The sequence below is a fragment of the Hemitrygon akajei genome, chromosome 26, assembly GCF_048418815.1.
Source record: "Hemitrygon akajei chromosome 26, sHemAka1.3, whole genome shotgun sequence".
Classification (NCBI taxonomy): Eukaryota; Metazoa; Chordata; class Chondrichthyes; order Myliobatiformes; family Dasyatidae; genus Hemitrygon; species Hemitrygon akajei.
In genome coordinates, this window is record NC_133149.1 from 53,205,256 (window position 1) to 53,277,344 (window position 72,089).

A 72,089-nucleotide genomic window follows, 5' to 3' on the forward strand; every position below is an offset into this window, starting at 1 on the left:
GTCACCCCTTGACCCTGTGCAGGCACGGCTCTGTGCTATTAGGGACAATAATCAATGCTCCCAACCCTATTCAGTGCACAGCTCACCCACAATTCCTCCAGCGCCGTTCCACGGTTCTCAGCCTGGAGTGAAGCAGGGTGGTCCCTCAGAGATGGCAAAGAGAGAGAGAGAGAGAGAGAGCCCAGCACACGTGGCACCCCTTTAGTGCAGGAGGATGTGTAATTCACAGGCGTGCCAATGGCTCAGTGCCAGCAGAGTTAGGCTGATTACAAAGGCATATTGCCCGAGGCCAATTAAAGGGGCCAGTGGTGAGGTGTGCATTGATGGGTGAGGAGAGGTCAAACCTTGATCGGCAGGTGGCGTGCCTTCTGACCAGGTCATGGGCAGTGCTCTCACGTGACAGTCGCGACCCCTCCAATACAGCATCTCTGCTCTAAATGGGCATCCTTCAACCCCAGAGTCGTGCCCCCTTGTCCTACCACGGGAGAGGACTCTGATCCGATGGAGCCGGGCGGCGAGACTGACTGCAGTTCGGTGAATTCAGCTCCACGTTCGATTGTTTAATTATAATTGGCCTCTTTTTGTTTTTTTTTCCCTTGCTTTTTATTTTAACTAACCCTTTCGTTAAGATTCCTAAACGTAACTCCTTTAATCGTACGCCGCGAGCCGCCCGCTGTGGCACTGAGTTTTAAATTACACAACACCCACACAGACCGGGGCGTAGGCGGCCCCGAGGGAAACCAGCGGGGTTCTCAGTCGAGTCTGCGCCTTCAGGCTCCGGAACCTCCTCCCTGACGGTGACAATGAGAAGAGGGCACGCCCCCCCCCGCCCGCCGAGTTCCCCCCAGCGCTTTGCGCGTGTTGCCCAAGGTTCCCAGCACCTGCAGAACCGCCTGCGTTCGGGCCGTCTGTTGTGTGGCCTGCGACGCATCCCGCAGAACGGTGACCTGGATTTAACGACGGCAGCGTTGAAAACTGGCTCCAGACCCCTGGTGATCCCGGGGGGGGCGGTGGTGGGGCTTGACAAACAATCGCGGGAGGGGCACCCCTCATCTCACCACGGCAACTCTGATAACCCGGAGGTCCGTTAAGGCCGTCGCAGCCGAGGGAGGGAGAGCTCCCGGTAGGGTGTTTCTCAAATAGACGCTGACGATCCAGCCCTGCTCTGCTCACTGACCGTGTGGCTCAGCGGTGGGTCCCACTGCTGGATTCAACTTTGCTGACGGCGGCCGAACGAATCAGACCTTTCCTTCCCTCTGGGCGGGCCGCCGTCCGAGGCTGATGGGCCCCACCCGCCTGAAGCGGCTGGTTTTGAGGCACCGGTCGACCGCCTTCACCCCTTCTCTGGTCAGTAGAAACAGTTCGACCGGGCCTAGCGGCTGAGCCACACGTGAAGGCCGAGAGCTGGCCGAGATTCTAACAGGCAGAGTCGCACGCCATTGGGAGCACTTTATAGGTAGGGGGAGCTGATCCCCACTGCTGCCCACCGACCGTGACAGCCTCAGGAACCATAATACAAAAGACAGCCCAGACACACAGGCTGTTTGTCTGTCCATAAAGTGACTCTGGGCACAGGAGTGTCTGTACAGAAGGCGACTCTGACAGGAAATGATAAAGTAGTGGTGGTTGGGGGTGTGGAGGGGTGGGTCAGTGGGTGATCGGGGGTGTGGAGGGGTGGGTCAGTGGGTGGTTGGGGGTGTGGAGGGGTGGGTCAGTGGGTGATTGGGGGTGCGGAGGGGTTGGGTCAGTGGGTGATCGGGGGTGTGGAGGGGTGGGTCAGTGGGTGATCGGGGGTGTGGAGGGGTGGGTCAGTGGGTGATTGGGGGTGAGGAGGGGTGGGTCAGTGGGTGATTGGGGGTGTGGAGGGGTGGGTCAGTGGGTGATCGGGGGTGAGGAGGGGTGGGTCAGTGGGTGATCGGGGGTGCGGAGGGGTTGGGTCAGTGGGTGATCGGGGGTGTGGAGGGGTGGGGCAGTGGGTGATCGGGGGTGTGGAGGGGTGGGTCAGTGGGTGATTGGGGGTGTGGAGGGGTGGGTCAGTGGGTGATTGGGTGTGTGGAGGGGTGGGTCAGTGGGGATTGGGGGTGTGGAGGGGTGGGTCAGTGGGTGGTTGGGGGTGTGGAGGGGTGAGTCAGTGGGTGGTTGGTGTGTGGAGGGGTGGGTCAGTGGGTGGTTGGGGGTGTGGAGGGGTGGGTCAGTGGGTGATTGGGGGCGTGTGGAGGGGTGGGTCAGAGGGTGGTTGGGAGTGCGGAGGGGTGGGTCAGTGGGTGATTTGGAGAGTGGAGGGTGGGTCAGTGGGTGACTGGGGGTGTGGGGGGGTGGGTCAGTGGGTGATTGGGGGTTGTGGAGGGGTGGGTCAGTGTGTGATTGGGGGTGTGGAGGGGTGGGTCAGTGGGTGATTGGGGTGTGTGGAGGGGTGGGTCAGTGGGTGATTGGGGGGGTGTGGAAGGGTGGGTCAGTGGGTGATTGGGGGGTGTGGAGGGGTGGGTCAGTGGGTGATTGGGGGTGTGGAGGGGTGGATCAATGGGTGATTGGGGTGTGTGGAGGTGTGGGTCAGTGGGTGATTGGGGGGGTGTGGAGGGGTGGGTCAGTGGGTGGTTGGGGGGTGTAGAGGGGTGGGTCAGTGGATGATTGGGGGTGTGGAGGGGTGGGTCATTGGGTGATTGGGGGTGTGGAGGGGTGGGTCAGTGAGTGATTGTGGAGGGGTGGGTCAGTGGGTGGTTGGGGGTGTGGAAGGGTGGGTCAGTGGGTGGTTGGGGGTGTGGAGGGGTGGGTCAATGTGTGATTGAGGGCGTGCGTCCCGACTTGTGTGGGTGAAGAGCCCTGTCGCATTATATCTATCATGGTGAGCATTGGTGACGTTTGGACTCAGGAGCGGAGGAACGGCAGACACTGTGAACTTTATGGGGGAATCCAGGTGGCCACAGATACTCCATAAAGTCTGGGTCCTCCAGACAGGCCATTAAACCCCCTTCCTATCATTTCTCCTCATTCCCTCCCTCTCCCTCACTAAATTTGCCGACGACGCTACATTGACTGGCCTCATCTCAAACAATAACGAGGTGGCCTACAGGGTCAAGAAAACAACCTCTTCACCCTCCCCTAACCCTTTGCGCATCGAACCGCGAACCGGGCCCAAATCTCGGTGGCGTTCTCTGACAGCAGGAGTGGAGGAGTTTCCAAAGCCCATGATGAGGTGAGGCTACGGTCCTGCTCCGGGTCCGTCGACTCACTTTTGTCCTAGAATGCTTGTTTTTAATCTTTTGCACATTTTTGTGTTTATCTCTCTTTCTCTCTCTCCCCCCTCCCTCTCCCTCTCTCCCTCTCCCCCTTTCCCCTCCCTCTCTCCCTCTCCCCCTTTCCCCATCCCTCTCTCCCTCTCCCCTATCCCCTCCCTCTCTCCCTCTCCCTTTCCCCCTCTCCCTCTCTCTCCCCTCTCTGCCTCTCTCTCCCTCCCCTCTCTCCATCCCTCTCTCTCTTCCTCTCTCCCTCTCTCCCTCCCTCCCTCTCTCCATCCCTCTCTCTCTTCCTCTCTCCCTCTCTCCCTCTCCCCATATCTCTCCCTCTCTCTCCCCACCACTCTCTCTCCCTCTCCCCCCACTCTCTCTCCCTCTCCCGCTCCCCTTCCCCTCCCCCTCCCTCTCTCTCTCCCCTCGCTCTCTCCCCTCTCCCTCTCTCCCTCTCCCTTTCCCTTTTTCCTCTCCCTTTCCCTCTCCCCCTCTCTCTCCCCTTCTTCTCCTCTCCATCTCCCCCTCTCCCTTCCCCACTCCCTCTGAGGCTCCTGTACCTCCTTCCTGATGGTTGAGGGGTAGTAACTGTTCCTGAACCTGGTGGTGTGGGTCCTGAGGCTCCTGTACCTCCTTCCTGATGGTTGAGGGGTAATAACTGTCCCTGAACCCGGTGGTGTGAGTCCTGAGGCTCCTGTACCACCTTCCTGATGGTTGAGGGGTAGTAACTGTCCCTGAACCTGGTGGTGTGAGTCCTGAGGCTCCTGTACCTCCTTCCTGCTGGTTGAGGGGTGATAACTGTCCCTGAACCTGGTGGTGTGGGTCCTGAGGCTCCTGTACCTCCTTCCTGATGGTTGAGGGGTAATGAGTGTTCATGAACCTGGAGGTGTGGATCCTGAGTGTTGCATGATGGGATTGCTCTGAGATCTAGTATCAGCTCAGTTGGCTGAATGGCATCCCCCTGTGTTGTTCTCAGTGATTTAATGTATTTTTTTTAAAAGTTTGTTGAAGATGAATGATATCGAAACAGAGAAACCTACAGCACACCACATGGGCAAAGAAGTGGCAGATGGAATACAGTGCCGGGAAGTGTATGATCGGCCCTTTAGGAGAAGAAATGAAAGGGCTGACTCTTTTCTAAGTGGAGAGAAGGCACAAAAACCAGAGGTGCACAGGAATTTAGGAGTCCTTGTGGACGATTCCCTAAAGTTTCATTTTCAGGTTGAGTCCGTGGTGAGGAAGGCAAATGCAATGTTAGCACTTATTTTCAGAGGGCTGGAAAGTGTTACGTACCCCGTGGGTATCTTGTGACTGTCACATGACCATGATGTAATTGAGTATCTGGTGAGTGTAATGTAATGCTCTTGTGACGGTGGGGTGATGTAATTTCCCGCCAGTGTGAGGTCACGTGATGTAATTTTCCCGCCAGTGTGAGGTCACATGATGTAATTTTCCCGCCAGTGTGAGGTCATGTGATGGCCCGTTCTCAACAGGTATAAAATGGCGAAATCCTGCTGTGACACAGGAGTTTTTGGTTGGGACGTCGTTTAAGTCGCCCGTTACTCCGCTATGCTGCGTATTTGGTCTCATGACGCAGTTTTGTTTTAAAGTGGAGTTTTAATTCTTACTGTAAGGTGCATTGTCGTCGTGCCAGCTGTTTTGAAAATCACTGCCAGTTATGTCTAATGTATCTTCGACTTAATTTTGAAATCTAAGTATTGGAGAGTGAAGATTTACTCTCGAAGGATCGAGTAAAGTTGGTGTCGTCGACGGTTTAATACAGGATTGACCTTACTGGATCTTTGTTCCGGAATTAGTGACCTGCATCTGAGATAACCCCTGTCTTGTAAAAGCAGAAAGGGTTGGGGGCAGCGTTATTCGTCAAGGAAAAGGTCAGTTCCTTCAAGCCGTTTTTAATTCCTTCATCGTGAATCCTTTGGGCAAGGCATATTTCAGCTGGGATCAGCAGTAATGTCACGTCGTCGAGGAATTTGTTACTTCAGGGAAGTCTCTCCTAATTGGCTGCATAAATTATTTGGACTTCTTCAATTATCGCTTTAAGAACTGATAGATAGATAGATAGATAGATACTTTATTCATCCCCATGGGGAAATTCAACTTTTTTTCCAATGTCCCATACACTTGTTGTAGCAAAACTAATTACATACAATACTTAACTCAGTAAAAAAAATATGATATGCATCTAAATCACCGTCTCAAAAAGCATTAATAATAGCTTTTAAAAAGTTCTTAAGTCCTGGCGGTAGAATTGTAAAGCCTAATGGCATTGGGGAGTATTGACCTCTTCATCCTGTCTGAGGAGCATTGCATCGATAGTAACCTGTCGCTGAAACTGCTTCTCTGTCTCTGGATGGTGCTATGTAGAGGATGTTCAGAGTTTTCCATAATTGACCGTAGCCTACTCAGCGCCCTTCGCTCAGCTACCGATGTTAAACTCTCCAGTACTTTGCCCACGACAGAGCCCGCCTTCCTTACCAGCTTATTAAGATGTGAGGCGTCCCTCTTCTTAATGCTTCCTCCCCAACACGCCACCACAAAGAAGAGGGCGCTCTCCACAACTGACCTATAGAACATCTTCCGCATCTCACTACAGACATTGAATGACGCCAACCTTCTTAGGCATTTAACGTTTTAAGAACTGTTCAAGTTGCCGTAGAGCAGTTAACTTCTGGTTAAGTTAGTCGTTCGTTTTACTTTTCATTTTTACTGAGCAGAGTTTAAATAAATGTTTATTTGTTTATAAAGAAAACCCGTCTCAATTCATTGTTGCCGTATTGTAACAAAAGTAAGAGCAAGGATGTAATTTTAAGGCTTTATAAGGCAGTGGTGAAGCCTCACTTGGAGTAGTGTGAGCAGTTTTGGGCGATTTACGTTACCCAGTTTGGATATGGCCCCAGTGCGGAGTGAGAGACACTGAAGCAGGTCGATAGTTCACAAGCTTTAATGTGAACGGTGTTAAAGGGAAAATAAAACAATAAACACTGGGCCAAACAGGGCCATTAACTAAAACTCTCAGATGGGAAACGAAGCCTAGACGGCGGCTGAAAAAACATCTAAACATTAAACGAACACCGCCAGTCTTCAGAGTCAGCTGACTCGGAAGTCCGGTTTCTCAGGCGAGGCCGAATGCAAACGGGCAGCGGAGCGTCGCTGTGCTCCGTCCAAGCCTCCACAAGTATGGAGTCAGATACTACCGCGCTGAGATAATAACCAGCTGACACGTGCAAATTCACAAGCACAATTGCCGTATCGGCTGCGCCGCCCGAATCCTCGGTTGTGGCGCCTTACCTCAGAAAGGAGGCGCTGACCCTGGTTCAAAGGAGGCTCACGGAAAATCACTCTGGAATTGAGCGACTCGTCATGTGAAGCCCCTGGGCCTCCACTCACCGTGAGTGGATTCGGCAGAACGGAAGGTGATCTCTTTTCCTTTCTTTTTCAATCTTTTTGTTAATACCAACATATTGAAAATAGCAAATATTAATACACAAACATCGGGATTACGTTGTTAATAGTTAACGTAAGTGAACATATATTCAATTGATACAAGGGAATTAAGCCTCCCCAAAATCGTGCAAAATACAAATATGGTGTACACAGAGCAAAAGTAAAATTGAATAACAAAGAAGAAAAAAGAAAAAATTATATGTATAATAACATATACATAATAATTATGTATAGAAACATAGAAACATAGAAAATAGGTGCAGGAATAGGCCATTCGGCCCTTCGAGCCTGCACCGCCATTCAGTATGATCATGGCTGATCATCCAACTCAGAACCCTGTACCTGCTTTCTCTCCATACCCCCTGATCCCTTTAGCCACACGGGCCATATCTAACTTCCTCTTAAATATAGCCAATGAACCAGCCTCAACTGTTTCCTGTGGCAGAGAATTCCACAGACTCACCACTCTCTGTGTGAGGAAGGTTTTCCTCATCTCGGTCCTAAAAGGCTTCCCCTTTATCCTTAAACTGTGACCCCTCGTTCTGGACTTCCCCAACATCGGAAACAATCTTCCTGCATCTAGCCTGTCCAATCCCTTTAGAATTTTATACGTTTCAATAAGATCTCCCCCCCCCCCTCAATCTTCTAAATTCCAGTGAGTATAAGCCTAGTCGATCCAGTCTTTCTTCATATGAAAGTCTTGGCAAAAGAATAAACCAGGGACTGACAAGGGAAATTAGGGTTAGTATCAAGTCCAAAGAAGAAACATACAAATTAGCAAAAAAAAAGCGGCACACCTGAGGACTGGGAGAAATTCAGAGACCGGCAGAGGAGGACAAAGGGCTTAATTAGGAAAGGGAGAAAAGATTATGAGAGAAAGCTGGCAGGGAACATAAAAACTGACTGTAAAAGCTTTTATAGATACGTGAAAAGAAAAAGATTGGTCAAGACAATACATGTATGTTCATATTCTTGACAATATATGTCAAGACAATTAATATATATATATATACCCCAAAAAGAAACTAATCTATCCAGAACTAGCCAATAACTAAAAAAAAGAGAAAAAGAAAAAGAAACATGGGCTGTTTATAACATCTAAAAAAAGGAAAAAGAGCCTTAAGTGTCATCAGCTCCGATCCTCTCGACAGGTATAGAACGAAAAAAAAAAGAAGAAATAGGTTTGGAAAAGGTTGTTGTGTGCATACGTCTACTGATGCCTCCAGACACATCGTCATCAGTGATGTTCCTGGACTCATCGGATGTTTCGGGTCTTTCCACATCATACACCCTCCTCCGGGTGACCCAGCCGGGGCTGATCAGACCCCAGCTTGTGTCCAGATGGCTAGCTACACACGACTCCATGGCTCCCCTCTCTTGACCCACAGCCACCTTGAGACCCTCTCTGTCTCACCGGTGGAACAGCGATGGCTCTCCTCGTCCTCTCTCCATCGATGCCCAAATTGCTGTAGGCCCAACCTCCACTGGGAGACACCTCGCTCTCCATCCAGACTGCAGGCAGTTGCTGACCAGTCCTGCCAGCTTCCTTTCCAAGGCCTCTTCCGAGTGACCTTCCCGAAAATTACAAATTACAAAAATAACATCATGTGAAAATGTTGAATAAGTGCTGAATAAAATTAAGAATGATTGGGAAAGGGATCTTAAGCTTACTTCACCTATTGAAGAACAGGGGAATAAAATTCTTCAGTTAGTTGACTCATCCTCTATATGTTCCAAACATTCGTTGATACAGCTTAAAGTAGTGCACAGGGCCCACACGTCCAAGGGTAAATCAGCCCGTTATTATTCCCATATAAATCCTTTATGCGATCGATGTCACTCTGAGACAGCCTCTCTGACTCATATGTTTTGGTCATGTCCGTCTTTGAAAAAGTCACCAGGAAGATATCGTCGATATTATTCCAATGGTATTGAGTATTGACTTACAACCTCATCCTATTACTGCGACTCTTGGTCGACCGATGATAGAGGCAAATTGTTTAACTCCTTCAGCTCGTCGGTCGATTGCTTTTCTGACATGAGTGGCTAAAAGATCTATTTTGTTGAGTTGGAACGAGATCAGTCCTCCCACCCACGTTTCATTGGTTCTCCCAAACTATGCTGTGTTTAAACTGAGAAAAAAAATTAGAAGCGTCATATATGATCTTTCTATTAAATTTGAAAAGACTTTCAAAAGGTGCTCTCATTAAAGCCGGTTGGATGGTGAAACAAGACAACATCCTCCGGACCCAGGTGCACAACACAGTACATATAACTCACACACACAGCACATAAAGTATACCGTCAAACGAAACAACGTTCCTCCGGACCAAGGTGCGTAACACAGTACATATAATTCACACACACACAACAACATAAAGTATTCCGTCAAACGAAACAACGTTCCTCCGGACCAAGGTGCACAACACAGTACATATAACTCACACACACACAACAACATAAAGTATTCCGTCAAACGAAACAACGTTCCTCCGGACCAAGGTGCACAACACAGTGCATATAACTCACACACACACAACACATAAAGTATACCGTCAAACGAGACAACGTTCCTCTGGACCAAGGTGCACAACACAGTACATATAACTCACACACACACAACAACATAAAGTATACCGTCAAACGAAACAACTTTCCTCTGGACCAAGGTGCGTAACACAGTACATATAACTCACACACACACAACAACATAAAGTATACCGTCAAACGAAACAACGTTTCTCCGGACCAAGGTGCGTAACACAGTACATATAACTCACACACACACAACAACATAAAGTATACCGTCAAACGAAACAACGTTCCTCCGGACCAAGGTGCACAACACAGTACATATAACTCACACACACACAACAACATAAAGTATACCGTCAAACGGAACAACGTTCCTCCGGACCAATGTGCACAACACAGTACATATAACTCACACACACAAAACACATAATGTATACCGTCAAACGAAACAACGTTCCTCCGGACCAAGGTGCACAACACAGTACATATAACTCACACACACACAACACATAAAGTATACCGTCAAACGAAACAACGTTCCTCCGGACCAAGGTGCACAACACAGTACATATAACTCACACACACACAACACATAAAGTATACCGTCAAACGGAACAACGTTCCTCCGGACCAAGGTGCACAACACAGTACATATAACTCACACACACAACACATAAAGTGTACCGTCAAACGAAACAACGTTCCTCCGGACCAAGGTGCACAACACAGTACATATAACTCACACACACAAAACACATAAAGTATACCGTCAAACAAAACAACGTTCCTCCGGACCAAGGTGCACAACACAGTACATATAACTCACACACACCACAACACATAAAGTATACCGTCAAACGAAACAACGTTCCTCCGGACCAAGGTGCACAACACAGTACATATAACTCACACACACAAAACACATAAAGTATACCGTCAAACGAAACAACGTTCCTCCGGACCAAGGTGCACAACACAGTACATATAACTCACACACACAACACATAAAGTATACCGTCAAACGAAACAACGTTACTCCAGACCAAGGTGCACAACACAGTACATATAACTCACACACACAACACATAAAGTATACCGTCAAACGAAACAACGTTCCTCCAGACCAAGATGCACAACACAGTACATATAACTCACACACACACACACAACACATAAAGTATACCGTCAAACGGAACAACGTTCCTCCGGACCAAGGTGCACAACACAGTACATATAACTCACACACACAATGCATAAAGTATACCGTCAAACGAAACAACGTTCCTCCAGACCAAGGTGCACAACACAGTACATATAACTCACACACACAACACATAAAGTATACCGTCAAATGAAACAACGTTCCTCCGGACCAAGGTGCACAACACAGTACATATAAATCACACATGCAACACATAAAGTATACCGTCAAACGAAACAACGTTCCTCCGGACCAAGGTGCACAACACAATACATATAACTCACACACACACAGCACATAAAGTATACCGTCAAACGAAACAACGTTCCTCCGGACCAAGGTGCACAACACAGTACATATAACTCACACACACACAACACATAAAGAATACCGTCAAACGAAACAACGTTCCTCTGGACCAAGGTGCACAACACAGTACATATAACTCACACACACAACACATAAAGTATACCGTCAAACGAAACAACGTTCCTCTGGACCAGGGTGCACAACACAGTACATATAACTCACACACACACAACACATAAAGTATACCGTCAAACGAAACAACGTTCCTCCGGACCAAGGTGCGTAACACAGTACATATAACTCACACACACAACACATAAAGTATACCGTCAAACGAAACAACGTTCCTCTTGACCAGGGTGCACAACACAGTACATATAACTCACACACACACACACAACACATAAAGTATACCGTCAAACGAAACAACGTTCCTCCGGACCAAGGTCCGTAACACAGTACATATAACTCACACACACACAACACATAAAGTATACCGTCAAACGGAACAACGTTCCTCCGGACCAAGGTGCACAACACAGTACATATAACTCACACACACAAAACACATAAAGTATACCGTCAAACGAAACAACGTTCCTCCGGACCAAGGTGCACAACACAGTACATATAACTCACACACACACAACACATAAAGTATACCGTCAAACAGAACAACGTTCCTCCGGACCAAGGTGCACAACACAGTACATATAACTCACACACACACAACACATAAAGTATACCGTCAAACGGAACAACGTTCCTCCGGACCAAGGTGCACAACACAGTACATATAACTCACACACACAAAACACATAAAGTATACCGTCAAACGAAACAACGTTCCTCCGGACCAAGGTGCACAACACAGTACATATAACTCACACACACAAAACACATAAAGTATACCGTCAAACGAAACAACGTTCCTCCGGACCAAGGTGCACAACACAGTACATATAACTCACACACACACAACACATAAAGTATACCGTCAAACGGAACAACGTTACTCCGGACCAAGGTGCACAACACAGTACATATAACTCACACACACAATGCATAAAGTATACCGTCAAACGAAACAACGTTCCTCCGGACCAAGGTGCACAACACAGTACATATAACTCACACACACAACACATAAAGTATACCATCAAATGAAACAACGTTCCTCCGGACCAAGGTGCACAACACAGTACATATAACTCACACACGCAACACATAAAGTATACCGTCAAACGAAACAACGTTCCTCCGGACCAAGGTGCACAACACAGTACATATAACTCACACACACACAGCACATAAAGTATACCATCAAACGAAACAACGTTCCTCCGGACCAAGGTGCACAACACAGTACATATAACTCACACACACACAACACATAAAGAATACCATCAAACGAAACAACGTTCCTCTGGACCAAAGTGCACAACACAGTACATATAACTCACACACACAACACATAAAGTATACCATCAAACGGAACTATGTTCCTCCGGACCCAGGTGTACAACACAGTACATATAACTCACACACACAATGCATAAAGTATACCGTCAAACGAAACAACGTTCCTCTGGACCAAGGTGCACAACACAGTACATATAACTCACACACACAACAACATAAAGTATACCGTCAAATGAAACAACGTTCCTCCGGACCAAGGTGCACAACACAGTACATATAACTCACACACGCAACACATAAAGTATACCGTCAAACGAAACAACGTTCCTCCGGACCAAGGTGCACAACACAGTACATATAACTCACTCACACACAGCACATAAAGTATACCGTCAAACGAAACAACGTTCCTCCGGACCAAGGTGCACAACACAGTACATATAACTCACACACACACAACACATAAAGAATACCGTCAAACGAAACAACGTTCCTCCGGACCAAGGTGCACAACACAGTACATATAACTCACACACACACAACACATAAAGAATACCGTCAAACGAAACAACGTTCCTCTGGACCAAGGTGCACAACACAGTACATATAACTCACACACACAACACATAAAGTATACCGTCAAACGAAACAACGTTCCTCTGGACCAGGGTGCACAACACAGTACATATAACTCACACACACACAACACATAAAGTATACCGTCAAACGAAACAACGTTCCTCCGGACCAAGGTGCGTAACACAGTACATATAACTCACACACACAACACATAAAGTATACCGTCAAACGAAACAACGTTCCTCTTGACCAGGGTGCACAACACAGTACATATAACTCACACACACACACACAACACATAAAGTATACCGTCAAACGAAACAACGTTCCTCCGGACCAAGGTCCGTAACACAGTACATATAACTCACACACACACAACACATAAAGTATACCGTCAAACGGAACAACGTTCCTCCGGACCAAGGTGCACAACACAGTACATATAACTCACACACACAAAACACATAAAGTATACCGTCAAACGAAACAACGTTCCTCCGGACCAAGGTGCACAACACAGTACATATAACTCACACACACACAACACATAAAGTATACCGTCAAACAGAACAACGTTCCTCCGGACCAAGGTGCACAACACAGTACATATAACTCACACACACACAACACATAAAGTATACCGTCAAACGGAACAACGTTCCTCCGGACCAAGGTGCACAACACAGTACATATAACTCACACACACAAAACACATAAAGTATACCGTCAAACGAAACAACGTTCCTCCGGACCAAGGTGCACAACACAGTACATATAACTCACACACACAAAACACATAAAGTATACCGTCAAACGAAACAACGTTCCTCCGGACCAAGGTGCACAACACAGTACATATAACTCACACACACACAACACATAAAGTATACCGTCAAACGGAACAACGTTACTCCGGACCAAGGTGCACAACACAGTACATATAACTCACACACACAATGCATAAAGTATACCGTCAAACGAAACAACGTTCCTCCGGACCAAGGTGCACAACACAGTACATATAACTCACACACACAACACATAAAGTATACCATCAAATGAAACAACGTTCCTCCGGACCAAGGTGCACAACACAGTACATATAACTCACACACGCAACACATAAAGTATACCGTCAAACGAAACAACGTTCCTCCGGACCAAGGTGCACAACACAGTACATATAACTCACACACACACAGCACATAAAGTATACCATCAAACGAAACAACGTTCCTCCGGACCAAGGTGCACAACACAGTACATATAACTCACACACACACAACACATAAAGAATACCATCAAACGAAACAACGTTCCTCTGGACCAAAGTGCACAACACAGTACATATAACTCACACACACAACACATAAAGTATACCATCAAACGGAACTATGTTCCTCCGGACCCAGGTGTACAACACAGTACATATAACACACACACACAATGCATAAAGTATACCGTCAAACGAAACAACGTTCCTCTGGACCAAGGTGCACAACACAGTATATATAACTCACACACACAACAACATAAAGTATACCGTCAAATGAAACAACGTTCCTCCGGACCAAGGTGCACAACACAGTACATATAACTCACACACGCAACACATAAAGTATACCGTCAAACGAAACAACGTTCCTCCGGACCAAGGTGCACAACACAGTACATATAACTCACTCACACACAGCACATAAAGTATACCGTCAAACGAAACAACGTTCCTCCGGACCAAGGTGCACAACACAGTACATATAACTCACACACACACAACACATAAAGAATACCGTCAAACGAAACAACGTTCCTCTGGACCAAGTTGCACAACACAGTACATATAACTCACACACACACACACAACACATAAAGTATACCGTCAAACGAGACAATGTTCCTCCGGACCAAGGTGCACAACACAGTACATATAACTCACACACACACAACACATAAAGTATACCGTCAAACGGAACAACGTTCCTCCGGACCAAGGTGCACAACACAGTACATATAACTCACACACACAAAACACATAAAGTATACCGTCAAACGAAACAACGTTCCTCCGGACCAAGGTGCACAACACAGTACATATAACTCACACACACACAACACATAAAGTATACCGTCAAACAGAACAACGTTCCTCCGGACCAAGGTGCACAACACAGTACATATAACTCACACACACACAACACATAAAGTATACCGTCAAACGGAACAACGTTCCTCCGGACCAAGGTGCACAACACAGTACATATAACTCACACACACAAAACACATAAAGTATACCGTCAAACGAAACAACGTTCCTCCGGACCAAGGTGCACAACACAGTACATATAACTCACACACACACAACACATAAAGTATACCGTCAAACAGAACAACGTTCCTCCGGACCAAGGTGCACAACACAGTACATATAACTCACACACACACAACACATAAAGTATACCGTCAAACGGAACAACGTTCCTCCGGACCAAGGTGCACAACACAGTACATATAACTCACACACACAACACATAAAGTATACCGTCAAACGAAACAACGTTCCTCCGGACCCAGGTGCACAACACAGTACATATAACTCACTCACACACAACACATAAAGTATACCGTCAAACGGAACAACGTTCCTCCAGACCAAGGTGCACAACACAGTACATATAACTCACACACACAAAACACATAAAGTATACCGTCAAACGAAACAACGTTCCTCCGGACCGAGGTGCACAACACAGTACATATAACTCACACACACAAAACACATAAAGTATACCGTCAAACGAAACAACGTTCCTCCGGACCAAGGTGCACAACACAGTACATATAACTCACACACACACAACACATAAAGTATACCGTCAAACGGAACAACGTTACTCCGGACCAAGGTGCACAACACAGTACATATAACTCACACACACAACACATAAAGTATACCGTCAAACGAAACAACGTTCCTCCGGACCAAGGTGCACAACACAGTACATATAACTCACACACACAAAACACATAAAGTATACCGTCAAACGAAACAACGTTCCTCCGGACTAAGGTGCACAACACAGTACATATAACTCACACACACACAACACATAAAGTATACCGTCAAACGAAACAACGTTCCTCCGGACCAAGGTGCACAACACAGTACATATAACTCACACACACAAAACACATAAAGTATACCGTCAAACGAAACAACGTTCCTCCGGACCAAGGTGCACAACACAGTACATATAACACACACACACAACACATAAAGTATACCGTCAAACAGAACAACGTTCCTCCGGACCAAGGTGCACAACACAGTACATATAACTCACACACACACAACACATAAAGTATACCGTCAAACGGAACAACGTTCCTCCGGACCAAGGTGCACAACACAGTACATATAACTCACACACACAAAACACATAAAGTATACCGTCAAACGAAACAACGTTCCTCCGGACCAAGGTGCACAACACAGTACATATAACTCACACACACAAAACACATAAAGTATACCGTCAAACGAAACAACGTTCCTCCGGACCAAGGTGCACAACACAGTACATATAACTCACACACACACAACACATAAAGTATACCGTCAAACGGAACAACGTTACTCCGGACCAAGGTGCACAACACAGTACATATAACTCACACACACAACACATAAAGTATACCGTCAAACGAAACAACGTTCCTCCGGACCAAGGTGCACAACACAGTACATATAACTCACACACACAACACATAAAGTATACCGTCAAACGAAACAACGTTCCTCCAGACCAAGGTGCACAACACAGTACATATAACTCACACACACACACACACAACACATAAAGTATACCGTCAAACGGAACAACGTTCCTCCGGACCAAGGTGCACAACACAGTACATATAACTCACACACACAATGCATAAAGTATACCGTCAAACGAAACAACGTTCCTCCGGACCAAGGTGCACAACACAGTACATATAACTCACACACACAACACATAAAGTATACCGTCAAATGAAACAACGTTCCTCCGGACCAAGGTGCACAACACAGTACATATAACTCACACACGCAACACATAAAGTATACCGTCAAACGAAACAACGTTCCTCCGGACCAAGGTGCACAACACAGTACATATAACTCACACACACACAGCACATAAAGTATACCATCAAACGAAACAACGTTCCTCCGGACCAAGGTGCACAACACAGTACATATAACTCACACACACACAACACATAAAGAATACCATCAAACGAAACAACGTTCCTCTGGACCAAAGTGCACAACACAGTACATATAACTCACACACACAACACATAAAGTATACCATCAAACGGAACTATGTTCCTCCGGACCCAGGTGCACAACACAGTACATATAACTCACACACACAATGCATAAAGTATACCGTCAAACGAAACAACGTTCCTCTGGACCAAGGTGCACAACACAGTACATATAACTCACACACACAACACATAAAGTATACCGTCAAATGAAACAACGTTCCTCCGGACCAAGGTGCACAACACAGTACATATAACTCACACACGCAACACATAAAGTATACCGTCAAACGAAACAACGTTCCTCCGGACCAAGGTGCACAACACAGTACATATAACTCACTCACACACAGCACATAAAGTATACCGTCAAACGAAACAACGTTCCTCCGGACCAAGGTGCACAACACAGTACATATAACTCACACACACACAACACATAAAGAATACCGTCAAACGAAACAACGTTCCTCTGGACCAAGGTGCACAACACAGTACATATAACTCACACACACACACACAACACATAAAGTATACCGTCAAACGAGACAATGTTCCTCCGGACCAAGGTGCACAACACAGTACATATAACTCACACACACACAACACATAAAGTATACCGTCAAACGAAACAACGTTCCTCCGGACCAAGGTGCACAACACAGTACATATAACTCACACACACACAACACATAAAGTATACCGTCAAACAGAACAACGTTCCTCCGGACCAAGGTGCACAACACAGTACATATAACTCACACACACACAACACATAAAGTATACCGTCAAACGGAACAACGTTCCTCCGGACCAAGGTGCACAACACAGTACATATAACTCACACACACAAAACACATAAAGTATACCGTCAAACGAAACAACGTTCCTCCGGACCAAGGTGCACAACACAGTACATATAACTCACACACACACAACACATAAAGTATACCGTCAAACGAAACAACGTTCCTCCGGACCAAGGTGCACAACACAGTACATATAACTCACACACACACAACACATAAAGTATACCGTCAAACGGAACAACGTTACTCCGGACCAAGGTGCACAACACAGTACATATAACTCACACACACAACACATAAAGTATACCGTCAAACGAAACAACGTTCCTCCGGACCAAGGTGCACAACACAGTACATATAACTCACACACACAAAACACATAAAGTATACCGTCAAACGAAACAACGTTCCTCCGGACTAAGGTGCACAACACAGTACATATAACTCACACACACACAACACATAAAGTATACCGTCAAACGAAACAACGTTCCTCCGGACCAAGGTGCACAACACAGTACATATAACTCACACACACAAAACACATAAAGTATACCGTCAAACGAAACAACGTTCCTCCGGACCAAGGTGCACAACACAGTACATATAACTCACACACACAACACATAAAGTATACCGTCAAACAAAACAACGTTCCTCCGGACCAAGGTGCACAACACAGTACATATAACTCACACACACACAACACATAAAGTATACCGTCAAACGGAACAACGTTACTCCGGACCAAGGTGCACAACACAGTACATATAACTCACACACACAACACATAAAGTATACCGTCAAACGAAACAACGTTCCTCCGGACCAAGGTGCACAACACAGTACATATAACTCACACACACAAAACACATAAAGTATACCGTCAAACGAAACAACGTTCCTCCGGACTAAGGTGCACAACACAGTACATATAACTCACACACACACAACACATAAAGTATACCGTCAAACGAAACAACGTTCCTCCGGACCAAGGTGCACAACACAGTACATATAACTCACACACACAAAACACATAAAGTATACCGTCAAACGAAACAACGTTCCTCCGGACCAAGGTGCACAACACAGTACATATAACTCACACACACAACACATAAAGTATACCATCAAACGGAACTATGTTCCTCCGGACCCAGGTGCACAACACAGTACATATAACTCACACACACAATGCATAAAGTATACCGTCAAACGAAACAACGTTCCTCTGGACCAAGGTGCACAACACAGTACATATAACTCACACACACAACACATAAAGTATACCGTCAAATGAAACAACGTTCCTCCGGACCAAGGTGCACAACACAGTACATATAACTCACACACGCAACACATAAAGTATACCGTCAAACGAAACAACGTTCCTCCGGACCAAGGTGCACAACACAGTACATATAACTCACACACACACAACACATAAAGAATACCGTCAAACGAAACAACGTTCCTCTGGACCAAGGTGCACAACACAGTACATATAACTCACACACACACACACAACACATAAAGTATACCGTCAAACGAGACAATGTTCCTCCGGACCAAGGTGCACAACACAGTACATATAACTCACACACACAACACATAAAGTATACCATCAAATGAAACAACGTTCCTCCGGACCAAGGTGCACAACACAGTACATATAACTCACACACACAACACATAAAGTATACCATCAAACGGAACTATGTTCCTCCGGACCCAGGTGCACAACACAGTACATATAACTCACACACACACAACACATAAAGTATACCGTCAAACGAAACACCGTTCCTCTGGACCAAGGTGCACAACACAGTACATATAACTCACACACACACAACAACATAAAGTATTCCGTCAAACGAAACAACGTTCCTCCGGACCAAGGTGCACAACACAGTACATATAACTCACACACACACAACAACATAAAGTATACCTTCAAACGAAACAACGTTCCTCTGGACCAAGGTGCGTAACACAGTACATATAACTCACACACACACAACAACATAAAGTATACCGTCAAACGAAACAATGTTCCTCCGGACCCAGGTGCACAACACAGTACATATAACTCACACACACAATGCATAAAGTATACCGTCAAATGAAACACCGTTCCTCTGGACCAAGATGCACAACACAGTACATATAACTCACACACACAAAACATAAAGTATACCGTCAAACGAAACAACGTTCCTCCGGACCAAGGTGCACAACACAGTACATATAACTCACACACACACAACACATAAAGAATACCGTCAAACAGAACAACGTTCCTCCGGACCAAGGTGCACAACACAGTACATATAACTCACACACACACAACACATAAAGAATACCGTCAAACAGAACAACGTTCCTCCGGACCAAGGTGCACAACACAGTACATATAACTCACACACACACAACACATAAAGAATACCGTCAAACAGAACAACGTTCCTCCGGACCAAGGTGCACAACACAGTACATATAACTCACACACACACACAACATATAAAGTGGACAGTCAGAGACTTTTTTCCGCAGGATGGTTAGTACAATGGAGCATCATTCTAAGGTGTTTGGAGGAAACTGTGGCAGTGCGAGGGATGGGGGGGGGGAATGTCAGGGGTAGGTTTTCTACAGAGAGTGGTGGGTGCATTGAACACCCTTCCAGGGGGTGGTGACGGAGGCGGATACATTAGGGACACTTAAGATGAGGTGGTATGAAAATGGAGGGCTATGCGGTAGGTAGATCAATCCTGGAGAAGTTTAAGGGTCGGCACACCATTATGGGCCGAAGGGCCCGTACAGTGCTGTAACGCTCTCTCTCTCTTCTAACAATGACGATTAAACCTCAACAATACAGGTCCGCAATCCCTCATCCGAAATCCTTGGGGCCAGTTGCATTTCAGAATTCAGACTTTTCGGATTTCAGAATCCCTCCTTACTGGTTCCATGACCCCCTGCGGATACAAAAAAAAACACGTAAGCTCAAGCCCCTCATTTAACCCGTCTCAGTGCAGGTGGACTTTAGGACCCAGGGAGCTCCGGACCTTATTTAACCTGTCTCAGTGAGGTGGACTTTAGGAGCCGGGGGAGCTCCGGACCTTACTTAACCTGGCTCAGTGCTGGTGGACTTTAGGACCCGGGGGAGCTCCGGACCTTATTTAACCTGTCTCAGTGCGGGTGGACTTTAGGACCCGGCGGAGCTCCGGACCTTACTTAACCTGTCTCAGTGCGGGTGGACTTTAGGACCCGGGAAAGCTCCGGATCTTACTTAACCTGTCTCAGTGCGGGTGGACTTTAGGACCCGGGGGAGCTCCGGACCTTACTTACCCTGTCTCAGTGGGGGTGGACTTTAGGACCCGGGGGAGCTCCGGACCTTACTTAACCTGTCTCAGTGCGGGTGGACTTTAGGACCCGGGGGAGCTCCGGACCTTACTTAACCTGTATCAGTGCGGGTGGACTTTAGGACCCGGGGGAACCCCGGACCTTACTTAACCTGTCTCAGTGCGGGTGGACTTTAGGACCCGGGGGAACCCCGGACCTTATTTAACCTGTCTCAGAGCGGGTGGACTTTAGGACCCGGGGGAGCTCCGGACCTTACTTAACCTGTCTCAGTGCGGGTGGACTTTAGGACCCGGGGGAGCTCCGGACCTTACTTACCCTGTCTCAGTGCGGGTGGACTTTAGGACCCGGGGGAACCCCGGACCTTACTTAACCTGTCTCAGTGCGGGTGGACTTTAGGACCCTGCAGAGCTCCGGACCCGCGCACATCCTCCCGTATACTTTAAAATCATCTCTAGATTACTTATAACACCTAATACAATGTAAATGCTATGTAAATAGTTGGTATACTGTATTGTTTCGGGAAAATAATGACAAGAAAAATATTTTATTTCCAACAAAAACATTCAATAAAACATAAAAATATACAGTATCAAATGAACCAAATCGAACACGTGGCAAATGACTTATTGGAATAAACGTAGAATGTCACTGTCACTATAAAACTTCAGTGACGTGTCTTTCTTTTTCTTTAAATCATAGACAGTGGTAGTTCCGACACCATATTCTTCAGTAAGACGCCGCACAGACACATCATGATCAAGCTTCTGCAATAACTCCCCTTTCTGCGTTATCGATAATGATAGACGCCTCCCTCTTTTTCTCAACGTTACCCATATCTGCAGCTCTTTTTGACATTTTCACAGCGAAATTAAACACAAAGTCGACAGTGAAGAACAAAACATCAGCGAACAGCAAACGCACGCGTAACCAGTACGAGCACGGAGCGAGAACTGACGTCTGGCGGCCTCTGTTAGCGCTGCCACGTCACGCCTGAGTGGCACCAGCTGCTGGCGAGAAAAACTTCGGTTTCCGGAGCTTTTTGGATTTCAGAATTTCAGATAAGGGATTGTGTACTTTATCGGCTGTGAAATGACAACAGACAATAGGTGCAGGAGTAGGCCATTCGGCCCTTCAAGCCAACACCGCCATTCTCTGTGATCATGGATGATCATCCACAGTCAGTACCCCCGTTCCTGCCTTCTCCCCATATCCCTTGACTCCGCTGTCTTTAAGAGCTCTATCTAACTCTCTCTTGAAAGCATCCAGAGAATTGGCCTCCACTGCCTTCTGGGGCAGAGCATTCCACATAGCCACCACTCTCCGGGTGAAAAAGTTTTTCCTCATCTCCGTTCTAAATGGCCTACCCCTTATTCTTAAACTCTGGCCTCTGGTTCTGGACTCACCCGACATCGGGAACATGTTTCCTGCCTCTAGCGTGTCCAATCCCTTAATAATCTTACATGTTTTAATCAGATCCCCTCTCATCCTTCTAAATTCCAGTGTATACAAGCCCAGTCGCTCCAATCTTTCAACATATGACAGCCCCATCATCCTGGGAATTAACCTCGTGAACCTACGCTGCACTCCCTCAATAGCAAGAATGTCCTTCCTCAAATTCGGAGACCAAAACTGCACACAATACTCCAGGTGGGGTTTCACTAGGGCCCTGTACAGCTGCAGAAGGACCTCTTTACTCCTATACTCAATTCCTCTTGTTATAAAAGCCAGCATGCCATTAGCTTTCTTCACTGCCTGCCGTACCTGCATGCTTGCTTTCATTGACTGATGTACAAGGACACCCACATCTCGTTGTACTTCCCCCTTTTCCTAACGTGACACCGTTCAGATAGTAATCTGCCTTCCTGTTCTTGCCACCAAGGTGGACAACCTCACACTTATCCATATTAAACTGCATCTGCCATACATTTGCCCACTCACCCAACCTGTCCAAGTCACCCTGCATTCTCCGAACATCCTCCTGACACTTCACACTGCCACCCAGCTTTGTGTCATCTGCAAATTGGCTAATGTTACTTTTAATCCCTTCATCTAAATCATTCATGTATATTGTAAACAGCTGCGGTCCCAGCACCGAACCTTGCGGTACCCCACTGGTCACAGCCTGCCATTCTGAAAGGGACTCGTTAATCACTACTCTTTGTTTCCTGTCTGCCAACCAATTTTCTATCCATGTCAGTACCCTACCCCCAATGTCATGGCTCTAATTTTGCCCACTAATCTCCTATGTGGGACCTTATCAAAGGCTTTCTGAAGCTCTTCTGTGAGACGTGCAATGTCAGTGCAGGTCCTCCCCCCACTTCCCCGTGAGTATGCACGTTGCAGCCGACGAGCGTTTCATCGTGATGGCGTTCAACGCCCTTCCTCCCATTTCCCCAAGAGTTCCCCGTTTACCTTCGACCTTGCTCCGGGAAAGGAGACCCCCAGCTCAGACTGACACCGTAAAGGTGCGTTTTGTTTAAACCTGGCGTTACGTTACCAGTTAGTTCCGGCGTTAGCTTCCATTTTGAGAGTTTTAGTTAACGGCCCTGGCAGCCTAGATCATGCTTTTATCATTAATCCTGCTCCGTTCTCATTAAAATTCACCGCCTCTCGCTGCCTCTCCCTCTGCACTTGGCCCGTTGGAGGCAGAGTTAAGATGGCGCTAAACGGCGACTCCTTCGCCTGCACCTTCGGAAACAGCTCTATTTAATATCTCCGTTTTTCCCTCTCAGGGCTCTTTCGAAGACCCCGACCCGGAGTTACACGTCGACTCCGGTTCCTTGCGGGAATGGGACCCGCTCTCAGGGCATCAGGACCGGCCGTCGTTCGGCAGGCCTAGGGTTCGGCCTGAGAGCCCGGCTCGAATTCGGAAGCCTGGGTGTCAGGGCAACAGACCCGCGTGTCATCAGGGAGGCCGGAAAATCTTTCGCTCTGGGCCCGAAGACCCGGGATCCTCGCGATCCTCGGGCACGGGGCTCGTAAAAGGCGACGAAGTGGGCTCTTTAACATTGTAAGCCAGCAGGTTGTTGTTATGTCTCCCACTGGCTGTGAAAATGGGGACACCTCCAGCTCCCTTATTAGGGAGAGAGAGAGCCTGTGGGTTACCGAGTGCCGGATGAAATGCGATGGTCTTTGGGGTAACTGCGAGGTCTGTGTCCTTGCTATCGCCTAAGCTCACGCTCGTGCTCGGTCGCAGGTGGGCTTTTTTTCTGGTGGGGGGGGGGCTGACAGGGTGAGTCAGGGCAGGAACGCATCTGACCCGCCCTTCTCCACGCTCTACGATTCGAGCTACAGATTTTGCCTTCAGAAGTGAATTGGTAACCGGCGGGGGGCGGGGGGGGTGGGGGGCTGCAGTCATTTTAATAACGGGCAGTTCTTTTTATCCGAAAAGAAAAATCTGTTTCAATTAATAAGATACGTTAACCCTTCCTCCGGGTGCGATCTTGATCTCCCAGGGCGTGTTCGATTTTAAAGCTGAGCCACGTACAGACAAGCTGTGGTTCGGCCTCGAAGGAGCTGGTTGTGGAGTACAGGGGGAATGGAGACGGGCTAACCCCTATTGACATCGATGGATCTGGGGTTGAGAGGGCGAACAGCTTCAAGTTCCTCGGCATCCACATCACCGAGGACCTCACGTGGTCTGTACACACCGGCCGTGCGGTGAGAAAGGCACAACAGGAGATGAGCTATTAACTTCAAACTTTCTGCATAATTGTTCAGAGTTGAACTGCATGTGCATGTAAGGAGAGCTGTATAACTCATCTTCTACCTCAGGCCACAAACTTATCAGTCACCCCTGCTGTGGACACTTTCTGGATGTCCCAGATCCGTGTGCTCCACAACGGCTGGACTAAGTGTGTAAATGTATAACCATATAACCACATAACAATTACAGCACGGAAATGGGCCATCTCGGCCCTTCTAGTCCGTGCAGAACGCTTACTCTCACCTAGTCCCACCGACCCGCACTCAGCCCATAACCCTCCATTCCTTTCCTGTCCATATACCGATCCAATTTCACTTTAAATGACAATACCGAACCTGCCTCTACCACTTCCACTGGAAGCTCGTTCCACACAGCTACCACTCTCTGAGTAAAGAAGTTCCCCCTCGTGTCACCCTAAACTTTTGCCTAACTCTCAATTCATGTCCTCTTGTTTGAATCTCCCCTACTCTCAATGGAAAAAGCCTATCCACGTCAACTCTATCTATCCCCCTCATAATTTTAAATACCTCTATCAAGTCCCCCCTCAACCTTCTACGCTCCAAAGAATAAAGACCTAACTTGTTCAACCTTTCCCTGTAACTTAGGTGCCGAAACTCAGGTATCATTCTAGTAAATCTTCTCTGTACTCTCTCTATTTTGTTGACATCTTTCCTATAATTTGATGACCAGAACTGTACACAATAGGTAGGAGGGGACTATGTTGAAAAATAAATGTGCTAGGTTTTCTAAAATTGACTCCTTCTACCTTAGGCCACAAACTTATCAATCACCCCCCCCCCCCCCCGTATATCACATGAAAAATCGACGTGATGAATAGAAGTTACCGTTAGTGGAGGAGACTCTAATCAAAAGCTACAGTGAAAAGAAAAGTTTTTAAGCCCCGATTTAAAAGAGCTTAAAGAGTTGGGGCCGACTTCAGACCCTCCAGAAGGTGATTCCAGGTCTGTGGAAGATAGTAACGAAAAGCTCCTTCTACCAAACACATTTTTGCCTCCCCGCCTCTTTCTGCTTTTCGCAGGGATCGCTCCCTACACGACTCCCTTGTCCACTCGTCCCCCCCCATCCCTTCTCACCGATCTCCTTGTAAGCGGAACAAGTGCTACACCTGCCCTTACACTTCCTCCCTCACCACCATTCAGGGCCCCAGACAGTCCTTCCAGGTGAGGCGACACTTCACCTGTGAGTCGGCTGGTGTGGTATACTGCGTCCGGTGCTCCCGGTGTGGCCTTTTATATATTGGTGAGACCCGACACAGACTGGGAGACCGTTTCGGTGAACACCAATGCTCGGTCCACCAGAGAAAGCAGGATCTCCCAGTGGCCACACATTTTAATTCCACGTCCCATTCCCATTCTGATATGTCTATCCATGGCCTCCTCTACTGTCAAGATGAAGCCACACTCAGGTTGGAGGAACAACACCTTATATACCTTCTCCCTAGGCCTCCCGTCCCATGATCCTTTCCCTTCTCCGGCTCTGTATCCCTTTTGCCAATCACCTTTCCAGCTCTTAGCTTCACCCCACCCCCTCCGGTCTTCTCCTATCATTTTGCATTTCCCCCTCCCCCCACTACTTTCAAATCTCTTACTATCTTTCCTTTCAGTCAGTCCTGACGAAGGGTCTCGGCCCGAAACGTCGACAGGGCTTCTCCCTATAGATGCTGCCTGGCCTGCTGTGTTCCACCAGCATTTTGTGTGTGTTATTTTAAATGTTGGGGCCACTCTCTTGAATCCTCCCGGTCAGCAGGGGGCGGTATTGAACCTGTTTTAGATGTTGGGGCCACTCTCTTGAATCCTCCTGGTCAGCAGGGGGCGGTATTGAACCTGTTTTAGATGTTGGGACCACTCTCCTGAATCCTCCCGGTCAGCAGGGGGCGGTATTGAACCTGTTTCAGATGTTGGGACCACTCTCCTGAATCCTCCTCACACTCCCGGTCAGCAGGGGGCGGTATTGAACCTGTTTTAGATGTTGGGACCACTCTCCTGAATCCTCCTCACACTCCTGGTCAGCAGGGGGCGGTATTGAACCTGTTTTAGATGTTGGGACCACTCTCCTGAATCCTCCTCACACTCCCGGTCAGCAGGGGGCGGTATTGAACCTGTTTTAGATGTTGGAACCACTCTCCTGAATCCTCCCGGTCAGCAGGGGGCGGTATTGAACCTGTTTTAGATGTTGGGACCACTCTCCTGAATCCTCCCGGTCAGCAGGGGGCGGTATTGAACCTGTTTTAGATGTTGGGACCACTCTCCTGAATCCTCCCGGTCAGCAGGGGGCGGTATTGAACCTGTTTTAGATGTTGGGACCACTCTCCTGAATCCTCCTCACACTCCCGGTCAGCAGGGGGCGGTATTGAACCTGTTTTAGATGTTGGGACCACTCTCCTGAATCCTCCCGGTCAGCAGGGGGCGGTATTGAACCTGTTTTAGATGTTGGGACCACTCTCCTGAATCCTCCCGGTCAGCAGGGGGTGGTATTGAACCTGTTTTAGATATTGGGACCACTCTCCTGAATCCTCCCGGTCAGCAGGGGGCGGTATTGAACCTGTTTTAGATGTTGGGACCACTCTCCTGAATCCTCCCGGTCAGCAGGGGGCGGTATTGAACCTGTTTCAGATGTTGGGATCACTCTCCTGAATCCTCCCGGTCAGCAGGGGGCGGTATTGAACCTGTTTTAGATGTTGGGACCACTCTCCTGAATCCTCCCGGTCAGCAGGGGGCGGTATTGAACCTGTTTTAGATGTTGGGACCACTCTCCTGAATCCTCCTCACACTCCCGGTCAGCAGGGGGCGGTATTGAACCTGTTTTAGATGTTGGGACCACTCTCCTGAATCCTCCCGGTCAGCAGGGGGTGGTATTGAACCTGTTTTAGATATTGGGACCACTCTCCTGAATCCTCCCGGTCAGCAGGGGGCGGTATTGAACCTGTTTTAGATGTTGGGACCACTCTCCTGAATCCTCCCGGTCAGCAGGGGGCGGTATTGAACCTGTTTTAGATGTTGGGACCACTCTCCTGAATCCTCCTGGTCAGCAGGGGGCGGTATTGAACCTGTTTTGAGTCCTGACGAAGGGTCTCGGCCCGAAACGTCGACAGTGCTTCTCCCTATAGACGCTGCCCGGCCTGCTGTGTTCCACCGGCATTTTGTGTGTGTTGTTGTTTGCATTTCCATACCCGCCCCAGACGACCAGAGAGCTCGGGAGGGTTCAGAAGGCAGCGGGAGATTGGAGAGGTGTTTCGTCCCGAGACCGTTCAAGTGCTTTGTAAAACCAGCGGTATTATTCTAAAGTCAAAATCATCTGAGGGACGGGAGGCCTATGTAGCGATCTGAGAACTGGATTTGTTCTCGGTTCTTAGCGAGGAACTGGAGTGTTGTGCCCCGCTTTCTTGGTCTCAGTGAGGTCTCTAGCTGCAGCTCTCTGAGAGATTTCTCCGTACAGAGACCTGTGAGAACGCCGTTACAGTAGTCCAGCCTACTAAAAAGAAAATGCGTGGACGCGTCCCACTAGACCTTGCTGAGACATAAGCCCTTTAACGCTCGCTATCTTTTGTTATTGCCTTAATGAGGCAGTTAGAGATTTAAGTCGGAGTCCAACACAGCACCCGAGGTTTCTGGCTCGGTCTGTGGTCTGTCACGACAGGGATTCTGAAAAAGCGCTGACCTTTAATCGTTCTTTTTTTGGCACCAGCAGCAATTTTGTCTTTGTTTAACTGGAGGAAATGTCGGCTCACCCAATCAGTGACTAGTTCAGCTCAGTTTTTACCAGCGATTGCGTGGGAACACGGTCACTTGGTGACACTAAGTACGTCTGAGCGTCATCCGCTTAATTAAGGTGAGATATCCTGTGGCTTGCCGAGATTTGAGCATAAGTCGTACCAAAAGAGAGGGGGGCAAAGTATCCACGGGTTCATTGTCCTTTTAGAAATCGGATGGCGGAGGGGAAGAAGCTGTTCCTGAATCGCTGAGTGTGTGTCTTCTGGCTCCTGTACCTCCTCCCTGATGGCGGAGGGGAAGAAGCTGTTCCTGAATCGCTGAGTGTGTGTCTTCAGGCTCCTGTACCTCCTCCCTGATGGCGGAGGGGAAGAAGCTGTTCCCGAATCGCTGAGTGTGTGTCTTCAGGCTCCTGTACCTCCTCCCTGATGGCGGAGGGGAAGAAGCTGTTCCCGAATCGCTGAGTGTGTGTCTTCAGGCTCCTGTACCTCCTCCCTGATGGCGGAGGGGAAGAAGCTGTTCCTGAATCGCTGAGTGTGTGTCTTCAGGCTCCTGTACCTCCTCCCCGATGGCGGAGGGGAAGAAGCTGTTCCTGAATCGCTGAGTGTGTGTCTTCAGGCTCCTGTACCTCCTCCCCGATGGCGGAGGGGAAGAAGCTGTTCCTGAATCGCTGAGTGTGTGTCTTCAGGCTCCTGTACCTCCTCCCCGATGGCGGAGGGGAAGAAGCTGTTCCTGAATCGCTGAGTGTGTGTCTTCAGGCTCCTGTACCTCCTCCCTGATGGCGGAGGGGAAGAAGCTGTTCCTGAACCGCTGAGTGTGAGTCTTCAGGCTCCTGTACCTCCTCCCTGATGGCGGAGGGGAAGAAGCTGTTCCTGAATCGCTGAGTGTGTGTCTTCAGGCCTCTGTACCTCCTCCCTGATGGCGGAGGGGAAGAAGCTGTTCCTGAATCGCTGAGTGTGTGTCTTCAGGCTCCTGTACCTCCTCCCTGATGGCGGAGGGGAAGAAGCTGTTCCTGAATCGCTGAGTGTGTGTCTTCAGGCTCCTGTACCTCCTCCCCGATGGCGGAGGGGAAGAAGCTGTTCCTGAATCGCTGAGTGTGTGCCTTCAGGCTCCTGTACCTCCTCCCTGATGGTAACAGTGAGAAAAGGGCACGCCCTGGGAGCTGGAGGTCCTTAATAATGGACGCTGCCTTTCTGAGACACCACTCCCTGAAGATGTCCTGGGTACTTTGTGCTCGAGATGGAGCTGACTAGATTTACAACCCTCTGCAGCTTCTTTCGGTCCTGTGCAGTAGCCCCTCCACACCAGACAGTGATGCAGCCTGTCAGAATGCTCTCCACGGTACAACTATAGAAGTTTTTGAGTGTACTTGTTGACATGCCAAATCTCTTCAAACTCCTAATGAAGTACAGCCACTGTCTTGCCTTCTTTATAACTACATCGATATGTTGGGACCAGGTTAGATCCTCAGAGATCTTGACACCCAGGAACTTGAAACTGCTCACTCTCTCCACTTCTGATCCCTCTATGAGGATTGGTATGTGTTCCTTCATCTTACCCTTCCTGAAGTCCACAATCAGCTTTTCAGTCTTACTGATGTTGAGTGCCAGGTTGTTGCTGCGACACCACTCCACCAGTTGGCATATCTCACTCCTCTCCGCCCTCTCGTCACCAACAACGGTTGTGTGGTGAACTACATATACCTGTCTGGTCACGACCCCCCCCCCCTGCTGACTGCTCCTGTGGCTCCTCCCACAGACCGTGGCTCCTCCCACAGACCCCGGTATAAAGGCGATCGAGGCCTGAGCCTGGCCTCTCAGTCTCCAGGATGTAGTATGGTGGTCACTCACTGCTCGTTCCTTCTTCCAGTCAATAAAAGCCGATATCTCACCTTTACGTCTCAGAGTGAGTTATTGATGGTGCATCAGGTTGTATCGTCAGCAAATTTATAGAAGGCATTTGAGCTATGCCCAGCCACACAGTCATGGGTGTAGAGATAGTGGACCAGTGGGCTAAGCACACACCCCTGAGGTGCACCAGTGTTTACATATTTATTGATCTATCGACCTACCTATTTATTTACTTGTCTAACTACCTGTTTATTTCCTTAGCGATACAGGGCGGAGTAGGCCCAGCTGGGCCTTCATGCTCTGCTACCCCAGCAAGGCCCCAACTGCCCCGATTTAACCCTGGTCTAATCGCGGGACAGTTTACAATGACCAATCGACCGGCGCGTCTTTGGAGTGCGGTGGAGGAAACCGGGGTGACCGGGGGGGGGGGGGTGGGGGGTGACCCTCGCCTTCCGTGGGGGGTTGGGGGGAGGGCGTACAGAGACGCCTTACGGAGGATGCTGGGATTGAACTCATGTTCTCGATATTTATTGTTTATTTATTATTACTGTTATTATTATTATTATTTAAATGTGTATTTGAACCGTCTTTCACACACTGGTTGTTTGTCCATCTTGCTGTGGGCGGTCCTTCATTGATTCTATTGTGTTCCTTGTATTTACTGTGAATGCCCGCAAGAAAATGAATCTCGGGGCTGTATATGGTGACACGCATGTACCTCGATATTAAATTTAGAACATAGAACACATTACAGGCCCTTTGGCCCACACTGTTGTGCCAACCATGTATCCTACTCTAGAAACTACATAGAATTTCCCTACCCCATAGCCCTCTATTATTCTAAGCTCCATGTTCCTTTCTAAGAGGCTCTTAAAAGACCCTATCGTATCTGCCTCCACCACCTTCACCGGCAGCCCATTCCACACACTCACCACTCTCTGAGTAAAAAACTTCCCCCTGACATCTCCTCTGTACCTACTCCCCAGCACCTTAAACCTGTGTCCTCTCGTGCTAGCCATTTCAGCCCTGGGGAAAAGCCTCTGACTATCCACACGATCAATGCCTCTCATCGTCTTGTACACCTCTATCAGGTCACCTCTCACCCTCCGTCGCTCCAAGGAGAAAAGGCCGAGTTCACTCAACCTATTCTCATAAGGCATGCTCCCCAATCCAGGCAACATCCTTGTAAATCTCCTCTGCACTCTCTCTATAGTACCCACATCCTTCCTATAGTGAGGTGACCAGAATTGAACACAGTACTCCAAGTGGGGTCTGACCAAGGTCTTGTATAGCTGTAACATTACCTCTCGGCTCCTGAACTCAATCCCATGGTTGATGAAGGCCAATACACCAGACGCCTTCTTAACAACATTGCCAACCTACGCAGCAGCTTTGAGTGTCCTATCGACAGGGACCCTAAGATCTTTCAGATCTTCCACACTGCCAAGAGTCTCACCATTTTTATTATATCCTGTCCAATTTAGAAACATAGAAAACCTACAGCACAATACAGGCCCTTCGACCCACAAAGCCGTGCTGAGCATGTTCCTACCTTAGAAATTACTGGGCTTACCCATAGCCCTCTATTTTTCTAAGCTCCGTGTACCTATCCAAACGTCTCTTGAAAGACCCTATCGTATCCGCCTCCACCACCGTCGCCGGCAGCCCATTCCACGCACTCACCACTCTCTGAGTAAAAAACTTACCCCTGACATCTCCTCTGTACCTACTCCCCAGCACCTTAAACCTGTGTCCTCTCCTGCCAGCCATTTCAGCCCTGGGGAAAAGCCTCTGACTATCCACACGATCAATGCCTCTCATCATCTTGTACACCTCTATCAGATCACCTCTCATCCTCCATCGCTCCAAGGAGAAAAGGCCGAGTTCACTCAACCTATTCTCATAAGGCATGCTCTCCAATCCAGGCAACATCCTTGTAAATCTCCTCTGCACCCTTTCTATGGTTTCCATATCCTTCCTGTAGGGAGGCGACCAGAACTGAGCACAGTACTTTGAACTTTGCTGTATCAGGAAATGGTGACGGTGTGTTCTTACAGTGAAGAGGTGACACAACTAGGCCTCCCTGACTCAGTCTGGCTGAGTGGCTTTACCCGTGTGGTGGGGGGAGTCACATTCATACTGAATGTGTCCTGATAATCCTCCTGTAACTCTGAGACTCTGTTTCATGAGGAGTTTGGGCAGACTTAGCGTGTCACCAAGAGACTCATGAATTTCTACCATGAAGAGTGTACAGTCGGTCCTCCTTATCCGCGAACTCAACCAACCGCGGGTCGGGAAAACCCGGAAGTTCTCTCTCCAGCTCTCGTTGTTCGAGCATGTACAGACTATTTTTTCTTGTCATTATTCCCTAAACAATGCAGTATGACAACTATTTTACACAGCATTTACATTGTATTAGGTATTATAAGTAATCTAGAGATGATCTAAAGTATACGGGAGGATGTGCGTGGGTTATCGTGGATCGGGATCGACAAAAAATCGGAAGTTCTCTTACTAAGTAAGTTGGAACAGGTACATCCGGTATTATTTAGCGTCAGTTAGTCAAACGTTTGTTTTAGTATATAGTATACAATTTACCTTTCTATGCATATAAAACACTTAAGAACGTATGTTTCAGCGCCAGGCTCGGGAAGTTGCCGATTTCGATCCAGTGACAGATCGCTCCCGAGTTCGCTCTCCATCCGTGCCGGGTTGATGTGGAGGATCAAAAACCCAAAACCCAATAATTAAACCACTGCGTTGCTTAGTAATAATTGTAGCTTTCATTGGGGCAGGGCCTTTCTCACTTTATCCTTTAAAATTGTTCTGAATGTTGACCGACTGTAGCCTAACGCTTTTACAACGACTGATGGCGTTTCACCTCTTTCTGAACGCTTTATTACTTCCACTTTATTTTCAATCACGATCGTGATTATTTTCGTGAACAGAAACACTGCGGATTCAGAGCTCCGCTGCCGGGTCCTAATGTCCACCGCACTGAGACAGGTTAAATAAGGTCCGGGGTTCCGCCGGGTCCTAATGTCCATCGCACTGAGACAGGTTAAATAAGGTCCGGGGTTCCGCCGGATCCTAATGTCCACCGCACTGAGACAGGTTAAATAAGGTCCGGGGTTCCGCCGGATCCTAATGTCCACTGCACTGAGACAGGTTAAATAAGGTCCGGGGTTCCACTGGGTCCTAATGTCCACCACACCGAGACAGGTTAAATAAGGTCCGGGGTTCCGCCGGGTCCTAATGTCCACCGCACCGAGACAGGTTAAATAAGGTCCGGGGTTCCGCCGGGTCCTAATGTCCACCGCACCGAGACAGGTTAAATAAGGTCCGGGGTTCCGCCGGGTCCTAATGTCCACCGCACTGAGACAGGTTCAATAAGCTCCGGGGTTCCGCCGGGTCCAAAAGTCCACCGCACTGAGACAGTTTAAAGAAGGTCCGGGGTTCCGCCGGGTCCTAATGTCCACCGCACTGAGACAGTTTAAAGAAGGTCCAGGGTTCCGCCGGGTCCTAATGTCCACCGCACTGAGACAGTTGAAAGAAGGTCCGGGGTTCCACCGGGTCCTAATGTCCACCGCACTGAGACAGGTTAAATAAGGTCCGGGGTTCCGACGGGTCCTAATGTCCACCGCACTGAGACAGTTTAAAGAAGGTCCGGGGTTCCGCCGGGTCCTAATGTCCACCGCACTGAGACAGGTTAAATAAGGTCCGGGGTTCCGCCGGGTCCTAATGTCCACCGCACTGAGACAGGTTCAATAAGCTCCGGGGTTCCGCCGGGTCCTAATGTCCACCACACTGAGACAGGTTAAATAAGGTCCGGGGTTCCGCCGGGACCTAATGACCACCGCACTGAGACAGTTTAAAGAAGGTCCGGGGTTCCGCCGGGTCCTAATGTCCACCGCACTAAGACAGTTTAAAGAAGGTCCGGGGTTCCGCCGGGACCTAATGACCACCGCACTGAGACAGTTTAAAGAAGGTCCCGGGTTCCGCCGGGACCTAACGTCCACCGCACTGAGACAGTTTAAAGAAGGTCCGGGGTTCCGCCGGGTCCTAACGTCCACCGCACTGAGACAGTTGAAAGAAGGTCCGGGGTTCCGCCGGGTCCTAATGTCCACCGCACTGAGACAGTTGAAAGAAGGTCCGGGGTTCCGCCGGGTCCTAATGTCCACCGCACTGAGACAGTTTAAAGAAGGTCCGGGGTTCCGCCGGGTCCTAATGTCCACCGCACTGTGACAGGTTAAATAAGGTCCAGGGTTCCGCCAGGTCCTAATGTCCACCGCACCGAGACAGGTTAAATAAGGTCCGGGGTTCCGCCGGGTCCTAATGTCCACCGCACCGAGACAGGTTAAATAAGGTCCGGGGTTCCGCCGGGTCCTAATGTCCACTGCACCGAGACAGTTTAAAGAAGGTCCGGGGTTCCGCCGGGTCCTAATGTCCACCGCACCGAGACAGTTTAAAGAAGGTCCGGGGTTCCGCCGGGTCCTAATGTCCACCGCACTGAGACAGGTTAAATAAGGTCCGGGGTTCCGCCGGGTCCTAATGTCCACCGCACTGACACAGGTTAAATAAGGTCCGGGGTTCCGCCGGGTCCTAATGTCCACCGCACTGACACAGGTTAAATAAGGTCCGGGGTTCCGCCGGGTCCTAATGTCCACCGCACTGAGACAGTTTAAATAAGGTCCGGGGTTCTGACGGGTCCTAATGTCCACCGCACTGAGACAGGTTAAATACGGTCCGGGGTTCCGCCGGATCCTAATGTCCACCGCACTGAGACAGGTTAAATAAGGTCCGGGGTTCCGCCGGGTCCTAATGTCCACCGCACTGACACAGGTTAAATAAGGTCCGGGGTTCCGCCGGGTCCTAATGCCCACCGCACTGAGACAGGTTAAATAAGGTCTGGGGTTCCGCCGGGTCCTAATGTCCACCGCACTGAGACAGTTTAAAGAAGGTCCGGGGTTCCGACGGGTCCTAATGTCCACCGCACTGAGACAGGTTAAATAAGGTCTGGGGTTCCGCCGGGTCCTAATGTCCACCGCACTGAGACAGTTTAAAGAAGGTCCGGGATACCGCCGGGTCCTAATGTCCACCGCACTGAGACAGTTTAAAGAAGGTCCAGGGTTCCGCTGGGTCCTAATGTCCACCGCACTGAGACAGTTTAAAGAAGGTCCGGGGTTCCGCCGGCTCCTAATGTCCACCGCACTGAGACAGGTTAAATAAGGTCTGGGGTTCCGCCGGGTCCTAATGTCCACCGCACTGAGACAGTTTAAAGAAGGTCCGGGGTTCCGCCGGGTCCTAATGTCCACCGCACTGAGACAGTTTAAAGAAGGTCCGGTGTTCCGCCGGGTCCTAATGTCCACCGCACTGTGACAGGTTAAATAAGGTCCAGGGTTCCGCCAGGTCCTAATGTCCACCGCACCGAGACAGGTTAAATAAGGTCCGGGGTTCCGCCGGGTCCTAATGTCCACCGCACCGAGACAGGTTAAATAAGGTCCGGGGTTCCGCCGGGTCCTAATGTCCACCGCACTGAGACAGTTTAAAGAAGGTCCGGGGTTCCGCCGGGTCCTAATGTCCACCGCACTGAGACAGGTTAAATAAGGTCCGGGGTTCCGCCGGGTCCTAATGTCCACCGCACTGAGACAGGTTAAATAAGGTCCGGGGTTCCGCCGGGTCCGAATGTCCACCGCACTGACACAGGTTAAATAAGGTCCGGGGTTCCGCCGGGTCCTAATGTCCACCGCACTGAGACAGTTTAAATAAGGTCCGGGGTTCCGCCGGGTCCTAATGTCCACCGCACTGAGACAGGTTAAATAAGGTCCGGGGTTCCGCCGGGTCCTAATGTCCACCGCACTGAGACAGGTTAAATAAGGTCCGGGGTTCCGCCGGGTCCTAATGTCCACCGCACTGAGACAGGTTAAATAAGGTCCGGGGTTCCGCCGGGTCCTAAAGTCCACCGCACTGACACAGGTTAAATAAGGTCCGGGGTTCCGCCGGGTCCTAATGTCCACCGCACTGAGACAGTTTAAAGAAGGTCCGGGGTTCCGCCGGGTCCTAATGTCCACCGCACTGAGACAGGTTAAATAAGGTCCGGGGTTCCGCCGGGTCCTAATGTCCACCGCACTGAGACAGTTTAAAGAAGGTCCGGGGTTCCGCCGGGTCCGAATGTCCACCGCACTGAGACAGTTTAAATAAGGTCTGGGGTTCCGCCGGGTCCTAATGTCCACCGCACTGAGACAGGTTAAATAAGGTCCGGGGTTCCGCTGGGTCCTAATGTCCACCGCACTCAGACAGTTTAAAGAAGGTCCGGGGTTCCGCCGGGTCCTAATGTCCACCGCACTGTGACAGGTTAAATAAGGTCCAGGGTTCCGCCGGGTCCTAATGTCCACCGCACTGAGACAGTTTAAAGAAGGTCCGGGGTTCCGCCGGGTCCTAATGTCCACCGCACTGAGACAGGTTAAATAAGGTCTGGGGTTCCGCCAGGTCCTAATGTCCACCGCACTGACACAGGTTAAATAAGGTCCGGGGTTCCACCGGGTCCTAATGTCCACCGCACTGAGACAGGTTAAATAAGGTCTGGGGTTCCGCCGGGTCGTAATGTCCACCGCACTGACACAGGTTAAATAAGGTCCGGGGTTCCGCCGGGTCCTAATGTCCACCGCACTGACACAGGTTAAATAAGGTCCGGGGTTCCGCCGGGTCCTAATGTCCACCGCACTGACACAGGTTAAATAAGGTCCGGGGTTCCGCCGGGTCCTAATGTCCACTGCACTGAGACAGTTTAAATAAGGTCCGGGGTTCCGCCGGGTCCTAATGTCCACCGCACTGAGACAGGTTAAATAAGGTCCGGGGTTCCGCCGGGTCCTAATGTCCACCGCACTGAGACAGGTTAAATAAGGTCCGGGGTTCCGCCGGGTCCTAATGTCCACCGCACTGAGACAGGTTAAATAAGGTCCGGGGTTCCGCCGGGTCCTAATGTCCACCGCACTGAGACAGTTTAAAGAAGGTCCGGGGTTCCGCCGGGTCCTAATGTCCACCGCACTGAGACAGGTTAAATAAGGTCTGGGGTTCCGCCGGGTCCTAATGTCCACCGCACTGAGACAGTTTAAAGAAGGTCCGGGGTTCCGCCGGGTCCGAATGTCCACCGCACTGAGACAGTTTAAATAAGGTCTGGGGTTCCGCCGGGTCCTAATGTCCACCGCACTGAGACAGGTTAAATAAGGTCCGGGGTTCCGCCGGGTCCTAATGTCCACCGCACTCAGACAGTTTAAAGAAGGTCCGGGGTTCCGCCGGGTCCTAATGTCCACCACACTGTGACAGGTTAAATAAGGTCCGGGGTTCCGCCGGGTCCTAATGTCCACCGCACTGAGACAGTTTAAAGAAGGTCCGGGATTCCGCCGGGTCCTAATGTCCACCGCACTGAGACAGGTTAAATAAGGTCCGGGGATCCGCCGGGTCCTAATGTCCACCGCACCGAAACAGGTTAAATAAGGTCCGGGGTTCCGCCGGGTCCTAATGTCCACCGCACTGAGACAGTTTAAAGAAGGTCCGGGGTTCCTCCGGGTCCTAATGTCCACCGCACTGAGACAGGTTAAATAAGGTCTGGGGTTCCGCCGGGTCCTAATGTCCACCGCACTGAGACAGTTTAAAGAAGGTCCGGGATTCCGCCGGGTCCTAATGTCCACCGCACTGAGACAGTTTAAAGAAGGTCCGGGGTTCCGCCGGGTCCTAATGTCCACCGCACCGAGACAGGTTAAATAAGGTCCGGGGTTCCGCCGGGTTCTAATGTCCACCGCACCGAAACAGGTTAAATAAGGTCCGGGGTTCCGCCGGGTCCTAATGTCCACCGCACTGAGACAGGTTAAATAAGGTCCGGGGTTCCGCCGGGTCCTAATGTCCACCACACTGAGACAGGTTAAATAAGGTCCGGGGTTCTGCCGGGTCCTAATGTCCACAGCACTGAGACAGTTTAAATAAGGTCCGGGGTTCCGCCGGGTCCTAATGTCCACCGCACTGAGACAGTTTAAAGAAGGTCCGGGGTTCCGCCGGGTCCTAATGTCCACCGCACCGAGACAGGTTAAATAAGGTCCGGGGTTCCGCCGGGTCCTAATGTCCACCGCACCGAGACAGTTTAAAGAAGGTCCGGGGTTCCGCCGGGTCCTAATGTCCACCGCACCGAGACAGTTTAAAGAAGGTCCGGGGTTCCGCCGGGTCCTAATGTCCACCGCACTGAGACAGGTTAAATAAGGTGCGGGGTTCCGCCGGGTCCTAATGTCCATCGCACTGAGACAGGTTAAATAAGGTCCGGGGTTCCGCCGGATCCTAATGTCCACCGCACTGAGACAGGTTAAATAAGGTCCGGGGTTCCACCGGATCCTAATGTCCACTGCACTGAGACAGGTTAAATAAGGTCCGGGGTTCCACTGGGTCCTAATGTCCACCACACCGAGACAGGTTAAATAAGGTCCGGGGTTCCGCCGGGTCCTAATGTCCACCGCACCGAGACAGGTTAAATAAGGTCCGGGGTTCCGCCGGGTCCTAATGTCCACCGCACCGAGACAGGTTAAATAAGGTCCGGGGTTCCGCCGGGTCCTAATGTCCACCGCACTGAGACAGGTTCAATAAGCTCCGGGGTTCCGCCGGGTCCTAAAGTCCACCGCACTGAGACAGTTTAAAGAAGGTCCGGGGGTTCCGCCGGGTCCTAATGTCCACCGCACTGAGACAGTTTAAAGAAGGTCCGGGGTTCCGCCGGGTCCTAATGTCCACCGCACTGAGACAGGTTAAATAAGGTCCGGGGTTCCGACGGGTCCTAATGTCCACCGCACTGAGACAGTTTAAAGAAGGTCCGGGGTTCCGCCGGGTCCTAATGTCCACCGCACTGAGACAGGTTAAATAAGGTCCGGGGTTCCGCCGGGTCCTAATGTCCACCGCACTGAGACAGGTTCAATAAGCTCCGGGGTTCCGCCGGGTCCTAATGTCCACCGCACTGAGACAGGTTAAATAAGGTCCGGAGTTTCGCCGGGACCTAATGACCACCGCACTGAGACAGTTTAAAGAAGGTCCGGGGTTCCGCCGGGTCCTAATGTCCACCGCACTGAGACAGTTTAAAGAAGGTCCGGGGTTCCGCCGGGACCTAATGACCACCGCACTGAGACAGTTTAAAGAAGGTCCAGGGTTCCGCCGGGACCTAACGTCCACCGCACTGAGACAGTTTAAAGAAGGTCCGGGGTTCCGCCGGGTCCTAATGTCCACCGCACTGAGACAGTTGAAAGAAGGTCCGGGGTTCCGCCGGGTCCTAATGTCCACCGCACTGAGACAGTTGAAAGAAGGTCCGGGGTTCCGCCGGGTCCTAATGTCCACCGCACTGAGACAGGTTAAAGAAGGTCCGGGGTTCCGCCGGGTCCTAATGTCCACCGCACTGAGACAGGTTAAATAAGGTCCGGGGTTCCGCCGGGTCCTAATGTCCACCGCACTGAGACAGGTTAAAGAAGGTCCGGGGTTCCGCCGGGTCCTAATGTCCACCGCACTGAGACAGGTTAAATAAGGTCCGGGGTTCCGCCGGGTCCTAATGTCCACCGCACTCAGACAGTTTAAAGAAGGTCCGGGGTTCCGCCGGGTCCTAATGTCCACCACACTGTGACAGGTTAAATAAGGTCCGGGGTTCCGCCGGGTCCTAATGTCCACCGCACTGAGACAGTTTAAAGAAGGTCCGGGATTCCGCCGGGTCCTAATGTCCACCGCACTGAGACAGGTTAAATAAGGTCCGGGGATCCGCCGGGTCCTAATGTCCACCGCACCGAAACAGGTTAAATAAGGTCCGGGGTTCCGCCGGGTCCTAATGTCCACCGCACTGAGACAGTTTAAAGAAGGTCCGGGGTTCCTCCGGGTCCTAATGTCCACCGCACTGAGACAGGTTAAATAAGGTCTGGGGTTCCGCCGGGTCCTAATGTCCACCGCACTGAGACAGTTTAAAGAAGGTCCGGGATTCCGCCGGGTCCTAATGTCCACCGCACTGAGACAGTTTAAAGAAGGTCCGGGGTTCCGCCGGGTCCTAATGTCCACCGCACCGAGACAGGTTAAATAAGGTCCGGGGTTCCGCCGGGTTCTAATGTCCACCGCACCGAAACAGGTTAAATAAGGTCCGGGGTTCCGCCGGGTCCTAATGTCCACCGCACTGAGACAGGTTAAATAAGGTCCGGGGTTCCGCCGGGTCCTAATGTCCACCACACTGAGACAGGTTAAATAAGGTCCGGGGTTCTGCCGGGTCCTAATGTCCACCGCACTGAGACAGTTTAAATAAGGTCCGGGGTTCCGCCGGGTCCTAATGTCCACCGCACTGAGACAGTTTAAAGAAGGTCCGGGGTTCCGCCGGGTCCTAATGTCCACCGCACCGAGACAGGTTAAATAAGGTCCGGGGTTCCGCCGGGTCCTAATGTCCACCGCACCGAGACAGTTTAAAGAAGGTCCGGGGTTCCGCCGGGTCCTAATGTCCACCGCACCGAGACAGTTTAAAGAAGGTCCGGGGTTCCGCCGGGTCCTAATGTCCACCGCACTGAGACAGGTTAAATAAGGTCCGGGGTTCCGCCGGGTCATAATGTCCATCGCACTGAGACAGGTTAAATAAGGTCCGGGGTTCCGCCGGATCCTAATGTCCACCGCACTGAGACAGGTTAAATAAGGTCCGGGGTTCCGCCGGATCCTAATGTCCACTGCACTGAGACAGGTTAAATAAGGTCCGGGGTTCCACTGGGTCCTAATGTCCACCACACCGAGACAGGTTAAATAAGGTCCGGGGTTCCGCCGGGTCCTAATGTCCACCGCACCGAGACAGGTTAAATAAGGTCCGGGGTTCCGCCGGGTCCTAATGTCCACCGCACCGAGACAGGTTAAATAAGGTCCGGGGTTCCGCCGGGTCCTAATGTCCACCGCACTGAGACAGGTTCAATAAGCTCCGGGGTTCCGCCGGGTCCTAAAGTCCACCGCACTGAGACAGTTTAAAGAAGGTCCGGGGGTTCCGCCGGGTCCTAATGTCCACCGCACTGAGACAGTTTAAAGAAGGTCCGGGGTTCCGCCGGGTCCTAATGTCCACCGCACTGAGACAGTTGAAAGAAGGTCCGGGGTTCCGCCGGGTCCTAATGTCCACCGCACTGAGACAGGTTAAATAAGGTCCGGGGTTCCGACGGGTCCTAATGTCCACCGCACTGAGACAGTTTAAAGAAGGTCCGGGGTTCCGCCGGGTCCTAATGTCCACCGCACTGAGACAGGTTAAATAAGGTCCGGGGTTCCGCCGGGTCCTAATGTCCACCGCACTGAGACAGGTTCAATAAGCTCCGGGGTTCCGCCGGGTCCTAATGTCCACCGCACTGAGACAGGTTAAATAAGGTCCGGGGTTCCGCCGGGACCTAATGACCACCGCACTGAGACAGTTTAAAGAAGGTCCGGGGTTCCGCCGGGTCCAAATGTCCACCGCACTGAGACAGTTTAAAGAAGGTCCGGGGTTCCGCCGGAACCTAATGACCACCGCACTGAGACAGTTTAAAGAAGGTCCAGGGTTCCGCCGGGACCTAACGTCCACCGCACTGAGACAGTTTAAAGAAGGTCCGGGGTTCCGCCGGGTCCTAATGTCCACCGCACTGAGACAGTTGAAAGAAGGTCCGGGGTTCCGCCGGGTCCTAATGTCCACCGCACTGAGACAGTTGAAAGAAGGTCCGGGGTTCCGCCGGGTCCTAATGTCCACCGCACTGAGACAGGTTAAATAAGGTCCGGGGTTCCGCCGGGTCCTAATGTCCACCGCACTGACACAGGTTAAATAAGGTCCGGGGTTCCGCCGGGTCCTAATGTCCACCGCACTGACACAGGTTAAATAAGGTCCGGGGTTCCGCCGGGTCCTAATGTCCACCGCACTGAGACCGTTTAAATAAGGTCCGGGGTTCTGCCGGGTCCTAATGTCCACCGCACTGAGACAGGTTAAATACGGTCCGGGGTTCCGCCGGGTCCTAATGTCCACCGCACTGAGACAGGTTAAATAAGGTCCGGGGTTCCGCCGGGTCCTAATGTCCACCGCACTGAGACAGGTTAAATAAGGTCCGGGGTTCCGCCGGTTCCTAATGTCCACCGCACTGACACAGGTTAAATAAGGTCTGGGGTTCCGCCGGGTCCTAATGTCCACCGCACTGAGACAGTTTAAAGAAGGTCCGGGATACCGCCGGGTCCTAATGTCCACCGCACTGAGACAGTTTAAAGAAGGTCCAGGGTTCCGCTGGGTCCTAATGTCCACCGCACTGAGACAGGTTAAATAAGGTCCGGGGTTCCGCCGGGTCCTAATGTCCACCGCACTGAGACAGGTTCAATAAGCTCCGGGGTTCCGCCGGGTCCTAATGTCCACCGCACTGAGACAGGTTAAATAAGGTCCGGGGTTCCGCCGGGACCTAATGACCACCGCACTGAGACAGTTTAAAGAAGGTCCGGGGTTCCGCCGGGTCCTAATGTCCACCGCACTGAGACAGTTTAAAGAAGGTCCGGGGTTCCGCCGGGACCTAATGACCACCGCACTGAGACAGTTTAAAGAAGGTCCAGGGTTCCGCCGGGACCTAACGTCCACCGCACTGAGACAGTTTAAAGAAGGTCCGGGGTTCCGCCGGGTCCTAATGTCCACCGCACTGAGACAGTTGAAAGAAGGTCCGGGGTTCCGCCGGGTCCTAATGTCCACCGCACTGAGACAGTTGAAAGAAGGTCCGGGGTTCCGCCGGGTCCTAATGTCCACCGCACTGAGACAGGTTAAAGAAGGTCCGGGGTTCCGCCGGGTCCTAATGTCCACCGCACTGTGACAGGTTAAATAAGGTCCAGGGTTCCGCCAGGTCCTAATGTCCACCGCACCGAGACAGGTTAAATAAGGTCCGGGGTTCCGCCGGGTCCTAATGTCCACCGCACCAAGACAGGTTAAATAAGGTCCGGGGTTCCGCCGGGTCCTAATGTCCACCGCACCGAGACAGTTTAAAGAAGGTCCGGGGTTCCGCCGGGTCCTAATGTCCACCGCACCGAGACAGTTTAAAGAAGGTCCGGGGTTCCGCCGGGTCCTAATGTCCACCGCACCGAGACAGGTTAAATAAGGTCCGGGGTTCCGCCGGGTCCTAATGTCCACCGCACTGACACAGGTTAAATAAGGTCCGGGGTTCCGCCGGGTCCTAATGTCCACCGCACTGACACAGGTTAAATAAGGTCCGGGGTTCCGCCGGGTCCTAATGTCCACCGCACTGAGACCGTTTAAATAAGGTCCGGGGTTCTGCCGGGTCCTAATGTCCACCGCACTGAGACAGGTTAAATACGGTCCGGAGTTCCGCCGGGTCCTAATGTCCACCGCACTGAGACAGGTTAAATAAGGTCCGGGGTTCCGCCGGGTCCTAATGTCCACCGCACTGAGACAGGTTAAATAAGGTCCGGGGTTCCGCCGGGTCCTAATGTCCACCGCACTGACACAGGTTAAATAAGGTCTGGGGTTCCGCCGGGTCCTAATGTCCACCGCACTGAGACAGTTTAAAGAAGGTCCGGGATACCGCCGGGTCCTAATGTCCACCGCACTGAGACAGTTTAAAGAAGGTCCAGGGTTCCGCTGGGTCCTAATGTCCACCGCACTGAGACAGTTTAAAGAAGGTCCGGGGTTCCGCCGGGTCCTAATGTCCACCGCACTGAGACAGGTTAAATAAGGTCTGGGGTTCCGCCGGGTCCTAATGTCCACCGCACTGAGACAGGTTAAATAAGGTCTGGGGTTCCGCCGGGTCCTAATGTCCACCGCACTGTGACAGGTTAAATAAGGTCTGGGGTTCCGCTGGGTCCTAATGTCCACCGCACTGTGACAGGTTAAATAAGGTCCAGGGTTCCGCCAGGTCCTAATGTCCACCGCACCGAGACAGGTTAAATAAGGTCCGGGGTTCCGCCGGGTCCTAATGTCCACCGCACCGAGACAGGTTAAATAAGGTCCGGGGTTCCGCCGGGTCCTAATGTCCACCGCACTGAGACAGTTTAAAGAAGGTCCGGGGTTCCGCCGGGTCCTAATGTCCACCGCACTCAGACAGTTTAAAGAAGGTCCGGGGTTCCGCCGGGTCCTAATGTCCACCGCACTGAGACAGGTTAAATAAGGTCCGGGGTTCCGCCGGGTCCTAATGTCCACCGCACTGACACAGGTTAAATAAGGTCCGGGGTTCCGCCGGGTCCGAATGTCCACCGCACTGACACAGGTTAAATAAGGTCCGGGGTTCCGCCGGGTCCTAATGTCCACCGCACTGAGACAGTTTAAATAAGGTCCGGGGTTCCGCCGGGTCCTAATATCCACCGCACTGAGACAGGTTAAATAAGGTCCGGGGTTCCGCCGGGTCCTAATGTCCAACGCACTGAGACAGGTTAAATAAGGTCCGGGGTTCCTCCGGGTCCTAATGTCCACCGCACTGAGACAGGTTAAATAAGGTCCGGGGTTCCGCCGGGTCCTAATGTCCACCGCACTGACACAGGTTAAATAAGGTCCGGGGTTCCGCCGGGTCCTAATGTCCACCGCACTGAGACAGTTTAAAGAAGGTCCGGGGTTCCGCCGGGTCCTAATGTCCACCGCACTGAGACAGGTTAAATAAGTTCTGGGGTTCCTCCGGGTCCTAATGTCCACCGCACTGAGACAGTTTAAAGAAGGTCCGGGGTTCCGCCGGGTCCGAATGTCCACCGCACTGAGACAGTTTAAATAAGGTCTGGGGTTCCGCCGGGTCCTAATGTCCACCGCACTGAGACAGGTTAAATAAGGTCCGGGGTTCCGCTGGGTCCTAATGTCCACCGCACTCAGACAGTTTAAAGAAGGTCCGGGGTTCCGCCGGGTCCTAATGTCCACCGCACTGTGACAGGTTAAATAAGGTCCAGGGTTCCGCCGGGTCCTAATGTCCACCGCACTGAGACAGTTTAAAGAAGGTCCGGGGTTCCGCCGGGTCCTAATGTCCACCGCACTGAGACAGGTTAAATAAGGTCTGGGGTTCCGCCAGGTCCTAATGTCCACCGCACTGACACAGGTTAAATAAGGTCCGGGGTTCCACCGGGTCCTAATGTCCACCGCACTGAGACAGGTTAAATAAGGTCCGGGGTTCCGCCGGGTCGTAATGTCCACCGCACTGACACAGGTTAAATAAGGTCCGGGGTTCCGCCGGGTCCTAATGTCCACCGCACTGAGACAGTTTAAAGAAGGTCCGGGGTTCCGACGGGTCCTAATGTCCACCGCACTGAGACAGGTTAAATAAGGTCTGGGGTTCCGCCGGGTCCTAATGTCCACCGCACTGAGACAGTTTAAAGAAGGTCCGGGATACCGCCGGGTCCTAATGTCCACCGCACTGAGACAGTTTAAAGTAGGTCCAGGGTTCCGCTGGGTACTAATGTCCACCGCACTGAGACAGTTTAAAGAAGGTCCGGGGTTCCGCCGGGTCCTAATGTCCACCGCACTGAGACAGGTTAAATAAGGTCTGGGGTTCCGCCGGGTCCTAATGCCCACCGCACTGAGACAGTTTAAAGAAGGTCCGGGGTTCCGCCGGGTCCTAATGTCCACCGCACTGTGACAGGTTAAATAAGGTCTGGGGTTCCGCTGGGTCCTAATGTCCACCGCACTGAGACAGGTTAAATAAGGTCCGGGGTTCCGCCGGGTCCTAATGTCCACCGCACTGAGACAGTTTAAAGAAGGTCCGGTGTTCCGCCGGGTCCTAATGTCCACCGCACTGTGACAGGTTAAATAAGGTCCAGGGTTCCGCCAGGTCCTAATGTCCACCGCACCGAGACAGGTTAAATAAGGTCCGGGGTTCCGCCGGGTCCTAATGTCCACCGCACCGAGACAGGTTAAATAAGGTCCGGGGTTCCGCCGGGTCCTAATGTCCACCGCACTGAGACAGTTTAAAGAAGGTCCGGGGTTCCGCCGGGTCCTAATGTCCACCGCACTGAGACAGTTTAAAGAAGGTCCGGGGTTCCGCCGGGTCCTAATGTCCACCGCACTGACACAGGTTAAATAAGGTCCGGGGTTCCGCCGGGTCCGAATGTCCACCGCACTGACACAGGTTAAATAAGGTCCGGGGTTCCGCCGGGTCCTAATGTCCACCGCACTGAGACAGTTTAAATAAGGTCCGGGGTTCCGCCGGGTCCTAATGTCCACCGCACTGAGACAGGTTAAATAAGGTCCGGGGTTCCGCCGGGTCCTAATGTCAACCGCACTGAGACAGTTTAAAGAAGGTCCGGGGTTCCGCTGGGTCCTAATGTCCACCGCACCGAGACAGGTTAAATAAGGTCCGGGGTTCCGCCGGGTCCTAATGTCCACCGTACTGAGACAGTTTAAAGAAGGTCCGGGGTTCCGCCGGGTCCTAATGTCCACCGCACCGAGACAGTTTAAAGAAGGTCCGGGGTTCCGCCGGGTCCTAATGTCCACCGCACTGAGACAGGTTAAATAAGGTCCGGGGTTCCGCCGGGTCCTAATGTCCACCGCACTGACACAGGTTAAATAAGGTCCGGGGTTCCGCCGGGTCCTAATGTCCACCGCACTGACACAGGTTAAATAAGGTCCGGGGTTCCGCCGGGTCCTAATGTCCACCGCACTGAGACAGTTTAAATAAGGTCCGGGGTTCTTCCGGGTCCTAATGTCCACCGCACTGAGACAGGTTAAAGAAGGTCCGGGGTTCCGCCGGGTCCTAATGTCCACCGCACTGAGACAGGTTAAATAAGGTCCGGGGTTCCGCCGGGTCCTAATGTCCACCGCACTGAGACAGGTTAAATAAGGTCCGGGGTTCCGCCGGGTCCTAATGTCCACCGCACTGACACAGGTTAAATAAGGTCCGGGGTTCCGCCGGGTCCTAATGCCCACCGCACTGAGACAGGTTAAATAAGGTCTGGGGTTCCGCCGGGTCCTAATGTCCACCGCACTGAGACAGTTTAAAGAAGGTCCGGGGTTCCGACGGGTCCTAATGTCCACCGCACTGAGACAGGTTAAATAAGGTCTGGGGTTCCGCCGGGTCCTAATGTCCACCGCACTGAGACAGTTTAAAGAAGGTCCGGGATACCGCCGGGTCCTAATGTCCACCGCACTGAGACAGTTTAAAGTAGGTCCAGGGTTCCGCTGGGTCCTAATGTCCACCGCACTGAGACAGTTTAAAGAAGGTCCGGGGTTCCGCCGGGTCCTAATGTCCACCGCACTGAGACAGGTTAAATAAGGTCTGGGGTTCCGCCGGGTCCTAATGTCCACCGCACTGAGACAGTTTAAAGAAGGTCCGGGGTTCCGCCGGGTCCTAATGTCCACCGCACTGTGACAGGTTAAATAAGGTCTGGGGTTCCGCTGGGTCCTAATGTCCACCGCACTGAGACAGGTTAAATAAGGTCCGGGGTTCCGCCGGGTCCTAATGTCCACCGCACTGAGACAGTTTAAAGAAGGTCCGGTGTTCCGCCGGGTCCTAATGTCCACCGCACTGTGACAGGTTAAATAAGGTCCAGGGTTCCGCCAGGTCCTAATGTCCACCGCACCGAGACAGGTTAAATAAGGTCCGGGGTTCCGCCGGGTCCTAATGTCCACCGCACCGAGACAGGTTAAATAAGGTCCGGGGTTCCGCCGGGTCCTAATGTCCACCGCACTGAGACAGTTTAAAGAAGGTCCGGGGTTCCGCCGGGTCCTAATGTCCACCGCACTGAGACAGTTTAAAGAAGGTCCGGGGTTCCGCCGGGTCCTAATGTCCACCGCACTGAGACAGTTTAAAGAAGGTCCGGGGTTCCGCCGGGTCCTAATGTCCACCGCACTGAGACAGGTTAAATAAGGTCCGGGGTTCCGCCGGGTCCTAATGTCCACCGCACTGACACAGGTTAAATAAGGTCCGGGGTTCCGCCGGGTCCGAATGTCCACCGCACTGACACAGGTTAAATAAGGTCCGGGGTTCCGCCGGGTCCTAATGTCCACCGCACTGAGACAGTTTAAATAAGGTCCGGGGTTCCGCCGGGTCCTAATGTCCACCGCACTGAGACAGGTTAAATAAGGTCCGGGGTTCCGCCGGGTCCTAATGTCCACCGCACTGAGACAGGTTAAATAAGGTCCGGGGTTCCGCCGGGTCCTAATGTCCACCGCACTGAGACAGGTTAAATAAGGTCCGGGGTTCCGCCGGGTCCTAATGTCCACCGCACTGACACAGGTTAAATAAGGTCCGGGGTTCCGCCGGGTCCTAATGTCCACCGCACTGAGACAGTTTAAAGAAGGTCCGGGGTTCCGCCGGGTCCTTATGTCCACCGCACTGCGACAGGTTAAATAAGGTCTGGGGTTCCGCCGGGTCCTAATGTCCACCGCACTGAGACAGTTTAAAGAAGGTCCGGGGTTCCGCCGGGTCCGAATGTCCACCGCACTGAGACAGTTTAAATAAGGTCTGGGGTTCCGCCGGGTCCTAATGTCCACCGCACTGAGACAGGTTAAATAAGGTCCGGGGTTCCGCTGGGTCCTAATATCCACCGCACTCAGACAGTTTAAAGAAGGTCCGGGGTTCCGCCGGGTCCTAATGTCCACCGCACTGTGACAGGTTAAATAAGGTCCAGGGTTCCGCCGGGTCCTAATGTCCACCGCACTGAGACAGTTTAAAGAAGGTCCGGGGTTCCGCCGGGTCCTAATGTCCACCGCACTGAGACAGGTTAAATAAGGTCTGGGGTTCCGCCAGGTCCTAATGTCCACCGCACTGACACAGGTTAAATAAGGTCCAGGGTTCCACCGGGTCCTAATGTCCACCGTACTGAGACAGGTTAAATAAGGTCTGGGGTTCCGCCGGGTCGTAATGTCCACCGCACTGACACAGGTTAAATAAGGTCCGGGGTTCCGCCGGGTCCTAATGTCCACCGCACTGACACAGGTTAAATAAGGTCCGGGGTTCCGCCGGGTCCTAATGTCCACCGCACTGACACAGGTTAAATAAGGTCTGGGGTTCCGCCGGGTCCTAATGTCCACTGCACTGAGACAGTTTAAATAAGGTCCGGGGTTCCGCTGGGTCCTAATGTCCACCGCACTGAGACAGGTTAAATAAGGTCCGGGGTTCCGCCGGGTCCTAATGTCCACCGCACTGAGACAGGTTAAATAAGGTCCGGGGTTCCGCCGGGTCCTAATGTCCACCGCACTGAGACAGGTTAAATAAGGTCCGGGGTTCCGCCGGGTCCTAATGTCCACCGCACTGAGACAGTTTAAAGAAGGTCCGGGGTTCCGCCGGGTCCTAATGTCCACCGCACTGAGACAGGTTAAATAAGGTCTGGGGTTCCGCCGGGTCCTAATGTCCACCGCACTGAGACAGTTTAAAGAAGGTCCGGGGTTCCGCCGGGTCCGAATGTCCACCGCACTGAGACTGTTTAAATAAGGTCTGGGGTTCCGCCGGGTCCTAATGTCCACCGCACTGAGACAGGTTAAATAAGGTCCGGGGTTCCGCCGGGTCCTAATGTCCACCGCACTCAGACAGTTTAAAGAAGGTCCGGGGTTCCGCCGGGTCCTAATGTCCACCACACTGTGACAGGTTAAATAAGGTCCGGGGTTCCGCCGGGTCCTAATGTCCACCGCACTGAGACAGTTTAAAGAAGGTCCGGGATTCCGCCGGGTCCTAATGTCCACCGCACTGAGACAGGTTAAATAAGGTCCGGGGATCCGCCGGGTCCTAATGTTCTCCGCACCGAAACAGGTTAAATAAGGTCCGGGGTTCCGCCGGGTCCTAATGTCCACGGCACTGAGACAGTTTAAAGAAGGTCCGGGGTTCCTCCGGGTCCTAATGTCCACCGCACTGAGACAGGTTAAATAAGGTCTGGGGTTCCGCCGGGTCCTGATGTCCACCGCACTGAGACAGTTTAAAGAAGGTCCGGGATTCCGCCGGGTCCTAATGTCCACCGCACTGAGACAGTTTAAAGAAGGTCCGGGGTTCCGCCGGGTCCTAATGTCCACCGCACCGAGACAGGTTAAATAAGGTCCGGGGTTCCGCCGGGTTCTAATGTCCACCGCACCGAAACAGGTTAAATAAGGTCCGGGGTTCCGCCGGGTCCTAATGTCCACCGCACTGAGACAGGTTAAATAAGGTCCGGGGTTCCGCCGGGTCCTAATGTCCACCACACTGAGACAGGTTAAATAAGGTCCGGGGTTCTGCCGGGTCCTAATGTCCACCGCACTGAGACAGTTTAAATAAGGTCCGGGGTTCCGCCGGGTCCTAATGTCCACCGCACTGAGACAGTTTAAAGAAGGTCCGGGGTTCCGCCGGGTCCTAATGTCCACCGCACTGAGACAGGTTAAATAAGGTCTGTTGTTCCGCCGGGTCCTAATGTCCACCGCACTGAGACAGTTTAAAGAAGGTCCGGTGTTCCGCCGGGTCCTAATGTCCACCGCACTGAGACAGTTTAAAGAAGGTCCGGGGTTCCGCCGGGTCCTAATGTCCACCGCACTGAGACAGTTTAAAGAAGGTCCGGGGTTCCGCCGGGTCCTAATGTCCACCGCACTGAGACAGGTTAAATAAGGTCCGGGGTTCCGCCAGGTCCTAATGTCCACCGCACTGACACAGGTTAAATAAGGTCCGGGGTTCCGCCGGGTCCTAATGTCCACCGCACCGAGACAGGTTAAAGAAGGTCCGGGGTTCCGCCGGGTCCTAATGTCCACCACACCGAGACAGGTTACAGAAGGTCCGGGGTTCCGCCGGGTCCTAATGTCCACCACACTGAGACAGGTTAAATAAGGTCCGGGGTTCCGCCGGGTCCTAATGTCCACCGCATTGAGACAGGTTAAATAAGGTTTGGGGTTCCACTAGGTCCTAATGTCCACCGCACTGAGACAGGTTAAATAAGGTCCGGGGTTCCGTCGGGTCCTAATGTCCACCGCACTGAGACAGGTTAAATAAGGTCTGGGGTTCTGCCGGGTCCTAATGTCCACCGCATTGAGACAGGTTAAATAAGGTCTGGGGTTCCGCCGGGTCCTAATGTCCACCGCATTGAGACAGTTTAAATAAGGTCTGGGGTTCCGCCGGGTCCTAATGTCCACCGCATTGAGACAGGTTAAATAAGGTCTGGGGTTCCGCCGGGTCCTAATGTCCACCGCATTGAGACAGGTTAAATAAGGTCTGGGGTTCCGCCGGGTCCTAATGTCCACCGCATTGAGACAGTTTAAATAAGGTCTGGGGTTCCGCTGGGTCCTAATGTCCACCGCACTGAGACAGGTTAAATAAGGTCCGGGGTTCCGCCGGGTCCTAATGTCCACTGCACTGAGACAGGTTAAATAAGGTCTGGGGTTCCACTGGGTCCTAATGTCCACGACACCGAGACAGGTTGAATAAGGTTCGGGGTTCCGCCGGGTCCTAATGTCCATCGCACTGAGACAGGTTAAATAAGGTCCGAGGTTCCGCCGGGTCCTAATGTCCACCGCATTGAGACAGGTTGAATAAGGGACTTGAGCATCCGTGTTTTTTGGTATCCGCGAGGGGTCCTGGAAACAATCCCTCATGGATAAGGAAGGCGGACTGTACTACACAAATTCCTACCGCGGAGGTATTTTGGCACAAGTCTCGGATCTTGTTCATCGTCTGGTAGGGGTGGGGTGGGGGTGTGGTACTGCACAGTCTCAAAGTGAGCTGCAGAAAGTTGTAAACCCAGTCAGCTGCACCGTGGGCGCTCGTCTCCCCGCCATCCAGGACACCTCCAAAAGGTGATGCCTCAAAAGACTCATTGCTACCATCAGGGAGGAGGTACAGGAGCCTGAAGACACACACTCTGCGATTCAGGAACAGCTTCTTCCCCTCCGCCATCAGGGAGGAGGTACAGGAGCCTGAAGACACACACTCAGCGATTCAGGAACAGCTTCTTCCCCTCCGCCATCGGGGAGGAGGTACAGGAGCCTGAAGACACACACTCAGCGATTCAGGAACAGCTTCTTCCCCTCTGCCATCAGGGAGGAGGTACAGGAGCCTGAAGACACACACTCAGCGATTCAGGAACAGCTTCTTCCCCTCTGCCATCAGGGAGGAGGTACAGGAGCCTGAAGACACACACTCAGCGATTCAGGAACAGCTTCTTCCCCTCCGCCATCAGGGAGGAGGTACAGGAGCCTGAAGACACACACTCAGCGACTCAGGAACAGCTTCTTCCCCTCCGCCATCGGGGAGGAGGTACAGGAGCCTGAAGACACACACTCAGCGACTCAGGAACAGCTTCTTCCCCTCCGCCATCGGGGAGGAGGTACAGGAGCCTGAAGACACACACTCAGCGATTCAGGAACAGCTTCTTCCCCTCCGCCATCGGGGAGGAGGTACAGGAGCCTGAAGACACACACTCCAGCGATTCAGGAACAGCTTCTTCCCCTCCGCCATCGGGGAGGAGGTACAGGAGCCTGAAGGCACACACTCAGCGATTCAGGAACAGCTTCTTCCCCTCCGCCATCAGGGAGGAGGTACAGGAGCCTGAAGACACACACTCAGCGATTCAGGAACAGCTTCTTCCCCTCCGCCATCAGGGAGGAGGTACAGGAGCCTGAAGACACACACTCAGCGATTCAGAACAGCTTCTTCCCCTCCGCCATCTGGGAAAAGGTACAGGAGCCTGAAGGCACACACTCAGCGATTCAGGAACAGCTTCTTCCCCTCCGCCATCAGGGTGGAGGTACAGGAGCCTGAAGGCACACACTCAGCGATTCAGGAAACAGCTTCTTCCCCCTCCGCCATCAGGGAGGAGGTACAGGAGCCTGAAGACACACACTCAGCGATTCAGGAACAGCTTCTTCCCCTCCGCCATCAGGGAGGAGGTACAGGAGCCTGAAGACACACACTCAGCGATTCAGGAACAGCTTCTTCCCCTCTGCCATCAGGGAGGAGGTACAGGAGCCTGAAGACACACACTCAGCGATTCAGGAACAGCTTCTTCCCCTCCGCCATCGGGAAGGAGGTACAGGAGCCTGAAGACACACACTCAGCGATTCAGGAACGGCTTCTTCCCCTCCGCCATCAGGGAGGAGGTACAGGAGCCTGAAGACACACGCTCAGCGATTCAGGAACAGCTTCTTCCCCCTCCGCCATCAGGGAGGAGGTACAGGAGCCTGAAGACACACACTCAGCGATTCAGGAACAGCTTCTTCCCCTCCGCCATCAGGGAGGAGGTACAGGAGCCTGAAGACACACACTCAGCGATTCAGGAACAGCTTCTTCCCCTCCGCCATCAGGGAGGAGGTACAGGAGCCTGAAGGCACACACTCAGCGATTCAGGAACAGCTTCTTCCCCTCCGCCATCAGGGAGGAGGTACAGGAGCCTGAAGACACACGCTCAGCGATTCAGGAACAGCTTCTTCCCCTCCGCCGTCCGATTCCTGAACGGACCTCGAACTCCTGAACGCTCCCTCACTGCTTTCCCTCTCATTTTTGTCTCTGTGCGATTTATTTATTTTCGACACATGCCCACTTCTCATTGCAACTCATTGCCTGTAGGGGGCTCTGCTTAATTTCACTGAGGCAGAGTACACCCAGACTGCTAAGGGTTAAGTCCGCCGTGTAACGTTGCACGTCACGTTATACTTTTGGGGGGCAGGGTTTCTCGCCGGTGAGATAAAACCGGATTCTGAGAAGCCCTCGATTCTGGGAATTTGCAAGAGGGTCATTTTATTACCCCCCCCGCCCCCACCCCGGCCGAGTTATCTTCCTGCATGCATCTCCGAGTGTCACTGTTTGGATATTTTAAGGACAGTAGCTTTGGAGCGTGCTTGTGTAATTGCTGGCTGGTGGATTTGCCCTCCTGGGGTCGAGGGAGGGAGGCATGGCTCTCCCTGAAGGGAATTCACACCCCTGTCAAGTTCCAAGTAGCCATGGCAATCCAGCCCTCCGCTAATCCGCGGCACATTGGTTTCACAAGGTACACCAATTAAGCCGGAGAGAGTCCATATGGGGCGACAGATGTCAAGCGTGGGCGCGAACAGACTTCCAGACTCTGTAGCGCCATCGACTGCAGGCCGTGCTCTCGACTCTCCTTTCCGAATCACAGGGCCCCCCCTTCGCACCGGCGGCTCCCCAACCAACCCCCCGCCACCCTCGGAGAATTCGGAGGCCGGGAAGAGTGGCGATCCTTTCGGGAGAGTTTTTTTTTCTCTTCCCCCCCCCCCCCCCGGAAAAGGCTCGGGTTGGAGAGCGGGTTGCCAGAAAGTCGTCCCTCGGCCGGCTGGAACACGTCGGCTGGAACGCGTCAGGGTGGGCGTCCAGGGCAACTCGCGCAAAATGCTGGAGGAAATGATCAGCAGGGGGAACCACCTGCGGGGAGGAACGGACGCGGATTATTCATATATGTCACCGTACAACAACCCTGGGGTTCGTTTCAACCATATAACGATTACAAGCACGGAAACGGGCCATCTCGGCCCTTCTAGTCCGTGCCGAACGCTTACTCTCACCTAGTCCCACCAACCCGCACTCAGCCCATAATCCTCCATTCCTTCCCTGTCCATATACCTCTCCAATTTTACTTTAAATGACACTACCGAACCTGCCTCTACCACTTCTACTGGAAGCTCGTTCCACACAGCTACCACTCTCTGAGTAAAGAAATTCCCCCTCGTGTTACCCCTAAACTTTTGCCCCCTAACTCTCAACTCATGTCCTCTTGTTTGAATCTCCCCTACTCTCAATGGATAAAGCCTATCCACGTCAACTCTGTCTATCCCCCTCATAATTTTAAATACCTCTATCAAGTCCCTCCTCAACCTTCTACGCTCCAAAGAATAAAGACCTAACTTGTTCAACCTTTCCCTGTAACTTAGGTGCTGAAACCCAGGTAACATTCTAGTAAATCTCCTCCGTACTCTCTCCATTTTGTTTTCTCCAGGCAATCTCAGGCAATACAAAGACGGACAATGGAGCCGATGAAAGGCCAAACACAACAGGGCGGACAAGCGACCTGTGTGCAGGGAACATCAAACCGCGCAAGTACTAAAATAAAAGGAAAATAATAATAATAATAATAAATAAATAAGCAATTAATACGTGAAGAAGGGTCTCGGGCCGAAAGGACGACTGTTTATTCTTTTCCACAGATGCTGCCTGACCTGCTGAGTTCCTCCAGCGTTTGGTGTGTGCTACAATAAAGGTCGCGGACGTGAGACGAAGAGTCCTTGAAAGTGAGTCCAGAGGCTGTGGGAACAGTTCGGTGACGGGGCGAGTGAAGTTATCCCCTCTGGTTCAGGAGCCTGATGGTTGAGGGGTGACAGCTGTTCCCAAACCTGGTGGTGTGAGTCCTGAGGCTCCTGCACCTCCTTCCTGATGGTTGAGGGGGGTGATAACTGTTCCCGAACCTGGTGGTGTGAGTCCTGAGGCTCCTGCACCTCCTTCCTGATGGTTGAGGGGTGATAACTGTTCCCGAACCTGGTGGTGTGGGACCTGAAGCTCCTGCACCTCCTTCCTGATGGTTGAGGGGTAATAACTGTTCCCGAACCTGGTGGTGTGGGTCCTGAGGCTCCTGCACCTCCTTCCTGATGGTTGAGGGGTAATAACTGTTCTCGAACCTGGTGGTGTGGGTCCTGAGGCTCCTGCACCTCCTTCCTGATGGTTGAGGGGTAATAACTGTTCCCGAACCTGGTGGTGTGGGTCCTGAGGCTCCTGCACCTCCTTCCTGATGGTTGAGGGGTAATAACTGTTCCCGAACCTGGTGGTGTGGGTCCTGAGGCTCCTGTACCTCCTTCCTGATGGTTGAGGGGTAATAACTGTTCCCGAACCTGGTGGTGTGGGACCTGAGGCTTCTGTACCTCCTTCCAGATGGTTGAGGGGTTAATAACTGTCCCTGAACCTGGTGGTGTGAGTCCTGAGGCTCCTGTACCTCCTTCCCGATGGTTGAGGGGGTAATAACTGCTCCTGAGCACGGAGGTGTGGTAAACATTCAACGTTTCAGTCCGAGCCCTTTATCGGTGCTATTTCAGAGTCACCATTTTGAAAATTTTTTTTTTCTTTGTAGCGTTCTGGGCACCCAGGCACTGGGGGGACTGTGTCACTATTAAATTCACATTATGTTTGACAAACCTTATTGAATTTTTTGAAGTAGTTACGAGGAATGTTGACGAGGGTAAGGCAGTGGATGTAGTCTATATGGACTTCAGCAAGGCCTTTGACAAAGTTCCACATGGAAGGTTAGTTAAGAAGGTTCAGTCGTTAGGTATTAATGCTGGAGTAATAAAATGGATTCAACAGTGGCTAGATGGGAGATGCCAGAGAGTAGTGGTGGATAATTGTTTATCGGGATGGAGGCCGGTGACTAGCGGGGTGCCTCAGGGATCTGTTTTGGGCCCAATGTTGTTTGTAATATACATAAATGATCTGGATGATGGGGTGGTAAATTGGATTAGTAAGTATGCTGATGATACTAAGGTAGGAGGTGTTGTGGATAATGAGGTGGGTTTTCAAAGCTTGCAGGGAGATTTATGCCGGTTAGAAGAATGGGCTGAACGTTGGCAGATGGAGTTTAATGCTGAGAAGTGTGAGGTTCTACATTTTGGCAGGAATAATCCAAATAGAACATACAGGGTAAATGGTAGGGCATTGAGGAATGCAGTGGAACAGAGAGATCTAGGAATAACAGTGCATAGTTCCCTGAAGGTGGAGTCTCATGTAGATAGGGTGGTGAAGAAGGCTTTTGGAACGCTGGCCTTTATAAATCAGAGAATTGAGTACAGAAGTTGGGATGTAATGTTAAAATTGTACAAGGCATTGGTAAGGCCAAATTTGGAATATTGTGTACAGTTCTGGTCACCGAATTATAGGAAAGATATCAATAAATTAGAGAGAGTGCAGAGACGATTTACTAGGATGTTACCTGGGTTTCAGCACTTAAGTTACAGAGAAAGGTTGAACAAGTTAGGTCTCTATTCATTGGAGCGTAGAAGGTTGAGGGGGGATTTGATCGAGGTATTTAAAATGTTGAGAGGGATAGATAGAGTTGACGTGAATAGGCTGTTTCCATTGAGAGTAGGGGAGATTCAAACGAGAGGACATGATTTGAGAGTTAGGGGGCAAAAGTTTAAGGGAAACACAAGGGGGTATTTCTTTACTCAGAGAGTGATAGCTGTGTGGAATGAGCTTCCTGTAGAAGTAGTAGAGGCCAGTTCAGTTGTGTCATTTAAGGTAAAATTGGATAGGTATACGGACAGGAAAGGAATGGAGGGTTATGGGCTGAGTGCGGGTAGGTGGGACTAGGTGAGATTAAGAGTTCGGCACGGACTAGGAGGGCCGGAATGGCCTGTTTCCGTGCTGTGATTGTTATATGTTATATGTTATATGTTATTTTATCGTATGACGCTCCATGAAAAAAACATTGAGGAGCGGATACTTCCCATCCCCATACAGGCAATTTTGGCTGATAACAACCTGCAAAGTTATATAAATACTTTTGATAACCCATGGGTGAAATGGACTCTTAAAATATGGAAAAGTATTATAAAACAATATAAACTAGAGGGAGATACTGTAAATCTTAAATGGTGTGCATATGACTCGGATTTTACGCCGATTAAACTGGATGCTAGATTTAAGGTCTGGACAGCTGAAGGAATAACAGTTCTCTGCAACATAATGAAAGATGGAACACTGTTCCGTTTTGAAATGCTTAAAGAGAAACACTTATTAGAAAAACAAGACTTTTATCAGTACTTGCAGATGAGACATTATGTTAACAGCAGGTTGAAAAATGTAACCGAGTCAAGAACATGTTTGATAGAGCTATTTAGAAAAGCATATAAATCAGATAACGGTAGCAGAATCATTTCAAGAGAGTATCAGGGTCTGTCAAATCTTAAAACATCCTCGACTTCATACATTGAAACAAAATGGGAGAAGGAAGGAGGGATAATTATATCTGAGGAGGAATGGACAACAATATGGGGGTATCAATGGAAGTGTACCAGTTCACAGAAATGGAGGGAGTTCGGATTGAAAAACTTGATCAATATTTTTATTACACCCTCTCAGAAATCCCATTATGATAGTAACCTCCCTGTTTGCTGGAGAAATTGTGGAAATCAAAATGCAAATCATTATCATATTTTTTGGGAATGCCCCATTATCAAAGAATAGTGGGATGCACAATGCCCTAACAAGACATTTTTAAACGTGAAATACCCTTGGAGACTAAGACCATATATTTTAGGTATATACCTCAAGAATGGTTGAAAAGAGATAAATATTTAATGAATATGCTGCTGGTGGCTGGTGAAAAGTTTCTGACCAGGAAATGGTTATCACAGGAGAACCCATGGATGGAAATTACAATGAACATTTACCAAATGGAGAAGATAACAGCATCTGTCAATCATAAGCTGGAACAATTTGATTCATATTGGAGAAAATTGGTTCAACTACATGACACCTGATTTTATTCTCACAGGTCAATATGTTGTTAAAAAAAAATCACTCCCTACTTGTACATAGTTTTCCTTTTGTAAGTTCTTTCTTTTCTTTTCTATAAGTGTATACCTCAGATAAATACTATGTGGAGATTGGTGGCAAACAGGAATATATGATATATTCATACAGTATCTGAAATACATCTTATGGAAATGTTTGTACAATGCGGAATTTCAATAAAAAATAAATTACAAAAAAAATTCACGTTTTATGGAAAAGAACTTTCCTCTCTAAAGCTCCTTTCACGGTGCCCTGCGGCTCACTCACACATGCAACCTACCCTCTTCATCCCAGAAACGCTACAAAGGGCAGGACAGACGAGACAACTTGAGGACACGTTGGAAATTGAAAGGCCTAGTTTGGGTGGATGTGGAGAGGATGTTTCCTGTAGTGGGGGAGTCTAGGACCAGAGGACACGGATAGAGTGGATGTGGAGAGGATGTTTCCTGTAGTGGGGGGAGTCTAGGACCAGAGAGCACAGATAGAGTGGATGTGGAGAGGATGTTTCCTGTAGTGGGGGGAGTCTAGGACCAGAGGGCACAGATAGAGTGGATGTGGAGAGGATGTTTCCTATAGTGGGGGAGTCTAGGACCAGAGGACACAGATAGAGTGGATGTGGAGAGGATGTTTCCTATAGTGGGGGAGTATAGGACCAGAGGACACAGATAGAGTGGATGTGGAGAGGATGTTTCCTGTAGTGGGGGAGTCTAGGACCAGAGGACACAGATAGAGTGGATGTGGAGAGGATGTTTCCTGTAGTGGGGGGAGTCTAGGACCAGAGGGCACAGATAGAGTGGATGTGGAGAGGATGTTTCCTATAGTGGGGGAGTCTAGGACCAGAGGACACAGATAGAGTGGGTGTGGAGAGGATGTTTCCTATAGTGGGGGAGTCTAGGACCAGAGGACACAGATAGAGTGGATGTGGAGAGGATGTTTCCTGTAGTGGGGGAGTCTAGGACCAGAGGGCACAGATAGAGTGGATGTGGAGAGGATGTTTCCTATAGTGGGGGAGTCTAGGACCACAGATAGAGTGGATGTGGAGAGGATGTTTCCTGTAGTGGGGGAGTCTAGGACCAGAGGGCACAGATAGAGTGGATGTGGAGAGGATGTTTCCTATAGTGGGGGAGTCTCGGACCAGAGAGCACAGATAGAGTGGATGTGGAGAGGATGTTTCCTATAGTGGGGGAGTCTCGGACCAGAGAGCACAGATAGAGTGGGTGTGGAGGGGATGTTTCCTATAGTGGGGGGAGTCTAGGACCAGAGGACACAGATAGAGTGGATGTGGAGAGGATGTTTCCTATAGTGGGGGAGTCTAGGACCAGAGGACACAGATAGAGTGGATGTGCAGAGGATGTTTCCTATAGTGGGAGAGTCTAGGACCAGAGGACACAGATAGAGTGGGTGTGGAGAGGATGTTTCCTATAGTGGGGGAGTTTGGGACCAGAGGACACAGATAGAGTGGATGTGCAGAGGATGTTTCCTATAGTGGGAGAGTCTAGGACCAGAGGACACAGATAGAGTGGGTGTGGAGGGGATGTTTCCTATAACTGACACACACACAACACATAAACTATACCGTCAAATGAAACAACATTCCTCTGGACCAAGGTGCATAACACAGTACTTATAACTCACACACACAACACATAAAGTTATATTACCACAAATAAAAAGGTCCATTTATGACACAAGTTCAAAAGTAAACATTTTAACGATACTGGCACTTCGTACGTGAGGAGACCTGGGTGGTGTCGGGGAGTCCAGTCGTCTCACGGCCTGGGGGAGGAAATGGTTTCCCATCCTGACAGTCCTCATCCGAACGCTACGTTACCTCCTGCCTGATGGTAGGTAGGGGTTAAAAGGGATGGTTGGGAGGCTCACCATATCTGCCGCCAATTATACTGTTTCTGACGGGCCTATCGTAAGCTTGAATAACTCTGCCTCGTCTCCGTCTGGACCCTGAGATCCCAAATCAAGCTCGACAATTGCAAGGAGCTCGGTAGCTCTGTTGGTATCAGAGCCAGCGGGAGTCCGGGTGGAGGCATCTCTCCGAAGGAGGTGTGAGGCGCTCCTTCCCTCCGCTCTCCTGCAGGTCACCCTTGGGCACCCGCCTGGCCCCGGACCAGGGTCACGGGAAGCCGCGGGGGGCAGGCGGTGGACGGTCGTACGAGCGGCCGCTGCAGATCGCAGGTCCTGGTGATGCCACCACTGACGCCAGGGGACTGATAATGGCTGGAGGTCAGCCCGCCTTGTAAAGACACACACTGCCCAGAAGAAGGCAACGGCACAAACCGCTTCCGTAAAACAATTTGCCAGGAGCCATCGGGGTCACGGAAAGACCACAATTGGGCACGTCATGCGACGCGGTGCATAATGATGATGTCATAAACATGGCACATACGATAATGATCAGAGCCAGACTGTAATCGATCTGTCATATTTTCTTGCACAACTTAATTTCGTATCGATACCGTCTCATTGTAATTTATATATATTTTTTTTTAAAAATTATTATGTATTGCGATGGACTGCTGCTGGGAAAACAGCAGAACTTCACGACAAATGCCCGTGATGTTAAACCCGATTCCTGTTCTGATCTGGCGAGGATTTGTTTCAGCCCCGTCCTGGCCTCAGTTCAGCAGATTTTAGGTCTGTCTGTTTGTGGGTAGTTTCGACTCTCAGCATCTGCAGCTTCCTGGCAGGTCTGTGTCGAGCTAGCCCTCTTACCTCAGCAGTGATCACTTCTGACAGCCAAGCCCAGCTCCTGGCCTTCGCGTGAGGCTCAGCTACTAGGCCTGACGGGGAGAAGGGGGCAAAGGCGGGTCACTGGCGCCTCAAAACCAGTCGCTCCGGGCGGACGGGGCTCGTCAGGCCGCGGTCGGCAGCTCACCCGGGAGAAGGAAAACTCTGATCTCAAACCTCCGCTGTACCTGCTCGCGGGGGAGGCTTCGGGAGTGAACCCCGAGGGGGAAAATCCGGAGCTGGAGTCCCTGAGGCAGTCCGACGTCGAGTTCGACGCCGACCGGCGACTCCTGGTGCCGAACCGTATCGGTCTCCGCCGTTCCTCTGGGTTCATCGTCTGCGTGGGGAGGGGGAGCCTGTTACCCGGGCAACAGCTCGCTCTCCGTATCGTACTGCCCTGGCTTGTGTATCGAGACAGCTCGGACGCAACATCCACGGCCGGGCCCAACCAACGGAGGCCTCGATAGGAAAGTGGGAGCGGGCGGCCGAAGATTAAAGGCGCTCCTGATTTGTCGCGCGGACGTCGAAGCGCACGGTGAGAAGCGTCGCTCGCGTCGACGGCCGACACAGTCCGAGGGTGTGCTGGGGGGGGGGGGGGGGGCGGCACCCCACCTCCCCCGGACGTCGCTGGGGGTTTCCGGCACCGACGTAGCACGCCCGCGATTTACTACCGCTGACCCGTACGTGGGCGGAGACTGGAGGGCCAGGCGGAGGCACGCAGGCTCCTCGCAGACAGGGGTGGGAATTTAACACCCCCCCCCGCCGATCAGTGACCGCTGGGGCCACAGTACAGTCAGTATTGAGCCTTACTGAGCTGCAGGACGTGTCGGGCCGACTGTCCTCAGAGCGCCGGGAGAGGGGGAGCTGCGGAACCAGGGTCTCACTGGAAGGAGTCGGGGCATCGAGGGCTGGAGACAGAAGGTATTCCCACGCGCGAAGGTCGGCGACTCCCAGAGCCACTGAGTTTATTTAAATAGCAATGAGGTCTCCAACTCTGGCTCCGAGCCGGAGGCCTCTTCCCAGAGACAGAGGGGTTTCTTTGTGGCAATACGGGGCCAGGCGACGAACGCAAATAAATTGTCAGAAAATATATGAGAGAGGACCAGCGAATCGAAGGCAACAAATGCAGGAAAGTGCCAAGGGAGACCAGAAACAATCCAACGCATTACAGGCCCTCAATTTTTTCCCTCTCTCCAGCCCTGCTGAAGGGCTGTGCTTTTTTTCCATAGACGTTGCCTGACCTGCTGAGTTCCTCCAGCGTTTTGTGTGTGTGAGTGTGCGTGTGTGCGTGTGTGTGTGTGCGTGTGCGTGTGTGTGTGTGTGTGTGTGTGTGTGTGTGTCTGTGTGTGTGCGTGTGTGCGTGTGTGTCTGTGTGTGTGTGTGTGTGCGTGTGTACGTGTGTGTGCGTGCATGTGTGCGTGTGTGTCTGTGTGTGTGTGTGTGTCTGTGTTTATGTGAGTGAGTGTGTGTGTGTGTGTGTGTGTGTGTGTCTCTGTGTGTCTCTGTGTGTGCGCGCGTGTGTGTGTCTGTGTGTCTGTGTCTGTGTATGTGTGCATGTGCGCGTGTGTGCGTGTGCGTGTGTATGTGTGTGAGTGTGTGTGTGTGTGAGTGTCTGTGTGTGTGTGTGTGAGTGTCTGTCTGTGTTTATGTGTGTGTGTGTGCGTGTGCGTGTGCGTGTGTGTGTGTGTGTGTGTGTGTGTGTCTCTGTGTGTGTTGCTCTGGATTTCCAGCATAACATTAGACGTAACAGAGGTGTAACGCAAACATTTTTACTCCTCTTGTATATGAAGGATGCAACTGATAAAGTCAGTTCAATTCAAATGCTTATGCGTACTGCAATTCAGTTTCTTTTCTCTATGATTATGTATTGTAATGTACTTCTGCTGCAAAGTTAATGAATTTTAAGACATATGCTGGTGATACTAAAGCCAATTCTGATTCACGTCACTGAACACATTTCAGAGAGTTTATCAACGGATTGGGTCGGGGAAAGCAGCTTCACTCAACACTCCACCTACTCCACGGCAGGACACTCGGGAGTGTGGAGGAGCAGAGGGGTCTGGGGGTACATGTCCACAGATACCCTGAAAGTTGCCTCACAGCTAGATAGGGTAGTTAAGAAAGCTTATGGGGTGTTAGCTTTCATAAGTCGAGGGATAGAGTTTAAGAGTCGCGGGGTTATGATGCAGCTCTATAAAACTCTGGTTAGGCCACACTTGGAGTACTGTGTCCAGTTCTGCTCGCCTCGCTATAGGAAGGATGTGGAAGCATTGGAAAGGGTACAGAGGAGATTTACCAGAATGCTGCCTGGTTTAGAGAGTATGGATTATGATCAGAGATTAAGGGAGCTAGGGCTTTACTCTCTGGAGAGAGAAGGAGGATGAGAGGAGACATGATAGAGGTGTACAAGATATTAAGAGGAATAGACAGAGTGGACAGCCAGCGCCTCTTCCCCAGGGCACCACTGCTCAGTACAAGAGGACGTGGCTTTAAGGAAAGGGGAGGGAAGTTCAAGGGGGATATTAGAGGAAGGTTTTTCACTCAGAGAGTGGTTGGTGCGTGGAATGCACTGCCTGAGTCAGCGGTGGAGGCAGATACACTAGAGAAGTTTAAGAGACTACTAGACAGGTATATGGAGGAATTTAAGGTGGGGGGTTATATGGGGGCAGGGTTTGAGGGGCAGCACAACATTGTGGGCCGAAGGGCCTGTACTCTGCTGTACTGTTCTATCTTCTATGTGAGTCCCAAGCCAGCCGTGAAAGAAAGAGGCAGGGGATAAGGCTAGCTGCCGCATCTGAGTCACAGAAACTCCGTCAGCAGCCCCACAGTCCTCAGCCCTGGGGGAGGAAGTTTCCTCAGCCAGCAGACGGGACGCAGCCGCGCGGTGGAGGTGGGGCCAAGGACAGGGGACCCGGCAAGCGCGGACCGGGACGGGCTGTCGTCCGGCAAAGTGAGCGCTTGGTGAGCGGGAGCCTCCAGAAGTGAAAAATGAAGAGAGAGAAAAGCTTGCACGGGCCCGTCGGGATACACGGTAAACTGATATCCCGATGTAATATTGATAAACACTCTCTTTTCTTCTACCTTAGAGCAAGATCAGCTTGGAAAGCCTACGGGGGTTCCCTGGGGGTCAGATTTAAAGGACCTTCCCATTTTAAGTTGGGTACAGAGTTGCTCCAGGACAGATAGTGTCGTATATCTATGATAAATTAAACTCCCTGAAATAAATGCCCACGTCAGGAATGAAAGCCTGGGATAGGGACGTATCTGAATTGGGACAAGAATTAGACTGGGATGCGATTTGGGATTGTGCTGCTGGTGCTTCAAAAAACCCAAATCATCGGTGTCTACACTTGAAATATTGTCATAGAGCATATTTAACACTGAGAATTAGACATCAAATGGGACTAGTTCCTGACCCATATTGCTCATTTTTCCCCCGCGGAAGCATTGGCCCGTTTATACACGTCGTATGGGATTGTCCAGGGGTTTGTGGGGGAAGGTCATCAGTACTCTTACAGAACTATCGGGGGTACAATTACCAATTGGACCCCGCTGTACGTCTTTTAAATGATGACTCCCACCTTTCCCTCACGGAAAAAAAAAACACGCAAAGTCTGGCTGGCCGGCCTGTCTGCAGCTGAGAAGGTTGCAGTCCAGCGTTAGAAACCTCCCCATGATATTTCAAACACTCACCAGCTCGGGAGCTTTTTGGACATTTCTCACCCGGAATTATCACCAGCAAGAGTGAATGATGCACGACCAAACTCAATCTTAATGTGGACAAAATTTGATACCTGACTTAAAAGATCTTCTGTTAAGATAGGAATGCTCTGTCTGTGTAGGCACTACCATTCAGTTGGTGGGTGGAGGGGGAGAGGGGTAGAGGGGGGGGGTGGGTTGCTGAGGAAGGTTGGGGGGCGGCTGGGTTAAACAGTCAGAATGTAATCGGCCACTGGTTGTATTGAATGTAATTTGTTGCTGTTGCAATTAAAAACTAGTCATTAAAAAGAAGGGTAAAAGGTAAAGACAACAGGTGTGTGTGTGTGGGGGCGGGTGGGGGGGACCTTGGTCTCCAAAAGATGCCGGTTAAGGAAATAAAAGGAGGTGTGTCACAGGTACAGGCAGGTAGGGACAGATGAGGTGCTTACGGAGTAGAAGAGATGCAAGAGGACACTTAGGCAAGAGATCGGGAGGGCTGAAAGCAGGGTCTAGCGGGCAAGATGAAGGAGAATCCCAAGGGATTACACAGATACGTTAAAGGAATCGCGAAGGACAGAATCAGGACAGAATCGGTACGTCTGGGAGACCGGAGTGATCATCTATGCGCGGAGCCAAAAGAGATGGGGGAGATCTTAAATGCATTTTTTCTTTTGCATCTATATCCACTCAGGAGACGGACACGGAGTCCATGGAGGTGAGGCAAATCAGCATCAACTTCACGGAACCCTGTACAGACTACAGAGGAGGAGGTGCTTGCTGTCCTGAGGCAAATCAGGGTGGATCACTCCCCAGGGCCGAGGATCTTCCCTCGGACGGCAAGATCAGAAATCGCCGGGGATATTTAAATCATCCTTAGCGAACAGGCGAGGTTGCGGAGGACCGGAGGGTAGCCGGCGTTGGTCCTCTGTTTATACAAGGTCCGAAACATAAACCTGGGAATTACAGGCAAGTGAGCCTGACGTCAGTAGCGGGGAAGTCATTGGAAGGCGATCCGCCCGCCTCCGGAGCCACGAAGGCGGCCGGTCGCCAGGGCCCCCGCGAGCGGGTCCTGTCCCCGCCAAGAACCGGAGTCAGCGTGTCACTCCGGGTCAGGGGTCTTCGAAAGGACCCCAGGAGGGGAAAAAAAAAGAGATATCAAAGATGGAAGTAGAGCAGTTTCCGAGGGGGGGGGGCAGGCAAAGGAAGTCCATCGTCCTCAGCTCTGCCCTCCGTACCAGGCAGGTAAAGCTGCCCCGCGCACCGCTGTTGGAGTTACTGTCGGACGCGGCATCGGACGCGATGCACGTTCCATGTTCAAGGTCACTGGGATCACATTCCCCCCCCCCCCCCCCCCCCGCCACTCTGACGTTTGGTCTGAACCTCTTGACCACGTCCGCGTGCTTTCGTGCACGGAGTTGCTGCCGCGCCATTGGCTGATCAGGGTATCTGCGTGAGCGGGCAGGCATACCTGATAAAGTGGCCTCTGAGCGTTTGAGTCCGTCAGAGGGTCATTAACTCTTTCGGTGCTGAATTCCTCTCTTGCGCCTGAATCGGGGCGAATTCCACCGGCGTGAAATGTTGCTGTTTCTCGGTAGGAGAATACTGCAATTTTAAAAAAACTGTAAATTACAATAAATTACTATTGCAGAAAGAGAGGAAAAAGTAGTGCGGTAGTGTTCATGGGTTCAGTGTCCATTCAGGAATCGGACGGCGGAGGGGAAGAAGCTGTTCCCGAATCGCTGAGTGTGTGTCTTCAGGCTCCTGTACCTCCTCCCTGATGGCGGAGGGGAAGAAGCTGTTCCTGAATCGCTGAGTGTGTGCCTTCAGGCTCCTGTACCTCCTCCTTGATGGCGGAGGGGAAGAAGCTGTTCCTGAATCGCTGAGCGTGTGTCTTCAGGCTCCTGTACCTCCTCCCTGATGGCGGAGGGGAAGAAGCTGTTCCTGAATCGCTGAGTGTGTGTCTTCAGGCTCCTGTACCTCCTCCCTGATGGCGGAGGGGAAGAAGCTGTTCCTGAATCGCTGAGTGTGTGTCTTCAGGCTCCTGTACCTCCTCCCTGATGGCGGAGGGGAAGAAGCTGTTCCTGAATCGCTGAGTGTGTGTCTTCAGGCTCCTGTACCTCCTCCCTGATGGCGGCAACGAGAAGAGGGCACGTCCTGGGTGGTGTGGGGGGTCCTTAAAAACGGACGCTGCCTTTCTGAGGCACCGCCCTTTGAAGACGTCCTCGACGCTGGGGAGTCTGGCACCCGTGGTGGGGCTGGCTGAGTTTGTAACGTTCTCCAGCTTTTTCCGATCCTCTGCCGTGCCCCCCCCCCACCTCCGTACCGTACGGTTATCCAATCACATCCCCCCACACCCCCACTCTGATGTTCGGTCTGAACGACAACTGAACCTCTCGACCGTGTCTGCGTGCTCTCAGTAGATGGCGCTGCTGCCGCCTGATTGGCTGAGGGGATGTTCACATGACCAAGCGGGTTCAAAGTTCAAGGTACAATTTATCGGCGCCCGTTTGTGTCGCCATGGACAATTCTTTTTCCTTGCGGGCATACACAGTAAATCTATAGAATTGTCACTATAACAGGGTCACTAGAGCATAGAAGAAAACGTGCTGTGCAAATGCACAGTGTAGATAAACAGCAGTAAATAACGAGAGTATGAAATTACAAGGTAAAGAATTCTTAAAGGGAGCACGGTTGTGGGGGGCAGCTCCCTCGAGGAGCGTCGTTCAAGGTTTCAAAGGTACGTTTAATGTCGGAGAAATGTACACAATATACACCCTGAAATTCTTCTTCGCAAACCGTCCACGAAAGCGGAGGAGCGACAAAGAATGAACGACAGTTAAAACGTTTGAAGCCCGACATCCACCCCCCCCAACTCCCCCCCCCAGTCAGTGGCAGCAAGTGACGATCCCCCTCCCCACCAGCGAGAAAAAAAGCATCGGCAACCCCCCCCCCCCCCCCGCCCTCCACCGAACACTCGAGTGTGCAGCGAAGCAACAGCAAAGACACGGACTCGCAGAACCCCAAAGACGACTGATTCACCCGGTATTCGACACACCACAGGCTCTCTCTCTCTCCCTGATAAGGGAGAAAGAGGTGCCTCCGTTTCACAGCGAGAGGGGAGACGTAACAAACAACTTGCTGGTTTACAACGTTAAAAGTCTGTTGCGTCGCATTTTCCCGAAGGTCTCAGGTCTCAGGTCTCAGGTCTCTGGGCTCACGGTCGAAGATCGAGCAGCTCCCATGACACACCGGTCCGGGACACCGACCTTCGTCCTCCCCCCCCCCGCCCCCACCGTCTCCAGAGCCCCGAGACCCTGGGCCTCCGAAGACGAGTCAAACTCTCGAGCCGAGCCCTCGGCATGACGGATAACGGCCGGTGGCGATAACGGTCCCGCTCCCGCTAAGTCAGCGTGTAACTCCGGGTCAGTGTCCTCGAAAGAACCCCCCCCTCCCCCCGAGAGGGGGGAAACAGAGATATATCAAAGACGGGAAGAGAGCCGTTTCCGAAGATGCAAGCAAAGGGGTCGCCGTTTAGCGCCCTCGTCGCCCCGCTCCGCCGCTGGAGGTTCACCTTTTGTTCAAGAAGGCAGAGGGGCAGTAGCTGTGCTCGAACCTGGTGGTGCGGGTCCTGAGGCTCCTGCACCCTCGGCCTAATGGCAGCAGCGAGGAGGGAGCGCGGCCTGGGTGGCGGCCGGCGGGGCCTCTGATGACGGATGCCGCTGTCCTGCGACAGCGTGTCACGTAGGTGCGCTCGGGGGCTGAGAGGAGATGAACAGGTGCATCTCGTAAAGCTGGCAAGGCTGACTGCCTGCAGTTTTATTTGTCTTAATATCTTTGCATTCGATTTACAAACCTGCTGGCAAATGATCGTGTTGTTGTAGTGAACCTCCAGAGCATACAACCAGAACTCCATCGCCAACTTTAAAAACAAAACACACACACCACACACACACACACAATCGATAGCTTCGAATTACTTCACAAAATGCACGGGGAGAGCTGCGAACAATTTATTAGGCGTCCCAAGGTTGTGTTCCTGGCTCTAACACAATTCAGCAGAGTGGCACTATCCCGGGCTTTTCTTCAATAGACCCTCGGCTGGAAGGCTGCCGAGAAACCTCGGCACCTCCTCCCTCGGAGGTGAGATGACGCTCGCCTGAATCGAATGGGACCCCGCGAGCTGGCGGCGTTTAGCGCCGAGCTGAAAAAATGGCCGCGTGTTTCCATTCACATTATCCAAAGAATAAATGACCCCCTCCGCTGCTGCTCGACTCGCCTGGCGCCGCAGTAAGCTTTACTCTTGACTATCCGGGCCTCTTGATGTTCGAGGAGGAGTGCCGGGGGCCTGTACTCGCTGGAGTTCAGGAGAGCGCAGGGGTAGGGGTGGGGTTGGTGATCTCAGTGAAGCCTTTCGAATTCTGAAAGGCTTCGATAGAGGAAGTCCCCGATGGCGGAGGGGGTGGTGGTCTGAGACCAGAGGGCACGGAGCAGCGTCCGTTTCACAACAGAGATGAGGAGCGATTTCTCCAGCCAGTGCGCAGCGAGTCTGCTGAATTGGCTGTGGAGGCCAAGCCGCCGATATCCCTTTGGCTCCGCTGATTCCTGCTTCACTGACGCTAGCAGATTTAAGGACGCGTTGCTTTACTCTGAGAGCACGGGCCCCGTCCTTAAGTTGGCTCCAGTGCTGGTGCAGCAAGCTGAAATTAAGGCTGAGGCAGCTCTCTGCCCCACAGAACTCATTCAAAATATGTGGAGAACACGTTTCCTACAGCGGGGTGGGGGGGTGTGGGGGGGGGCGGGGGGGGGGAGTCTTGGGATGGAGGGACGTCCGTTTAGGGCGGAGACCTAAATTTAGAACATAGAACACAGAACAGTACAGCACAGTACAGGCCCTTCGGCCCACAATGTTGTGCCGACCCTCAAACCCTGCCCTCCCATATAACCCCCCCAACACCTTAAATTCCTCCATATACCTGTCTAGTAGTCTCTTAAACTTCACTAGTGTATCTGCCTCCACCACTGACTCAGGCAGTGCATTCCACGCACCCAACCTCTCTCTGAGTGAAAAACCTTCCTCTAATATACAGACAGACAGACAGACAGACATACTTTATCGATCCCGAGGGAAATTGGGTTTCGTCACAGTCACACCAACCAAGAATAGTGTAGAAATATAGCAATATAAAGCCATAAATAATGAAATAATAATAAGTTAATCATGCCAAGTGGAAATAAGTCCAGGACCAGCCTATTGGCTCAGGGTGTCTGACACTCCGAGGGAGGAGTTGTAAAGTTTGATGGCCACGGACAGGAATGACTTCCTATGACACTCAGTGTTACATCTCGGTGGAATGAGTCTCTGGCTGAACGTACTCCTGTGCCTAACCAGTACATTATGGAGTGGATCCCAGTTGAACTTCCCTCCCCTTACCTTAAGGCCACGTTCCTCTTGTACTGAGCAGCGGTGCCCTGGGGGAAAGAGGCGCTGGCTGTCCACTCTGCCTATTTCTTTAGGAATCTCTGTAGCCGGAGGGTGGTGGGTCTGTGGAATTCGTTGCCGGGGAACGGCCGTGGAGAACCAGTCGTCGAGCGTGTTTAAAGCGGAGGTTGACAGGTTCTTGATGAGTCAGGGTGCCAAAGGTTATGGGGAGAAGGCAGGTTGAGCGGGTTAATAAGTCAGCCACGATGGGACAGCAGAGCATACCGGATGGGCCGAGTGGCCTATTTCTGCTCCTTTGCCCGATGGCCTAATAATGCGGGCTATATTTCCTTCGGATAAGTATTAGAGAATAACTTAGATTTTAAGCGTTAAGGTCATTAATCTTTCGAGATTTGTCTTCCTGCCCTGTCAGGAGTGAGGCCCCTCTCGTTCCCTGGTTAGTGAGGGATTTGGTGATGTCAAACCTTTGGGATGAGGCAACGGCTTCTGATGGATGCTAGACCTTGGTCTCATTGGGGAGGGGTGGCGGTGGTGGGGGTAGTTTTTGCTGGAACAATTGGGGTTAGGGTGATGATTTCCTTCCTCTTGTGCATGGGAGGGGGGCTTTGGGGGTGCTAGTGTTTTCCTGTCATTCATTCTTCGGGGATTCTCTCTCTCTCCTCTCTCTCTCTCTCTCTCTCTCCTCTCTCTCTCTCTCTCTCTCTCTCTCTCTCTCTCTCTCTCTCTCTCCGTTTCGTGGACGTCTGTGAAGAGAAAAAATTTCAGGCTGTGTATCGCATGCGTTCCCTGACGTTAAATTCAACCACTGAAACAGCTGGCGTTTCTAACTCGTAACATCACCCCATGTCTAAATTCCGAATTTCCGCTCCAAAATTTAGAAGGATGAGAGGGGATCTGATTGAAATATAAGCTTATTAAGGGATTGGACACGCTGGAGGCAGGAAGCATGTTCCCGATGTTGGGGGAGTCCAGAACCAGAGGCTACAGTTTAAGAATAAGGGGTAGGGGCCATTTAGAATGGAGTTGAGGAAAATCTTTTTCACCCAGAGAGTTGTGGATCTGTGGAATGCTCTGCCTCAGAAGGCAGTGGAGGCCAATTCTCTGGATGCTTTCAAGAAAGAGGTAGATAGAGCTCTTAAAGTCAAGTCAAGTCACTTTTATTGTCATTTCGACCATAACTGCTGGTACAGTACACAGTAAAAAACGAGACAACGTTTTTCAGGACCGTGGTGTTACATGACACGGTACAAAAACTAGACTGAACTACGTAAAAAACAACACAGAAAAAAACTAC

At 51.1% G+C, this 72,089-nt stretch overlaps 1 long non-coding RNA gene across 1 annotated transcript; it reads left to right on the forward strand.

Moving 5' to 3' along the window:
- Window positions 1-28,692: 28,692 nt before the first annotated feature.
- LOC140716700 (uncharacterized) lies at window positions 28,693-55,693 on the forward strand. The gene is made up of 3 exons (XR_012096356.1): window positions 28,693-28,779; window positions 55,352-55,452; window positions 55,560-55,693. It is a non-coding gene; the product is annotated as an uncharacterized lncRNA (long non-coding RNA).
- Window positions 55,694-72,089: the final 16,396 nt, after the last annotated feature.